The sequence below is a fragment of the Dromiciops gliroides genome, chromosome 2 (genome assembly GCF_019393635.1).
Source record: "Dromiciops gliroides isolate mDroGli1 chromosome 2, mDroGli1.pri, whole genome shotgun sequence".
NCBI lineage: Eukaryota > Metazoa > Chordata > Mammalia > Microbiotheria > Microbiotheriidae > Dromiciops > Dromiciops gliroides.
In genome coordinates this window covers 180,263,938-180,336,026 of record NC_057862.1, presented here as the reverse complement: position 1 = coordinate 180,336,026, position 72,089 = coordinate 180,263,938, and the positions used below count along the sequence as shown (strand labels likewise).

At 38.3% G+C, this 72,089-nt stretch overlaps 4 protein-coding genes and 1 pseudogene across 4 annotated transcripts; all 5 read left to right on the top strand.

Annotated features, from left to right (window-relative positions):
- Positions 1-6,390: 6,390 nt before the first annotated feature.
- Positions 6,391-7,371, top strand: LOC122742735 (olfactory receptor 11H6-like). The gene has a single exon (XM_043987185.1). It carries the CDS (start codon positions 6,391-6,393, stop codon positions 7,369-7,371), a length of 981 nt encoding a protein of 326 aa, XP_043843120.1.
- A 10,254-nt stretch (positions 7,372-17,625) lies between these two features.
- Positions 17,626-22,273, top strand: LOC122738508 (olfactory receptor 11G2-like). The gene is made up of 2 exons (XM_043980523.1): positions 17,626-17,635; positions 21,285-22,273. The coding sequence occupies exons 1-2, from the start codon at positions 17,626-17,628 to the stop codon at positions 22,271-22,273; spliced, it is 999 nt and encodes a 332-aa protein (XP_043836458.1).
- Positions 22,274-24,624: 2,351 nt separating this feature from the next.
- On the top strand, positions 24,625-27,222 carry LOC122738507 (annotated as a pseudogene).
- A 1,840-nt stretch (positions 27,223-29,062) lies between these two features.
- On the top strand, positions 29,063-46,435 carry LOC122738504 (olfactory receptor 11G2-like). The gene is made up of 3 exons (XM_043980519.1): positions 29,063-29,153; positions 39,620-39,679; positions 45,447-46,435. Exons 1-3 carry the CDS (start codon positions 29,063-29,065, stop codon positions 46,433-46,435), a joined length of 1,140 nt encoding a protein of 379 aa, XP_043836454.1.
- A 17,974-nt stretch (positions 46,436-64,409) lies between these two features.
- LOC122742700 (olfactory receptor 11G2-like) lies at positions 64,410-65,339 on the top strand. Its single transcript, XM_043987125.1, has one exon. The coding sequence runs from the start codon at positions 64,410-64,412 to the stop codon at positions 65,337-65,339; it is 930 nt and encodes a 309-aa protein (XP_043843060.1).
- Positions 65,340-72,089: the final 6,750 nt, after the last annotated feature.

Below are 72,089 nucleotides of genomic sequence, written 5' to 3'. Positions count from 1 at the left end.
TGGGCTACAGGCTAAAGCTAACACCCTTTTCTGCTCCTGAGATGAGTCACACACGTACTGTTTGTTTCTGAACTTACTCCTCATTTAGTAGACAACTAGGACATATAACTGCAGCCATTCTTCTCCTACACTGCTAGGTAAAGATCTCTTCATTTCTCCTTGGATCTCTGACCCACAACTGGGCAGTGGGTGACAGAGCTGCCAGGTGGCATCTGTTCTGTATCCTCATGAGTTCAGGGATTCTTTGGAATATCTTCCTTCCCAGGAGCTTCCTCATACAGTACCCAGTTTCAGCCATCTTTCACTCCTTGGGTACTGGAATAAACTGCTTCTGGGACACTCTTGGCCAGATCCTATCTCCAGGGTCTGCAGAATTCTCTATCTTTCTAGGCCAACTTGGGCTGGGAAAATAACCCCCTATGATTTTTTTCTTTCATTTCCCAATCAGAATTCAGTCTGGCTTGTTTTCTAGATCTTTGTGGAAGATGAATGAGGATAGAGCAAGGTTGTACTTCTTTAGGCTACTCTACCATCTTGACTCTACCTTAAATGTCTTTATTGTACAGTCCCAGGAGAATGTTTACTCCTGGCATGGGACTATTTTCTTTTATCTTCCCCCTTCCATCTCTCATTCCTACTACAGTGCCTTGTACCTACTTGGTGCTTAGATTAGGTTGGATGCCAGAAATAGTGGGGGGAGCATGAGTATTATGAATGAACCCTAAAAGCTACACTAGCCAAGTAAATCTATATCTAAGGACAGAACTTTAATTATTCTACAATAAACTACCTACATTTTCTAAACATTATTTCTTCCTTTGCTTAAAAACAACTACTATATCTTCTTCCTATTTGCCTACGATCAGCATTCTCTCCCTTAGGATTAATTTTCCTAGTTTTTTTAAGTGATCCTCACATGGAATCAACTCAAGGTCCTTCACCATCCTGGTTGCTCTATTCTAGATGTTTTTCAGCTTCTGAGAGGCTTTTGTAAAATAATGTGACCAATGCTCCCAAAGTGTTTTTGTTCTCTTTTTATTTCTATAAGATGCTTATTGGGGGCTTAATCTGATTTTATGCCTACAGTAAAAGGAAACAATTCAATTCAATAAGCATTTACTAGGCAACTAATATGTACCAGGTACAGAAGGTGAGCTGGGAAGACAAAGATAAAAATGAAATAGTCACTACCTTCAAAGAGATCATATTCTACTTTCTATATTACGTGGCTTTGTGGAACTCCTCAGCTCTATTCATGATAAAAGCTCAAAATATAATTAGCACCAAAGCAAATTTAGATAAATTTATGATGCAGGCAGTGTCATTTAGTAGAAAGATGGCTGAATTTTAAATCAGAGTTCCTCAGTTAACATTCTATTTCTACTATTTACTACTAGATTACTATGGACATGTTATTAAACCTCTCTGGGCATCAGTTTCCTCATTTGTAAATTGAGATAACTAAACATGATCTCTAATGTTCATTTTAACTCTAAATCTGTGAATCCATTGACAAGTGAAAAATGGATTGTAAAACTAGAATGTTCAGGGGACAATCCTAACCTTGGAACCTAGAAAAATAAAGAGCAATCATAATGTTCCAGAGCATGCCACTGGTCGACAGAGAAAGAAAGGGATTTTTCCCAAGTATCACAGAGAAACTATTGAAAAGAGAATAATATAAATACTAGTAATGATGATAATAATACTAATAATAATAACTAGTTTGTATATAGCACTTTAAGGTTTCAAAAGGACTTTTCGGGGGCGGCTAGGTGGCGCAGTGGATAAAGCACTGGCCCTGGATTCAGGAGTACCTGAGTTCAAATCCGGCCTCAGACACTTGACACTTACTAGCTGTGTGACCCTGGGCAAGTCACTTAACCCCCATTGTCCCGCAAAAAAAAAAAAAAAAGGACTTTTCATATCACATTTGATTTCATAAAGAGTGATTATTACTCCATTTCCCAGGGGAGAAAACTGAGGGTCAGAAAAATTAAGTGCCTTGCTAAAGGGAACATAGCATCTGAGGCAAGATGTGATACTGATCAGGGATTCCTGATTTCAAGTACAACCTGCTATCTACTGTGCCATCTGCCTGTTAGCAACTAGAATTTTATAGCCCTTAGATTCACTTAGGTGGCACAGTAGATTGAGCACTTGACCTAGATTCAGGAAGAACTGAGTTCAAATACAGCCTTGCACTCTTAATAGACTAGTTGTCTGCCCTTGGACAAGGCACTTAATCTCTGTCTGCTTCAGTTTCTTCATTTTTTTAAATGGAGATTATGATAACATTTATATCTCATGATTGCTGTGAGGATAAAATAAGATAATATTTGTAACGCTGTTGTTCAGTTGTGACTTTTTGTGACCCCGTGGACCCTATCACACTAATACTGCCCATGAGGTTTTCTTGACAAAGATACTGGAGTGGTTTGACATTTCCCTCTCTGGTAGATTAAGGGAAACAGAGGTTAAGTGACTTGCCCAGGGTCAAACAGCTTAGAAGTGTCTGAGGGCAAATTTGAAATCAGTTCTTCCTGAGTCCAGGCCCAGCACTCTGTCTACTGAGCCATCTAGCTTCCTAATATTTACATTTTTCTTTGCAAATCTTGAAGCCTTTTTTGATGGCATATATTATTAACATTTTACAAATGTTATTGCATTTCAGCTTCATGACAGTCTTATGAGACAGTTACTAATGTTATGATTACCTCCATTTTGTAGGTGAAGAAACAGGCTTAGAGAACTCAGTCACAAAACTAACCATTAAGAGTCAGAAGTGAGATTTGAACCCAAGTCATTGGTCTCATAGCTCAAAGAAAAGAAGAAAAACCGCACGCCTTTTTACACAATTTTAGGTGTACAAAGTGCTTTATAAAAGCTATTTAACTTAAATCTAATAACACTTCTAGGTAATGTCACCTCCTACCCCCCCCCCTTTCAAAGATAAGGAAACTAAAAGAGAGAGAGCAATAAAGTGGATTGCCTAGGGTCATCCAGTTCATAAGGATCCAAGGAAGGATTATAAAACCTAGAACTTCTCCATTGCTATTGCAACACTTTCCAGAACATTATCATGGTGACTTAATGGAGGATCCAAACAAAGAGCCCTAGGGTCCAGATAAAAAGATGACATGTGAGTGATAGAAAAGAAGAGAAAGAAAAGACTGGTGCTTCTCCTCAGCTGACAAAGCCAAACCACCTACATATTCTAAGAATAGTAAGATACATTTTCAACTAAGTCTAAACATGTTCTGCCCTGAGAATTGCAAGAAAATCAGGGAATTTGGTTCCCAAAAATTAATTGGCTCCCAAGAGAAGGAAAAAGTCTAATATAATTAACACAGCCAAGCTTGTAGATTTTGTGAGAGAATTTCAACTTTTCCCAAGGCTATTCTGCCCTTGCTTGACTTCCATGATAAATCTTAGCGGATGGTATACAATTCAGTGACCCTTGAGACAATCACTAAATCTCTTACCATTCCCCTCCTTAATTGCTGGTTGCCTAGGACATCATATGCTCTCAGGTCCTATCTGAATCTCAGTGCACACCCCAGGAAATCTACAGAGGTGCCTTCCGAACCTGCATCTGAGAAGGCAGAGACACAAAACACAGAAGACCATGAGTGGGGTTCTAAGATTTGCCTCTTGCCTCTGCTTCTCCACTGTGTGGGTGCAAATAAACAATGACAAGAAATGACCCAAACTTTAGTGAATCTAAAAAGGCTTTTCTTTGCTATAAAGGCAAGAAAATGGACCACAGGAATTAGAGAGGGAGAACTGGGTAACATAGAATGCTTAGATTCACCTAGACATCTTAAAGGCTTCCACAGATAAGATAATTGATCAATCCTTCATTTGGAAAGTACCTATAAGAAAAAGTGATAATACCTGGGGTTCTAAGGCCATGCAGCCTGACCACGTATTTGAATTGACTGACTCCATTGTAGAACAGTGGGCCAACTACTCCATCAGAGCAGGCCATCCAGATCCTCATAGACGACCTCCTGGTAAGTATCACTGCAAGCTATTTTGTAAATTAGTCTCTGCTAGGAACATTTTTCATTGGTTTCATCTTTTTCTTTTTTCTTTTCTTTTTTTTTTGGCTTTGTTATTCTTTCTCATGCTTGTTCTAACCCCTCTAGGGTCCTGGGTCCCATATACTCACCCTTCTGAGTTAAAAAACAAACTGCCTATTCTGCTTATCTGAGCCAACATTACCCGGAGACTGAAAGGAAAGCCTAGTCAGTGGTAAAATTTGAAAATCACTGAAAATCTCTGAAGCAGATACTGGGGTCAGAAATGTCTTAGAGATTACTGGGTGAATTGGGATCACTCCTTAAAAGTGATAATTTGATGTAATCTGAGAGAATTATCACACTGCCATGAGGTGTAGAGAAAAGAACACTGAACTTGGAGTTATATAAGTTGAAATCCCAAATCTGCTACTTACTTAATTATATGACCTTGGCCAAGCTACTTTACCTCTTTGAGCCTGTTTCTCGTAGAGATGAATAATACCTACCCTGACTTCCTCCTAAGGGAGTTTTAAGGAAATTACATTATAAAGGTTAAGTCCCCATGTAAATAAGAGCTATTTTTTACACTCAACACTTGAGCAGGGATTCTTAGCATCATTAGTTTGAAATTTCAAGCATATTTCCTAATAGACATTAGTGATTAGTTACTATAGCATCCTAAGTATCATGTTATGTACCTTAAGCATAATTATGAGTAAAATAGTCCTTAATGGACTGAGATAGGAGCAGGTTCACATCTCTAAAAGTGTCTAAGGGAAAATTCAAGGTTTCTTCTAAGCAATCTTCATCATGATTATCATCATCATCATTGCATTTATATAATGCATTAAAGTTTGCAAAATACATTACATTATATTTCATTTGAATCATTTGTTATTTGAATTTGAATCAATTGTTATGAATAACAATTCTATCAAATAAGTGCTATTGTTATTTCCATTTTACAAATGAGGAAACTGAGGCTGAAGAAAGGTTAAGTGACAGGGTGACATAGCTATGAAGTGTCTGATTCAGGATTTGAAGTTGGGTTTTACTAATTCTATATCCAATGTTCTATGTACTATATACCATGTAGCTGACTGAGAAAAAGTGCAACCTATTGCTTGTTGGTAAGTTTAGGAATGTTTGCATTGCTACTGTTGGTTGTCTTTGGCTATCTTTTTCAGATATTTCTTTTACAACACTGTGAGCTCCAAGGCTGTAAGTAGGGACTGTGTCTTTGACTATCTTGTATCCCCTTTAAAAGCCTCAAGCAGTGTGCATTGCATACAGTACACCTTCAGTAATTGCTTATTTTTAAACCTTATTCTCATTAAGAATAAATTTATATTTAAAGTTGACATTCATCTAGAGTATTAAGGTTTACTGATATAAATATATTCCCTCAGGTAAGTCACTCAGGAATCTTATGAAACACATTGAATGAATGAATAAAGCATTTATTAAGTGATTACTACATGCAGAATGCTGTGCTAAGTGCTGGGGATACAAACAGGAAAATAAGTCTCTGTACTCAAGGAGCAAGTGATTTGATTTAACAGTGGAGAGAATTAAAGCTAAGAGAGATTAAATGGTTTCTTCTTTCCTACCTGATTAAAAGTTAAATCATATTTTAAAGCACTTAAAAGTTTATAAAATTATAAATATATGTATACACACACATATATATATATACATACATGCATACTTACATACAATCTAATTTGATCCCCACAACAAACCAGTTAGAAACTGTAGGCATTCTTATCCCTATTTAACAGATAAAGTTTTTAGAAAAGTTGAATGTTGATCATAGTGTGATAGAAGGAAGATTTCATGGAAAGAATGGAATGTGAACTGGATATTGAAATAGGAGGTGGAGATTATTATTATTACCATTATATAGGGAATGATTTGAGCAAAGACACAAAAATGGGAAAACACAGTCATTGTTTGACAATAGTGAGTGATTTACTGTGACTGGAGTGTCTTTCCCCATAGAATGTGAGATCTTTCATGTCAGAAAACTGTATGTGGAGGGGAAGTGAGAGGGGGAGGGTTTCTCCTTTCTTTGTATGTCAGGGGCTCAGCACATCTGTTTTGTGTTTGACACACAATAAAAATCTAATAAATGCTTTTGTTGATAATTATGATAATTATCTGGACTGTAGAGCTGGATTGCAGAAATTTGTATACTTCAAATCTTAGGTAATTAACAATTTAGTATCAGGAGAAGTTCTATTGCTAATGACTCTAAATTGGTTTGCACGAAACTACAGTCAGAAAATTTTAGAAGAAGTATTATTAGAGATTCCTTAAATGGGGGGGGGGGGAATGAAAAATAGGGAATAAGGCAGCTTGTGTCATGGTCACTTCTGTCCTTTCCACAGGTCTAGTAGCCTTGAACATATCCGGAGGAAACAGAGTGACTGAATTCATCCTCCTGAGCTTCCCCTGCCCCAGAGAGATGCAGATCCTGCTCTTTGGGGTATTTGCTCTGATCTATGTCCTGACCTTGATGGGGAATGGGTGCACCATCTGGGCGGTAAAGTTAGATCACCAGCTCCACACCCCCATGTACATTCTATTAGCCCACTTTTCCTTCTTGGAGATCTGTTATGTTAATACCACAGTTCCCAACATGTTGGCCAATTTCCTCTCTGAGACCAAGACCATCTCCTTCACTGCCTGCCTCCTCCAGTTCTACTTTTTCTTTTCCACAGGTATCACTGAGCCATTCTTCCTATCTCTCATGGCTTTTGATAGGTATCTGGCCATTTGTCAACCTCTGCATTACCCCACAATCATGACAGGACATTTCTGTATCAAGCTAGTGCTCTGCTGCTGGGTGACTGGCTTTCTCTGCTTTCCCATCCCTATCTATTTCGTGTCCCAATTGCCCTTCTGTGGCCCAAATGTCATTAATCACTTTATCTGTGATCCAGGTCCCCTGATGGCTCTGACATGCATCCATGCACCAGGAATTGAACTTTGTTTTTCTATTATACCCTCTCTTGCCATCTTTCTCACTTTCCCTTTCATCCTTGGATCCTATACTCTGGTGTTCAGAGCTGTATTACAAGTCCCTTCAGCAGCTGGCAGAAAGAAGGCTTTCTCCACTTGTGGGTCTCACCTGACTGTGGTCTCTCTGTTCTTTGGAACTGTCTTAGTCATGTATATCACCCCAACATCAGGACACATAACCACAACACAAAAGATTATCACCTTGTTTTATTCAGTGTTTACCCCACTTGTAAATCCCTTAATTTACAGCCTTAGGAACAAAGAGATGAAGACTGCCCTAAGAAAAGTGCACATGAGCATGAAAATTCTTCCAAATAAATGAGATATTTAGAGTCTTAAACTGCCTTCTTTCCTTGCCCCTAATCACTCCCTAATTAGATACAGCCACTTCCCTACATCTCAACCCATACCCTCAGGGCATCACCCAATCCCTGAAATTACTCTCTGCCTCAACAGGGAAAAGTTAAACCAGACTGGCTCACTATCAGGTTGACCTACTTGTACCCTGACTGCTGGCCCCTTGGCTTGACATACCCACCTGAGATAAAGAAAGCAAGATGGGGGCAGCTAGATGGCGCAGTGCATAGAGCACCGGCCCTGGAATCAGGAGTACCTGAGTTCAAATCCGGCCTCAAACACTTAACACTTACTAGCTGTGTGACCCTGGGCAAGTCACTTAACCCCAACTGCCTCACTAAGAAAAAAAAAAAAGCAATATGAAGAGAAGCTAAGTGACCTTCCCATGGTAGTTCAAAATGAAAAATGCTGGATGTGAACACAAATGACCTGGGTTTGAATCCTGGCTCTAACATTTCCTGTATAACCTTAAGCAATTCACAACCTCTCTGACTCTCAGTTTTCTCAATTGTAAATTGAAGGACTTGGAAGAAATCGCATGGTCATAGATTTAGCTATGGAAAGGACCTGGTCATGTCCAAAACCTTCATTTTATAGATGATGAAACTGAGACCCACAGAGACTAAGTGGTTTCCCTAAGGTGGCACAGACAGTAAGTACACAGCACAAAGTCTAAACTGAGGACATCTGACTCCAGCACCAAAGCTTATTCCACACACCATGTTGCCTCTAAATTAATTTCCAAATCCAAATTTATCATCCTTTGATTTTAAGACTTTACCTCCTCTGACTTCTGAAACATAGCCTTAAATTGGGATTTGCCTGCCTGAATTCTTGACTGTGTACCTCTTCTGATTATCTAGTAACATCATGCTCTTTGACTCTAGTCTCAAGGACCTGGATTCCTTTGCTCCTAATAAAGACATGCCCCATTGACCATGATGCACTCCTTCAGGGCATGACAATTTGACATTATGTGAAATTATGTTCAAGATATCAGTTAATTCCACAGGAACAATTTTTATGCCAATGTGATTAGTAATATGGTAATGGTCAGCAAACTGAAAGGACTCACTCACTAGGACTAAAAGACAAAATCAGATTATTGCCAACTACCTGGTTTTAATTTCTGATGATTGGTAACTCTGGGGTTTTATTGGACTGCAGGATAATAGGAGGTAAGAGTGTGATAGGAAAACCCAACAATCTGTTACAATCTTAATTTACATTAACAAAGGGATCCAGTGTCCAGGATTATGGATGTCATAGCCCCACTAGCTTTCTGCCCTGGTCAGACCCTATCTGGAGTATTGAGCTCAGATCTGGGCTCCATACTTTAGGAATGATACTAATGAGCTAGACAGCATCCCCAGGATGGAAAAGGGCTTTGAAGTAATTCCTTGTAAGAATAAATTAAAAGACAGGGCAGCTAGGTGGCACAGTGGATAGAGCACTGGCCCTGGAGTCAGGAGTACCTGAGTTCAAATCTGGCCTCAGACACTTAACACTTACTAGCTGTGTGACCCTGGGCAAGTCACTTAACCCCAATTGCCTCACTTAAAAAAAATTAAAAGACCAAAAAAAAAGAATAAATTAAAAGACTGGAGTTTTAATATGGGGGTGGTATTGATGCTTAGGAAAAATCTTAACTTTCTTTCCATTCTTGAAGCATGATAATGTAATAATAAGGGATTAGACTTGTTCTGTATGGTTTCAGAGAGCAGAACTTTGGACAATAAGTAAAACAATGAAAAAGAAGACAATTTAGATTTAGGAAAAGGAAAGATTTTCTTAACAATTCAAACTTCTCAAATTAGAACAAGCTGTCTTGGGAAGGAGTTGGTTCAATGTCACTAGAGGTCTTCAAGCAAAAGTTTAAAAAGCCTTTGTGAGGTATGTCACTAGAGTCCTCTCTTCAAATCAAACAGCACTTTATTTAGTTCATCTGGGTCTGACTGTTCAACCAGTTCTGAATAGACCTAACTGTACAAACATCAAAACGAATCTATCCATCTTGTAAAAAAATGATATGATAATTTGCCAAATGTTTTGCTAAAACCAGAATTCCTCTAAGGTACCACTTCAATAACTCATTCCTAAGGGGAAATGATTTAGACTAGAATTATCTGTCTTTTGATAAGAAATCATTGGCATTATTTTGTTATTAAACATTGCAATTATTGTTACAACGAATGAACATAATTTTCATTAAATAATTACAGCTCAGAGAGATTGTGTAATTTGGCTAAAGGTACATAGCAAGTTAAATGCTCTTTGGTATCAGAACTAAAAATGTTAATAAGGAATACATGATTTTTTTCTGTAATTTTTATTTTAAAAACTTATTTTGAGGTCTCATTACAGACACATAAGTGCTTTTTTCAAATGATATGTGAAAGATGCTCTAGTCTAACATCTCAGAGAGGTTGTTGGTGTTGTCTTCTATAGTAATAGAAAAGGTAGGAGGTGGGGAGGATTTAGAGAGAAAGATGAGCACAGTTTTAGACATGGTTGGTTTAAGATGTCTATTGGACATCCACGTAGAGATATCTAAAAGGTAATTGATGATGTGAGGCTGGAGGTCAATAGGGAAATTGGAGCAGGATAGGTAGATTGGAGATTTATCACTAAAGATATGGTAACTAAATTTACAGGGGCTGATGAGATAGTCAAGTGAAGTAGTATAGAGGAAAAAGAGAAGAGGGCTCAGAACTGAGTCTGCAGGACACTTACAGTTAGAGAAAAGGCATGATCTGAATGAGTATCCAACAAAAGAGACTGATGAGAAACAGTCAAATAAAGAGGAGGAGAACCAGAAAAGAGTAGTGTCATGAAAACCTAGAGAGAAGAAAGTATTAAGGAGAAGACAGTTATCCACACTGAGGTCAAGGAGAATCAGAATTGAGAAAAGGCCATTGGATTTGGCAATAAATATATCATTGGTCATTTGGAGAGAGCAATTTTGATGGAATAATAAGGTCAGAAACCTGACTATAAAAGGGTTCAGAAGAAGGTGAGAGGAGAAAAGTGGAGGCACCTAGAGTAGAAGGCTTTTCTAAGTAGTTTAGTCACAAAGGGCAGAAGAGATATAATAGATGGTGGAAATGGAAGAATAAAATCAGGAATTTTTCCAGATAGAGGAGACAGAGGTATGTTTGTAGACAGTAAGGAATAAGCCAGTAGACAAGGAGAGATTGAAAATAAGTGATAGAGTGGGGTATTATAATAGAACAGTAACTAAATAATATATTCCCTTGGACCCAGTGGTACTACTAGAAGGCTGATAATGATGATGATGATAGAAACAAGCATCTACTTAGTGTTTTAAGGTTTACAAAGAACTTTACACATTACCTCATTTGATTCAAGGTGGAACAAGAACAAGGGAAAGGTTGAACACATACCAAACGTAAAATAACTGCATTTTTATATTAGCAAATAACTAAAAAGCAAAATTTGTCTCCTTTGGTCAAGTAATGATTGAACAAATTGTGGTATATAATTGTAACAAAATATTATCATGCTATGAGAAATGAACACAATGTGGAATTCAAAGAGTCTCAGCAAGATTTGTAAGAAATATCAGAGTGAAGTGAGCAGATTTGGAGCAATTATAACCATAACAACAGTGAAACATCAGCACTCTTATCAATAAAGAGATCCATTAAAACTTTAAGGGGGGTGCAGAGCCAAGATGGTGGAGGAAAGGCTGTAGCTTTCAGAGCTCCACACACCATCTGTCCACATACCTCCAAACAATGCCATAAGACAATTCCTGGAGCAGCAGAACCCACAAAAGAACAGAGTGAGATCATTTTCCAACCAAAGATGGCTCAAAAGGGTGGCAGGAGAGGTCTGTTGTACCAGAGTGACAGGGAGTACAGCCATACCTCCAGATCCAGCCCCGGGCAGGCCATACCTCCAGAGCCTTGGAATCATCAGCATCAGCAGCTACTTCTGGAACTCAGCTCACTGACCAGTGAGGGGGTAAAGTGGTTGGCTGGGGGGAGATAGCAGGAGTCTCTGCTGGAGCTGAGGTGGAGTGCCTATGTTCTGAATCAGGAAGCAGATTTCAGTGGCAGTGGCAGTGGCCCAGTGAGGGAGGGGCACAGGCATGCCAAGCTTCCACAGTGAATAAGATTTCTGCTTCCAGGTTAAAATGGAAGCAGGCCCATGGTTACTTGCAGATCAGATGAGCTAAGAAAGTGCTTCTCCTTAAATGGTACTACCTGGGACCCACTGAAGCTTGGGACAGTGCATCCTGGAACCAGTACCCCATTTTAAGAAGGAGTTAAAAGCAAAGAAATAAGCTAGGATAATGAGCAGGCAGAAGAAGCTGTCGAAAGTTTCTTTGGTGACAAGGTAGATCAAAATACACCCTCAGAAGATGATAACAATGTCAAAGCTCCTACCTTCAAAGCTTCCAAGACAAATATGAATTGGTCTCAGGCCATAGAAACACTCAAAAAGGACTTTGAAGATAAAGTAAGAGAGGTAGAGGGAAAATTAAGAGAGGTAGGGGGAAAATGGAAAGAGAAATGAGAGTGATGCAGGAGGATCATGCAAAAAAAGTCAACAGTTTGAAAAGCCAAATTGGCCAAATGGAAAAGGAGGTACAAGGACTGGGCAAATAGAAGCTAATTACTTTATGAGAAATCAAGACACAATAAACAAATCCAAATGAATAAAAAAAATAGAGGGCAATGTGAAATATCTCCTTGGAAAAACAGCTGACCTGGAAAATAGATCCAGGTGAGATCATTTGAAAATTATTGGACTACCTAAAAACCATGATCAAGGAAAGATCCTTAGACATCAACTTCCAGGAAATTGTGAGGGAAAATTGCCCTGATGTTCTAGAAGCAGAAGGTAAAATGGCAATTGAAAGAATCCACTGATCACCTCCAGAAAGAGATACCAAAATGCAAACTTCCAGGAATATTGTAAGGGGCATCTAGGTGGCACAGTGGATAGAGCACCATCCCTGGAGTCAGGAGGACCTGAATTCAAATCTGACCTCAGACACTTAACACTTACTAGCTGTGTGACCCTGTGCAAGTCACTTAACCCCAATTTCCTCACCAAAAAAAAAAAAAAAGAAAAAGAAAGAAAGAAAAAAAAAGTGATCTGTCCCAGGAATATTGTAGCCAAATGCCAGAGCTCCCAGGTCAAGGAGAAAATATTGCAAGCAGCTAGAAAGAAAAAATCCAAATACTGTGGAGCTACAGTCAAGATGACACAAGATCTTATAGATATATATGTATGTATGTGTGTGAATGTATGTATATATACACATCCCAACAACATTTGTAGTTGTCCCTTTCAATCATTCTGGCCAATCTGATAGGTGTAAAAATGATATCTCAAAGTTGTTTTTATTTGCATGTTCCTAATCAATAATGACTAAGAAAATTTTTTCATAAAACAATATATTGTTTCAATTTCTTTATCAGAACCTGTCCATATCCTCCAAGCATTTATCAATTGGAGAATGATTCATATTCTTATGGACTTAACAAAGTTCTTTATATAGTCGAGATATGAGACCTTTATCTGAGAAACTGTCTAAAAAATTTTCCCCAATTTTCTGCTTTCCTTCTGATCTTGGCTACACATGTTTTATCTGGATAAAAACTTTTTAATTTAATATAATTAAAATTATTCATTTTAAACCTCACACTGCTGTCTTATTTATGCATAAAATATTCACCTATCCATGAGTCTGATAAGTAATATGTTCCATGTTCTTCAAATGTTCTTATAATATCTCTTTATATCTAGATCATGTGTCCATTTTAACCTTATGTTGGTCTTTTTTCCCCACTTTGTTATTCTTCCTCATACTTGCTCTAAACCCTTTAGTATCATAAGTCCCATTTACTGTTCCTAATTACTTAATAATTCCTACAACACACTTGCTCTATACATCTGGGCCAACATTGCCCACAGACTTTAGGAAGGAAGCCCAGTTAGTGGCAAAATTTGAGAGCCCCTCAAAAATTCACCAGATCAAAATTATCCTGACTCACATACATGTGTCTGAAATTCCCAGCACTGGGATAGTTCTGCTTACAAGTGATGATGATATAATCTGAGAAAAGCAACACATTATCATGTGAGAGAAAAGAGGAAAAAGAAGATGGGACTTGGAGACAAAGGATGTGAGTTGTAATCCAAGATGAAATACTTATTTAACAGGCAGCTAAATGGCACAGTGGATAAAGCACTGGCCCTGGATTCAAGAGGACCTGAGTTCAAATCCAACCTCAGACACGTGACACTTACTAGCTGGGTGACCTTGGTCAAGTCACTTAACCCTCATTGCCCTGCCAAAAAAAAAAAAAAAGAAAACTTATTTGACTCTTTGATCTTGGTTTCTCTAAACCACTGTTTCTTCATGTGTAAAACAGTGTGTATTTGTGGGAGGGTGTTGGGGAGGGTAATGATACATTGCCTTCCTCCCTGGGCAGTTTATAGTCCTTTGATCATGGATCCAAATTGCTCTCCAGAATAATTAGATCTGTTCACAACTCCACCAACAGTGAAATAGTGCCTCAATTTTCCCACATTCTCTCCAACATTTGTCATTTTCCTTTCCTGTCATATTAACCAATCTAATAGGTATTAGGTGGTAGCTCAGAGTTGTTCTAATTTGCATTTCTCTAATCAATAGAGATTTAGAGCATTTTTCACATGACTTCAGATTTCTACAGCTGACAACTGCCTATTCACATCCTTTAATCATTTATCAATTGGGTAATGACTCATATTCTTATAAATTTGACTCATTCTCTATATAATTGAGAAATGAGTCCTTTATCAGAGAAATTTGCTATAAAAATTTTTTACAATTTTTTTTTGCTTTCCTTCTGATCTTGGCTATATTGGTTTTGTTTGTACAAAAGCGTTTTTTTTAATTTAATGTAATCAAAATCATCTATTTGATATCCCATAATGCTATTTATTTCTTCTTTGATAATACATTCTTCCCTTACTCATAGCTCAGACAGGTATACTATTCCATATTCCCCTAATTTGCTTATGTCCAAATCATGTATCCATTTTGACCTTATCTTAGTATATGGTGGGAGGTGTTTGTCTAAATCTAATTTCTGCCAACAGCTTTCCAGTTTTCCTAGTAATTTTTGTCAAATACTGAGTTCTTGTACCAAAAGGTATCTTTGTTGTTATCAAACATGAGATTACTGTGGTCATTCCCTATGGTGTATTGTGTACCTAATCTATTACATTGATCCACCACTCTATTTCTTATCCAGTACCAAATTTTTTTTATAAAAATAAAGTGTAGTACCTGGTACAGCTTGGGCACATTCCTTCACATTTTTTAAATTAATTCCCTTGATATTATTTATGTTTTGTTCTTCCAAATGATGTTTGCTATCATTTTTTCTAGCTCTATAAAAAAGTTTTTGTTAGTTTAATTTATATGGCACTGAATAAGTATACTAATTTGGATAGAACTGCCACTTTTATTATGTTGGCTTGGCTTATCCATGAGCAATTAATATTTTTAGTTGTTTTGATCTCACTTTATTTCTATGAAAAGTGCTTTGTAACTGCTCACATAGGTCCTGGGTTTGTCTTGGCAGGTAGACTCCCAAATTTTTTATATTACCTACAGTTATGTTTAATGGGATTTCTCACTTCAACTGCCAAATATATCTTTGCACTAGCTATCTTCTATACCATAGTCATGGCTTACCTCTTACCTCTCCACTTGCCTAGCTTCCTCTACAATTCAGCTCAAATCCTACTTCATGTAGATTTCTCATTAGTGCTAGCTCACCAAGGATTCTTATTTTTGCTGGGCAATGAGGTTTAAATGACTTGCTCAGTGTCACACAGCTAGTAAGTAGTGTGTCTGAGGTAGGATTTGAACTCAGGTCCTCCTGAATCCAGGACTGGTGCTTAATCAGCTGTGCCACCTAGCTGCCCCTCATCAAGGATTCTTTAAGCCCATTGGCCTAAAATCCTAAAAAAATTAAAGTCCTATGGAAATGAGTCTCAAGAAAGGTTATTTCCTTCTCTAACAGGAAACAGAAGCAGCAGTCATGTAGACTGTAGATGCTGTGGAAACAGCACCAGGATAGTTCTACATGATCTTGCTCAGCTAAAAACAACCCTTCAGTAATATTCTCAGTTGTGTTTGTGCATTGGAAGCTACTTGAGCATCAAGGCCTAACAGAGAGAATGTAAAGGCCTAATAAGGAATCACATAATACTAGTCATAGAGATGCAGGTGACTCTGAGCAGGACTCTCTGACACTAAGCTCTATTCACACCTTCAACACAGGTAGGATAACAGGTGGAGCAACTCCCAAGGTGGAGAGAGAAGGACGTCTCAAAAGCATAGATTTATCATCATATATTTAGGCCTGAAACCATCAAGTCAAACTTCTCCATTTTCAGATGAGGAAACTGAGGCTCAGAGAGGTGAAGTAGATTACCCAGGGTTATAGAGCTTCTGCCTGAGGCAGAATGTGAACTTGGGTCTTCCTAATGCCAAGTTCATCCTCTAGATACTATGCCACCCAGCTGCTTCTAGCCCAGATAATAAAAGCTTTCACCTTAATTTTTGTAGTGAGGAACTTGGGAGACATTAATTTGGGTTTATATTAGGCATAGAAGAATAAATAATTAATTTATCATATACCATGTCTGACAGATTGGCAGGCAGGGGTTACAAATATTTATTGTATTTTACAAATTGGGAAGTTGACTTAAAAGTAGGCCTTTCCTAAAGTCCCAGTTTAAAGCAGAAAGGAACATTTTCTAAGATAGAAAACAGGAAACAAAACACTCAAGATTTTTAATTTCTAGTTCATGCCTTTATCCATGAGAACATGAGGCTTGCCAAAGCTAACGTCACCCTAGAGGTCAACTTGAATCTATACTCTCAAGAAAAAAAACCTAGAAGTTCCCAGAGGGGCAACATATACTGACAGGATCTGTCTTTCATCTGTCTCTTAGGACTGCTAAGAAGAAAAGCAGGGAAATCACAACATAGTGCATTGGGCAGCCTATGTAGAGCTTTCCAAAATCACATGTAGAGGCTAGGTCCCCAGAGAAGGCGGGCTCTTGAAGGAAATAAATACCTGGCACTGAATCTTCCCCTGGCACTGTTGTCTATCTATAGACAACAAACATCCCTCCAAGAGCTGTGTTTGTGGAATCTGCCAGATTGTGCTTATAATCCATTGTACTCTCTTCTAGCACACTTGGAGAATTATTGACACTATCTCCATATCTCTACCCATTCTCTATCAGGAGAGATATCAGATAGGATACAAGTTTGACTCAGGTACCAGAAAGTACACTAGATTATCTCTCTCAGAAAAATTAAGGAGACAGGAGAAAATAAGATAGACAAGCATGACTTTGGGATTCCCTGTCCTGCCTGAAGAAAGTAGACAAGGAAATGCTTAGAACAAAAAACATAATGAAGCAGCAAAACCCAGTGCTAAGCCTTCCTTACTTCCATGCAGTAAATGGACAGATAGATGATGGATGGATGAATGGATGGATGGATGGATGGATGGATGGATGGAGAATGGTTGGATGGATGGATGCATAGATATAAAATGTATCCCCTCCAGAGACCACTGCCATTTGTCACAACTGAGAATATTGTCCTCACATTTATGAACTTTAGATACAAAAAATGTGACATGGGAGAAAAAAATGCAACTGGAATCTTGCTAAAACTTCTTTCTGTAACAACTATGCAGACCAAGAAAACTGAGAAGTCAGATCTTGCCTCAGTTCTCTGGACTCACTTCTTAGACAATTCCAGCGGAATGACCAATTTCCAAACACAGTTTGCTGTGGCCTTGGGGAGCTAAATTTTAAGAAAGCTTGGATATCAGGCACAATCTTTCTCTGGTCTGGCATAGCTCTCTGACTTATTCAAACTATTTTGTCTGATACCAAACTATCAAAGATAAAATTCAAAGTCATCAAAGATAAAAGTGTAGCATAAAACAAATATACAGATGTAGGGTCTAAATTCAACCAGTTTTCATTTGCTTTATAAAACTAAAAGCTTGTTTATGTAAACAGCACCAAGATGGGTTAACCTGCATCACCCAAACAGCAGCAACATCTCCTGAAAACTAAAGGAAGCTGCCTGTTTTTCCTGATCACTGCAGGTTGCATTTGAAGAAAGCCTCTCTGCAAAGCCAAGAGGAACAGCTGCAAAATGAGCACAGGTGAGTAACAATGCAGTCTCAGAAGTGATCTTTAGCCTTGGTCCAAAATGCATCACAGTTCATTGAATGGCATTGCACAAAGGAAGAATATTTACAGCCATGACTGTAGAGATGAGCCTATCTCCCACTTTTTCATATTTTCTGGGCAGCCACTGAGTCCCATTCCCTAGCAATAAGCCTTATTAGGGGACTGGGTGGTATACTGAATAGAGTGCTGGACTTGGAATCAGAAAGAACTGTGTTCAAATCCTGCCTCAGACAAACGCAATTTTTGGAACCTGTATACTTAACAAATATGTATTTAAGGACTTGATCTTTCTCAGCCTCGGCTCGCTTATATATAACATGAGGATAATAACAGCACCTGCCTCACAGAGTTATTATTGTAAGGATCAAATGAGAAAAGGAAGGGAGGAGGAAAGAAGCATTAATCTAGGATCTACTATGTGCCCAGAATCATATTAAATGTTTTACAACTATCTCATTTGATCCTCACAACAACCCTGCAAATCACATGCAACTATGATGCCTATTTTACAGATAAAGAAACAGAGGTAAAGAGAGGTTAACTGATTTACCCAGGATTACACAGTGAGTTAGGGCTTGAGAGTGGATTTGAACTAGTTGTAAAATGTTTTGAAAAACATTCAAGTGCTATATAATATCATTATCCAGAAATGAAGCTAGCCTAGTTTCTGTGACTTCTTGTCTCTCTCACAAACACACAGAAGAAATAAGATTCCATGATATCTGGAGATTAATGTCCTTAGTGTATTTAAAGAACCTAAATGGCTTATGGAGCAATATTCACCTCTGTCTCCTATTCAAAGAACACAAAGTAGGCATCTACATTAAATCGTAGAGGTAGAAGGACCTTGTCAAACTAGGCAGCACAGTTAAAAGTGATGCAGTAGCTAGAGCCCCAGTGCTAGAGTCAGGGGAACCCAAGTTCAAATCTGGCCTCAGACACTTCTTAGCTGTGTGACCCTGAGCAAGTCATTTAACCTGGTTTGCCTCAGTTCTTCATCTGTAAAATGAACTGGAGAAGAAAATGGCAAACCACATCACGATCTTTGCCATGAAAATTCCAAATTGGTTGATGAAGAGTCAGATATGACAGAAACAACTGAACAACACTTACTAGATGTGTGACACTGAGCAAGTTACTTAACCTCTGATTGCCTCAGTTTCTTTATCTGTAAAATAGAATTATAATAATACCTATTTCCCAGAATTGTTATAAAGATCAAATGAGATAAAACTTGTAAAGTATTTAGCACAATGTCTGGAATATAGTAGGGCCTATGTAAAAGTTATTATTTATCATTTTTGTTATTATATAGTCAGAAACAGGATTATGGTTTAGGTCTTCTGACATTTAATACAAACTGATCCAATGCTGCTATTACATCCAGTTACAGATTGTGGCTGAAATTATCATTAACTTTACTAGTGAAAGAGTTACTAAGACAGACTGACACAGCCTCAGTCAACCAGTATATTCAGTCCCAGATCATCTTTTACCAGAATCACACAAATATTTTTGCCCATGTGCCCTTTCCCTTTGCCCAAGTAAACTTCGTTTTAATGATGTCTTTGAGTATTTCATCTCTCATTTTTTGACCATTCAAATGAGACATTAACTCAGAAGTCTCCTCAAAAACGCGTGTAAGACCATAAATACATAATAACATAGAGGTATATATAGAGAACAATCTTCTTCTCTGAGCATTCACCTTCTCTAAAATACAGGGGAAAAAAGAGACATGATAAGTTCAGAATGCCAAAATTTTGCTAAGCCATCTATGACCAGAGTTACAACTGATCAGAGTAGCTCGCTACTTAGAAGATGCGCCTTAAAGAGAACTATGCAAAACCTCCATATTTCTCCAACCACCTATCATGATGCCTGAAATTCTCTCATTAGAAATTCAGTCACTAAGTTCTTGGAATCTTTTCAATCTTACATACTCCACTATCAAAAGTTAAGTGAGGGGGCAGCTAGGTGGCTGAGTGGATAGAGCACCAGCCCTAGATTCAGGAGGACCTGAGTTCAAATCTGACATCAGACACTTGACATTTACTAGCTGTGTGACCCTGGGCAAGTCACTTAACCCTCATTGCCCTGCAAAAAAATAAAAAGACCAAAGCTGCACATGAACATAAACATAAAAGAATATTTCTAATCTTTCTACAAATCAAGTCAGATATAAATAATTGGAGAAATTTTCATTGAATAGCCCATAGTGTGTAGCCTATAGAATGTATGTATGTGTGTACATATATATGCATATACATATGTATTTGCATTTAATTGTATCCTTCTCTAGGGAGGAGAGAGAGGGGAAAAAATTAAAAGTACACAGAAGAAAACAACAGAAAACCTAGAAGGAAGCACAGAAAAGCTAAGTTACTTTGAAAACATTGTGTAGGATTTATTAGATTGTTTTTTATGAAATGAAAGTTTATTGATATATAGTGAGTCCTCTCTTACATTCTGCTGTATACATGGAAGTGCTCTTTTTTTCTTTTCTCATTTTGTATTTGAATTTTAAAAGAATAAAAATTAGAAAGAAGAAAAGAAAGAGAGACCAGAGCTACAGAAAAGGACTTCTGAGCCAGCCAGTTGAATTGACCAGTGAGCATTCTGGATTCCTCTTTCATTACCTTGGATATATTCCTATCCTTCCTGGAAGCCACTGAATCTGCTTTGGCTTGATTTATACCTGTGTTCACATAAACATGAATATACACATACACATAAACATGTGCAAAAACATACACACAGAACCACTCATTCAGTCAGTCACACACATTATTTTCATTCTTAATTATTTTTTATCTATTAATTTCCCATGTGATACAACAAACCAAAGACCTCTGTCTGAGAACAACAGCTGGCACCTAGCTTAGAGAATTAGAAAAGCATATGATGGAAATGAAGAGAGGAACTGGAAATTTCTATTGCAAGAGAAATCCACATAATCAGAGTCTCCATAGTGAGATTACAAAGGCCTCTGGAGAGTTATGTAATCCCTGACCCAGGCCCCAATACCTCAGTCCTCTCTCAGTGTTCCAATTTAGTCAACTGTTTACTAATCTGGTTCTTTGGTTCTATGTAAAACCCATCAGTTCCTGCTAATGATATTGTTTTAACTGAAATGACCCATTAATTGAATCACATAGCGAATTAGAGTGATTTAGTCATAGAATTAATTGTTTGTGTGTTATGTGGACTAAAAAAAAATCAATAGAGGAAATGGTGGTTCCAGCACATTCCTAGATCTCTTTCTTCATTGCCTCATAATCTAAGAATGCTTTTGATGAATGAAGATCTGTAGACAGGTACTTTGAGGCTTGAGAATAAGGTACATTTCAAAGAGAAAACTTTCTCTAATAAGAGTCATCTTTGGGGGGGAACCAAGTTGAATGGCAAAAGGAAAACTTGCATAAATGAGGCATTTCAAAAGAAATGGATAGTAGGTTTAGAGAAGCAGAAATTGGAATGTAGTCTCATTGTAATATATCAAAGAATCAGGAGGTTTTATATTTGTTTTAATGGTACCTCCCAGCCTCTTCTTCAAATTTTTAAAGGTCTTCCCCAATAGCCAGCCCTCTGTCAAGTAATAACTTTTGGTGCTTTGTTTAGTTTTCAGACAAGTGACTTTCTCCAACACCTACAACAACTCCTATAGTGCTAATGGTTTCATCCTCCTAGGATTCACCTACACTGGAGAGACTCAGAAACTTCTCTTCATGCTACTCTTGACAATTTACATTCTGACCCTCTTGGGGAATGGGTCTATCATTTGTGCTGTGTGCTGGGATGAGCGAATTCATACCCCCATGTACATACTACTGGCCAACTTCTCCTTTCTAGAGATCTGCTATGTCAACAGTACTGTCCCCAATATGTTGGCTAACTTCTTCTCTGAGACCAAAGTCATCTCCTTCTCTGGATGCTTCCTCCAGTTCTATTTCTTTGCCTCTTTAGGAGCAGTAGAATGTTTTTTTCTGGCCATCATGGCATTTGATCGGTATCTTGCCATCTGTCGTCCTCTACACTACCACACCATCATGACAAGACATCTCCGAACAAACCTGGTTGTCATCTGCTGGATTATTGGCTTCCTCTGTTACCTTATCCCTGTTATCATCATCTCCCAGTTGTCTTTTTGTGGCCCCAAGATCATTGACCATATTCTATGTGACCCCTCCCCAATTCTAGTACACACCTGTACACCAGCTCCTATAATAGAATTTACCTGTTCCCTCTTAAGTTCTATAGTTCTGGTTGTCCCCTTCTTCTTTATCATAGGGACCTATACTCTGGTCCTGAAAGCTGTGGTGAGGATACCTTCAGGAAGAGGTAGGAAAAAGGCCTTCTCTACCTGTGGTTCCCATCTTGTTGTAGTGTCCCTCTTCTATGGATCTGCAATGGTACTCTATATGAGACAAAGATCCGGGCATGAAGCAGAGACCCAGAAGGTTGTCACCCTGTTTTATTCCATGGTGACTCCATGCTTGAACCCTGTCATCTACAGCCTTAGGAATAAGGAGATGAAGAATGCCCTGAGGAAAGTGCTAAGATATGAGAACGAAAGTCATTGTAAAAGATATCCTTTCAGATCCAGCTAAACTTTTAACAACCTCCAGAGGTGAAGGCCCAAGGATAAATAGTATATGTAAGAAACTCGGTCATCCTATTACTCACCCTCACTGACCTATGGAGTCCCTTACCTTTCCTCACTTACTTCTTAGTGGTTTTTTGAAATTTAAATAAAGGAGAGATTTCCGAACTATAGAGTTCCTTTTTAAAAATCTGTGAAATGGGGGCAGCTAGGTGGCGCAGTGGATAGAGTACCGGCCTTGGAGTCAGGAGTACCTGAGTTCAAATCTAGCCTCAGACACTTAACACGTACCAGCTGTGTGACCTTGGGAAAGTCACTTAACCCCAATTGCCTCACTAAAAAAAAAAAAAAAAAAATCTGTGAAATGTTCTGTTTACTAATAAGCAGAAGAAAAGGGATGTTTTGCAAAACTACCTTTTTTAATCTTACTCAGTTTCTTTGTTTCTATAGAGAGAAAATGGAAATTATCCATTTCTCTGAGTGCTTCTGAACATAAGTAAATCATAATAAATTTATATTTTTTCAGAGGGATTTATTACCATCCATCATCTTGTCTATTTATAAATGTAGTTCATGTAACTGAAAGGATGTTGCAGAACTATAGAGCTAGAGCTGGAAGAAACCTGAGAGGTCCAGCCCACTCATTTTACATATATGTAAACTGAGACCCAGAGAGGTTAAATGACACATGAGAATAGAGCCAAAATTTAAACTCGGGTTCCATAACTTCAAGTTCCTACTTTAAGTCCATTGCTCTTTCATTGCATCACACCACCTTCTCAGGTCTTCTCATGTTTAACTTAAAAGTTGATTTTTAAACTTCTTAAAATGACTAATATGGAAATGTTTTACATAATTATACATGTATAACCTATATCTGATTGCTTACTGCTTCAGGGAGGGGGAAAGGAAGGAAGAAAGGGAGCGATAGAATTTGGAATTCAAAACTTTTTTATTAAAAAAGTTGACTTTTGAAAAGAATAGTATAACCATCAGTCCCAATAATGTAAATGAAATCAACATTGGGAAGCAACAAAAACCTAGTCAAATACAAAACTTTGCATTTTTGTGTTATTTTTTTCTTTTTTTTAGTATCATACTGTCAGAGTCAAAGTACATTTCTCTCCTTTTGGTTAGCACACACAATTGGGTGTGTTTGTTTTGTATGTTCTCAGGGAGCATATTTTATAAGGAATTGAAAGAAGTATATGTTTGGAAACAGCTGTTGTGACAAAGAAAAATGTATAGTTTTTTTGTTTGTAAAGCAAATTTCTGTCAATTTAATTACAAAATTGTAAAATAATATCACATTTATTTATTGACTCATGCCCCCCCAGACATAATTCCATTAATTAGGCTATTCTGTGATAAACTATCTCTCCCCCTAAAATGTTTTTCAGACCTCTAGGCTATGACTTGATGAGGTAGAATTTATGATGTTTATTTCAATATCAGAAATTGTTTGTTGTGGGTTAGCTTCATTTATCCAAACCACAGACAATTTACAAAGTTACTCTATAGGAAACTTCCATGAATCAAAGCTATGTTGGGTTATATACATGAATTGTATAGAGATAGATTATAAATAGATATTAATATAGATGATAACAGAGATATATGGAGACAGATTATACATATGGAGAGAGAAAAATATATGCATACATAGATGTGTGTTTAGGTGTTATTAGTGTAATGAGAACAGGCCAAGCCCAATTCTTATAAGAATGTACAGCATGTACAGTTAGTGCAATTCCCACCAGGACTTTGTAGCATAAGCAGACATTATGCGACTGGTTCTCAGTCTTATAGCCACCAGTGAGACTTTAGAGATGCACTAAGGTATAGAACCAGGGTGCTTTCAAAAGGCATTCATTGGCCTTACCTGCTTGGCTGTAGAGGTAAGAACAGGATAAAGCCATTGGTAGGTAAAAAGTGGTCAGTTCACACTTCTGCTATTGCTTCTGCCCTTGACTCTATTTTTCCTCATTTTAAGTTAAGGAATATTAGACATTATCACTTTGTGAGTTCCAAAAGGTCAAAATAGCAAGCACCAGAATTCTGGGAAATGGAGTTTATGCTAGAATTTGCAGACCAAATGCATGGTAAAGCAGGGGCCAAGGCCCTAAAGAGTGACCTGCTAAACCTAGTTCAGTTTTGCCATCTCAAATTCTGAAGTGAGTTTGGGCGGGGGAGAGTACTGAGGGTAAATGCTTTATATCAAATGTTTAAAGTGTTGGCTCACCCTTCCCAAGGGCTCAATAAATCAGAGACTATATATAATCCCCAAGCCTAGTTGGGGGTGAGGTAGAGTGAAAAGCTTCATAACTTCTATACTTGCTTTATATTTTCAACAATTGTTGGGAGATACAGATCCTTCTCTTTGGGGTGTTTGTTCTGACCTGTGTTCTGACCCTAATAGGAAATGGATCCATCATCTAGGCAGTAAAGTTGGATCACAGGCTCTGTACCCCTATATACATTCCATTACCCCACTTTTCCTTCTTGGAGCTCTGTTATGTTAATACCACAGTTCCAATCATGTTGGCCAATTTCCTCTCTGAGAACAAGACCATCTCCTTCACTGCCTGCCTCCTCCAGTTCTACTTTTTCTTTTCCATAGGTATCACTGAGCCATTCTTCCTATCTCTCATGGCTTTTAATAGGTATCTGGCCATTTGTCAACCTCTGCATTACCCCACAATCATGACAGGACATTTCTGTATCAAGCTAGTGCTCTGCTGCTGGGTGACTGGCTTTCTCTGCTTTCCCATCCCTATCTATTTCATGTCTCAATTGCCCTTCTGTGGCCCAAATGTCATTGATCACTTTATCTGTGATCCAGGTCCCCTGATGGCTCTGACATGCATCCATGCACCAGGAATTGAACTTTGTTTTTCTATTATACCCTCTCTTGCCATCTTTCTCACTTTCCCTTTCATCCTTGGATCCTATACTCTGGTGTTCAGAGCTGTATTACAAGTCCCTTCAGCAGCTGGCAGAAAGAAGGCTTTCTCCACTTGTAGGTCTCACCTGACTGTGGTCTCTCTGTTCTTTGGAACTGTCCTAGTCATGTATCACCCCAACAACAGGACACATAACCACAACACAAAAGATTATCACCTTGTTTTATTCAGTGTTTACCCCACTTGTGAATCCCTTAATTTACAGCCTTGGGAACAAAGAGATGAAGACTGCCCTAAGAAAAGTACATATGAGCATGAAAATTCTTCCAAATAAATGAGATATTTAGAGTCTTAAACTGCCTTTTTTCTTGCCCCTAATCATTCCCTAATTAGATACAGCCACTTCCCTACATCTCAACCCATACCCTCAGGGCATCACCCAATCCCTGAAATTACTCTCTGCCTCAACAGGGAAAAGTTAAACCAGACTTTTATCAGGTTGACCTACTTGTACTCTGACTGTTGACCCTTTTGCTTGACATTCATACCTGAGATGAAGAAAGCAAGATGAAAAGAAGCTAAGTGACCTGCCCATGGGAGTTCGAAAGGAAGAAATCTATATGTGGACACAAAAGACCTGGGTTTGAATCCTGGCTTTAACATTTCCTGTGTAACCTTAGATAATTCAGTTTCCTCATCTGTAAATTAAAGGACTTGGAAGAAATCACATGGTCATAGATTTAGCTATGGAAAGGACCTTAGAGGTCATGTCCAAAAATATAATTTTATAAATGATGAAACTGAGACCCACAGAGAGTAAGTGATTTACCTAAGATGACACAGGTAGTAAGTACACAGCACAAATGGGGTTTGAACTGGGGTCATCTGACTCCAAGACAAGAGGTTATTCCCAATACTGTGCTGCCTCTAAATCATGTTCCATATGTAAACTTATCATCCTTTGATCTTGAGATCTTACCTACTCTGACTTCTATAACATACCTATTTATGGTATGGTGTTCAGTTTTAAACAAAGTATAAAGTTTAAAATCTCTGTCACTAAACACTTTAACTGAGGTTCTTGCCACAAAACTGACAAAGATGTTCTTGAGTCATGAGATTCTCTCTAGTGACTATAGTTTAAAAAAAACCAGGGCTACTTCTCATCCAGTTTACTCTGAACCATTTGCCATCATTTTTGAGCCAGCCTCCTGTGCAAATTGAAGAGTTCCATGAGTACTAAGTCATTTCCCTAAGATAATTAGCTTTGAATTGTAATGAGAATTCATACCAAATCTTAATGCCCTCTCCCTGTTATGAAATCCTATAAATCTTATTATATTTAGGAAGTCTCCAACACACCTACACATAATATGTGTCCCTTTCATAGTGACCTACTCACATGTTGCAGATTTCCATCCCTTTTAGCATTTCCTTTATATTTCCTAATGGCTTTGAGTGTCCTTTCAAAGCTTTCTGTTTACTCCTGGGCCTATGTAGGATAGAGCCTCTAGTAGTAGGACTGATGGAGGAAAACATAAAAGGAATGAAATATTATCAACATGCATTATCATTGCTCCTTCACCTTTCCTTAACAAATTCCATTTGCCACTGACTTCTCCACTTTGCATCAGTTCATCTCAGTCTTTCCAGGTTTTCTGAAAGCATACTGCCCATCATTTCTTATAGCACAATAGTATTCCATCACAATCATATGCCACAACTGGTTCAGCCATTCCCCAATTGATGGGCATCCCCTCAGTTTCCAATTCTTTGCCACCACAAAAAGAGATGCTATAAATATTTTTGTGCACATAGGTCCTATTAGTCTTTTAATATCTCTTTAGGATATAGGCTGAATAGTGACATTGCCACATCAAAGGTTGTACACAGTTTATAGTCCTTTGATCATGGATCCAAATTGCTCTCCAGAATGATTAGATCCATTCACAACTCCACCAACAGTGAAATACTGTCCCAATTTTCCCACATTCTCTCCAACATTTGTCATTTTCCTTTCCTGTCATATTAGCCAATCTGATAGGTATTAGGTGGTAGCTCAGAGTTGTTCTAATTTGCATTTCTCTAACCAATAGTGATTTAAAGCATTTTTTTATATGACTATAGATTTCTTCAGCTGAAAAATGCCTGTTCATGTATTTTGACCATTTATCAATTGGGTAATGAATCATATTCTTATAAATTTTACTCAGTTCTTTATATATTTGAGTCCTTTATCAGAAAAATTTGCTGTAAAAAAAATTTCCCCAATTTTTTTGCTTTCCTTCTGATCTTGGCTGCATTGGTTTTTCTTTATGATTTTTTTTTAATTTAATGTAATCAAAATCATCTATTTGATACCCCATAGTGCTTTTTATCTCTTATTTGGTAATACATTCTTCCCTTATTTATAGATCAGATAGGAAAACTATTCCATATTCCCCTAATTTGCTAATGTCTAAATCATTTATCCATTTTGACCTTATCTTAATATATGGTGGGAGGTGTTGGTTTTTGTCAAATTTCTGCCAGCTGCTTTCCAGTTTTCCTAGAAATTTTTGTCAAATAGTGAGTTCTTGTCCCAGAAATTTGGATCTTTGCATTTACAAAAAATGAGATTACTGTGGTCATTTCCTACTGTGTACCTAATCTATTCCACTGATCCACCACTCTATTTCTTAGCACCAATTTTTTTGGTAATAATACAGTGTGCTATGTGGTACAGCTTAAGCAACTTCCTTCACATTTTTTTTCATTAATTATCTTGACATTTTTTTACCTTTTATTCTTCCAGATGTAGTTTGGTATCCATTTTTTCTAGCTCCATAAAATAACTTTTTGTTAGTTTAATTGTTATTGCACTGAATAAGCATACTAATTAAGTTAGAACTGTCATTTTTTTTGCCTTGACTTACCCATGAGCAATTAATATTTTTCAAATTGTTTTGATCTGACTTTATTTCTATGGAAAGTGCTTTATAACTGTGTTAAAATAGTTCCTGGGTTTGTCTTGGCAGGTAGACTCCCAAGATTTTTATATTATCTACAGTTATGTATAATGGAATTTCTCTTTCTATCTCTTCTTCTGGACATTGTTGGTAATAAATAGAAATGCTAATGATTTATGTGGGTTTATTTTCTCCTCTGTGACTTTGCTAAAGTTGTTAATTACTTCAACTGGGTTTTAGTTGATTCCCTGGGATTCTCTAACTATACCATTATAATATCTGCAAAGACTAAAAGCTTTTTCCTCATTGCCTATTCAAATTCCTAATTCTTTTTCTTCTCTTACTGCTGTACTAACACTTCAAGGATGATACTGAATAATAATGGTGATAATGGGCATCCTAGCTTCACCCCTGATCTTATCATCACTACAGATAATACTTGCCCTTGGTTTTAGATAAGTACTACTCACCTTAAGTAAAGCTCCATTTATTCTTATGCTTTCCAGAGTTGTATTTTGTCAAAAAGCTTTTTCTGCATCTATTGAGATAATCCTAATATTGAACCAGCCTTGCTTGCTTTTAATTTGTTCATCCTTTGTTCTCAAAGAGGACCAATGGCATCGTGAGAATGGTGTCTTGATGTGCACATGAATTGGAGTAAGTGAAGCAGAGCTCTGCAAAGTCATCAGCCTCATTCTCTATTCTGGTTATCAGAGTCCAGTGGGAAGATATAAGTCAAAATGTCTGGTGATGGACCAGGAAGTGGGTGATCTTTACCTTTCTAAATTAAGATCTTTTCCAGGTCTCAGTTTGTCTGAAGCAACACCAATTCAATGACTATGGGTTAAGTAAGAACTGAGACAAAAGATGGTCTAGTTTGCCACCACAAGAACCTCAGAGTTTCTGGCCAGAACAGAAAACTATTACTATTTACCTGCACCTGCAATGAAGATGACCTTCACATCCTCAGGGAAGGTGGAGGTAGAGGCATGGCTAGGAGTTCCTCAGCAGCAGCTCCCTACACCAAAGATCACAGGTATAAATACAATCCACAAAAAAGCCAAAACTAACATAATGCTTTAAGCAGAACTCTTTTCTGAGGCTGTGTCTGATACAAGCTCCATTTTAAAATCTATTGTCACCTCCTACCCTCTCCAACAACCTTTTCAACCTCAACCAACTGCCACTCACACAGCAGGCAAACTTGCCTAAGCTGATGTTGTAGGGCACCCTGAAGGAATGAAACAAATGCAGAGCAATGCAGAAGCAATTTTAAGACATTATAAAATTAGATCCTTCCACAGAGTTCAAAAATGTTCAACACACACACACACACACACACACACACACACACACACAGACTTCCAAAAGTCTTTGTGTAGTTTTAAGTTATTAAAGCTTAAAACTTCATGAAGATTTTTGGACACTGTAATGATTGGAATGACGCCACCTGCTGGAGACTTACTGTAGAAAAGCTCTGCCATGAAAGGAAGGTCTTTGAGGGCAAGACCATGGGTCTTTTCTTTGGTGTCAGGAAGTGACATTTGCTGGTGGAAGGAGGAAGGGGGAGCCGGGCGCTCTGTCTCTCTCTCTTTCCTTTGGACTCTGGTGGAGAGCAGAGCTAGAAATGTGCTCTCACTTTAATAGATAGATTAATGTAGGCCTTTCTCTCTCTCTTTACCGAATTCTTATTCTCCTTAATAAATGCTTAAAAGCCTAACTCTTGCTAAAGCTTAGAATTTATTGGCGACCACTCATTAGATATTTTAGACAGACTAGCTAGAAGTTTAGCCCTTAACAGGTGGCTGACCACAAAGAGGAAAGCTGAACCTCACTCTTCTGATCTTCCAGTTGGGTAAGAAATTTCCCCTACCCTATCCCTTTAAATCCGAAGTACTGCTGAATTGCCAGGTGTTTTCCCTTTAAATTTTTTCAAATGGACCTTTAAACTCCCTAATTACCCTATTTTTGAGTTTAGTCTGTTTAACCAGACAAATGGGAGATAAGATCATGTTAATGCTTTGTTTTTGTGGATTTTCTATTTCTATTTTTATTTTTGTTAGAAGAGCCAGGAAGGTGCTCACACAAGGGAATATAAATATCCTCTCTCCCAGCCATACTTTTTCAGAGAAACCTGGCACTCCTGCATTTTTTTTTCAAATTCTAATGCAGAGAGATTCTCTAATTTTGCATACCTGGAGGCAAAGACCCAACCTCTAGAAGCTTTTAATCCTCTAGTGCCTGGAGACAAAGTGGGGGAAGGGGAATCTAGGCCTGAGTTCCAAATCAAGTCTGACTCAAATTGCCCTGGTCCCTCCCCTCCTCTCCAGACCCCACCTTCTACCCCTCCTTTGGCCAAGCCCCTTGATTCCCCTGCCTGGGAAGTCCAGAGATCTAATGCGCATGAGCAGCTTTCTCTACCTGCATTTGTAGCTTCAGGCTCAGCCCTTCCCTGACCTGGCTGTGCTTCCGAGACAACCTTAGAAAACCCTTTAAATTCCAGATATGCTCGTTTTGTTCATAATTTTGCTAATCTGCTTTTGTCTTTAATCAGTAATCTTATAAAGCATTCGTATAGTGAAAAGACTGACAGACAATATAGAGGGGTTAAAGAAGAAAAACTTAAGCTGAATAAGAATGACAATCATCAACATAGTTCAAGACTCTGCTTCTTTTGCCATGGAAAGGTATATATTTTACAGAAAAGTAGAAGTAAGCAGCAAGGTATTGATATGAGTATTGGGGATTTTAGATATCGGAATCAAAAGTATTCTGAATTCACTCAGAGTAATAGTATAAATTCAGAGGTTACATAGGATTTCTATGCTATTACATATACATTTTGAAATTAATGGTACGGGTTTATTTTCATAGAGATTTTCATGCTTTGAGATTGTGTTTTATACTTAGTTTTTAAAACAAGAAGAATATTTATAAAAGCTTTTTATAATCATATGATCAAGTTTATATTTTATAATACTCTTATTAATATTAAGTTCATATTCATTTAGACTTCACTAGTTTGAATTTCATTCTCTTTTATTGTTCCATGCGTATTTTCTTTTATTCATTCATCTATCTAATTTTGAAACATTGCAAGATGGTTTTGATTTCATAATACAATGTTAATTCTGGGAGTATTGTGCTCCCATATTGTGAGTTATTTGTTTTTGTTATTTTTTTCTCAACTGATTATTTGATCAAATTCTTTAAAGCATTTCCCTGGCAAATTGGTTGCCATGGCAAGTGTAAATTCATTCTAGAAGTATTATTTTCGATAAGCATATTCAAAAAAAAAAAAAGAAAAAAAGAGGGGAATGTTTGTAAAAGTTGTCTTTTTTCAAAAAAGTTTTCTTTGAGATTGTGTTGTGCTTTAACTTGTATTTAAACATGTTCTGATTTTTCACAAAAGTAATTGTATATGGGGCAGCTAGGTGGCACAGTGGATAAAGCACCTGCCCTGGATTCAGGAGGACCTGAGTTCAAATCCGGTCTCAGACACTTGACACTTATTAGCTGTGTGACCTTGGGCAAGTCACTTAACCCCAATTGCCTCACTTTAAACACACACACACAAAGTAATTGTATACTAAGCAAAAAAAAAGGGGCATTATTTGAAATTGTTGCATAATTATATATTATATTCTGAGTCAAGATGTATTCACATTTTTTGCAATCATGTATTATCCTCAATTTTTAAATCCATATGAGACTTGGATTATGGGAACTTATCATTTAAGACATTAATTGCCTTTATTCTGAGTTACCAGATGCCAGTTGGCCAAGATGCCATCCAATCACAAGAGGAATACATGCAAGAGCAGACACTGAACTGTCACATGAGGGGAGATATGCATGAAGTCAAAGTATGGCCGAGGGAACGGCTTTTGACAAATGTTGAGGTTGGATTCTCTTGGTTTAATATTTTATTCTCTTTTTCCCCACAATATTGTAGAGATGGCTAGAAGTTTTGATCCCGCCCATCTCATTCTACACCTGGCTTCTATGCCCCCTACTATATGCCTGATGCCATGGACATCTCAATCCCATGCATCTGGTTAAGTCTGATTCAGTTTCCTCCAATATGTTCGGTGGCATGGACATATATTCCATCCACCTATTTTAAGCCTGGCATACTGCATGGGCAGTACATATTGCTCAAGTGTGGGAATGCTCATATCCCATCATTTCTCTGTTCTTTTATGGTAACCCCCATAATTATCTCAGGTGTCATGATAAATAACAGTGTTGAATTTGGCCTTGACATCTGTCACCAATTATATTGGATTTTTTAATTTCTCATAATGGCATGAGTATAATTAGGCAGATGATTTAAAAAGTGATGAAACAAAGATAAAAATTATTTTAAAAAATTAATATCACAGCAATTGTCTTCTCAATTACCCCCCATAAGGGGGAACTATAGTAATATTAATTTTTTAAAATGTTTGAATTTTTGTTTTATTATATATTTCATGTGTAACAACTAAGATTCTGAATTCCCTTAGACATGTTTTTGAGAACTTCCATTGTTTTATTTGATTATTGACAAAGCTATTTTAAAGTTGTGTTAAGCTCAATTTTGTAGGAAATTTTCCTGGCTGATTACCAGCATCCACACATCAACCCCTGAAAAGACTTCCATTCCATGACTACACCTAGAGGACATCTGAGAAAAGACTTTCAGAGACTTTAAATGAACAGTTTTGTTTTGTTGTTGTCGTTTTTTCTTTTTCTCTTTCTGTTATAATATATACCATCTGTAACATGTACTCTCTGCAGAGCCCCTCCCTTTGCAAGACTAATGTCAAAGCGCTGGTTCATGAGGACAAAAAACCTCCCCTCTGGACAAAACTTTCCTCTTTCCCTTTTCTATATTGTTATTAACATATTATTAGTTAGCGTAGGTTATTATATTCTGTTTTTTTGACTGTTTCATCAAGGAAACGTCCCGTTTCTTGAAGAAACAAAGTGGGGACTGTAACGATTGGAATGACGCCACCTGCTGGAGACTTACTGTAGAAAAGCTCTGCCATGAAAGGAAGGTCTTTGAGGGCAAGACCATGGGTCTTTTCTTTGGCATCAGGAAGTGACGTTTGCTGGTGGGAGGAAGAAGGGGGAGCCGGGCACTCTGTCTCTCTCTCTTTCCTTTGGACTCTGGTGGAGAGCAGAGCTAGAAATGTGCTCTCCCTTTAATAGATAGATGAATGTAGGCCCTTCTCTCTCTCTTTACCAAATTCTTATTCTCCTTAATAAACGCTTAAAAGCCTAACTCTTGCTAAAGCTTAGAATTTATTGGCGACCACTCATTAGATATTTTAGACAGACTAGCTAGAAGTTTAGCCCTTAACAACAACCTTTACTTATCTCACCCTATACCTAAAAATTGGGAATGTTTGAAATGTGTTCCCAACTTTCTCAATGAGAAAAACTGAGGCAAGGAAATTCAGAGACTTAACCAGGATTACATAACAAGTTAATGCCCACTAAACTAAAAGGCTTTTAAAGCATAAGAAGAAGAAAAAAAGGGTCAGAAATGAGTATTTTCCAAAGAGCTAATACACATGCCATCTTCAGTGTCTTTGATGAGGGGAAATTGGATTGGGTTTTTTGACAGTATCAATAATTTCTACAAGACAAAAAAAAATCCTATCTTAATTGATTCTATTAATGACTTCTGGATAAAAAGGGATGTTAACTCATTAATTGCCAATATTAGTTTTAACTTTTAAAAAGTGTAACAACTAATTCTGGACCACTATTCCAGAGCTAGGGTGCTACATCTTCCCAGCTGAATTCTAGAGCTACCCTTAGGAGTATGGAGTGTCTTTCTCTAATGTCATCAGCTTGAACCCTTTTAGTTGTGTTGCCCTCACCTCCTACTGTTAGGTGCCAATGTTTAGTACCCCATTTCCATTTAACAACTTAAAAATCATTAGTTTTAGAAGGGAATATTTCAAAAATATAGGAAGAAAAAAGTACCTTGTCTCCCAACATCTCAGGAGCATACTTTACCCTATTCCAACTTGATCTTTGGGGAGAATGGGCTCAGACTTAGTTTAGCTTCTAGACAGCATTAGTCTCACCAAGTTCACTTTCAAATTTAGCATCCCTGCCAGATGAGTTCTTGTCTCAGCCACTGCTGGGCTAGACCCCAAATGCCACCCTCACAGTCCATTTGTTGCTCCTCATGGCACTGATGATAGACTAGCTGCAAAACCCAATATGTATTCCTACTCCTACCCTGCCCAGGAGGTTTACTGTCCTGAGTTTCAACTCACAAGCTTGGAGCCTCCAGATTAATCTCCTTCATGAAAGAATCAATGGCAAGGCTAAGGACCCATTTTCTTGGGGCCATCTGTCATCCTCAGGGGGGAGAAAGTCCAAGGCCTCTCCCCTTATAGAACTGTCTCTTACCAGATGCCTTTGAGTGAAGGAGTAAAAACAAGAGAGAGCACCAGAAAAGTATCAATAGCCTAAGACAGACCAAGATGTTTTCTGAAGGGATCTTAATTTGGCAATTATTTCTGCCACTACAGCCAATCAAAGAGACCAGCATTCACTACATGGTTAGCAAAGTGGAACTAGTTACAGAATGTTTAGCCTACTCTACAGTTTCTCCAAAGCACTTTCATTACATGTCATCATTATTCTCTTTTGAGTGAGGTTTGTTAGGGCCTGGCAAATGCACCATAGTGATGTCTCCCTATGTGGCAGTGACTATTATAAAAAATAAAGGAATTCCATTACACTTTCTTAAACAAGTTTTAAACTGTTAAGGGCTAAAATTCTAGCTAGTCTGTCTAAAATATCTAATGAGTGGTCGCCAATAAATTCTAAGCTTTAGCAAGAGTTAGGCTTTTAAGTATTTATTAAGGAGAATAAGAATTTGGTAAAGAGAGAGAGAAAGGCCTACATTCATCTATCTATTAAAGGGAAAGCACATTTCTAGCTCCCTTCTCCACCAGCGTCCAAAGGAAAGAGAGAGTCATAGCCCCCGGCTCCCCCTTCTTCCTCCCACCAGCAAATGTCACTTCCTGACACCAAAGAAAAGACCCATGGTCTTGCCCTCAGAGACATTCGCCTCATGGCGCAGCTTTTCTACCGTAAGTCTCCAGCAGGTGGCATCATTCCAATCATTACAAAACCAAAAGGAGAAAAAAAGAATACCACAAAAATGACAATGACAGGTAAAACCTAACTGCTGAGATAACTATTGTATAGATAGAGAGGCTAACTCAACAATAATAAATGCAGAGCCTTGCTCTGTAGGTCTGTAAATTATTTCTCTTGATAATCTAATTGGTTCCCAAGAGCTCATGACTCACCACTTTAAACACCTAAAGATCTAGTTTTAATCTTTCTCCTGAATCCTACATTTCTAACTGTCTATTAGATGACTCTCCATGGATGTCCTCGAAACATAAAAAACTCAACATGTCTCAAAATGAACTTGTTAAGTTCCCCCCAAAAAACTTTCCCACCCTCCTAAACTGCTTTATTTCTGTTGAGGACAGCACCAACCTTCTAACTGACCCAGGCTCACAAGCTTAGCTTAATCCTTAACTCTTCTTTCCTTCCCTCCCCAAATGCAACCAGCTGGCAAATGTTATGGATTCCACCTCTACATTTATACATCTAAACCTATCCCCCTCTCTCAACTCATGTAACCTCCATCCTGATTCATCACCACTTAATTCCAGCTCTTTAATGCAGTTAGTTCTTGAACGCTTCTTTCAGAGACAGCTAAGGGTATCACATAATTTCCTTCTCACCACTTGTCTAAGCCCCTTACCATCTATGGGTTTTGGAAGTCTCTGTCACATGAGTTGCCCCACACGGCCTGCTGCTGACTTGCAGACAGGGGCCTAGTTATAGGCTTGCAGCTTTGTGTCAACTACAAATTGGATAAGCATACCATCTTGTTGTTGTTTATCCTTTGTTTTCAAAGAAGACCAATTACAGCATGAGGATGATGTCCTGACTTGGACATAAATTGGAATTAAGTGAGGCAGAGTTGCACAACGTCATCGGCATCACTCTCTCTCTCTTCCAGAGGCATCAAAGCCCAACGGCAAGACAAAAATCAAGACAATTGGTGATGGCCCAAGATGCAGTGGATGACCTTGGCATCTTCAATCTCTAACCAAACTCTAAGTGTTCTATAGCAACTGCTGCAGACACCTTCAAGGCCATTGGAACAAATTGTTCGCATTCATTTATTCCACTGAGGGAAGTCTTCACATGCTTGGGATAGATACCCCACCCCTAACTTAGTGACAGATTTGAGGCCTGTCAACGACCCTTAAGCTAGTTTAGCACTTCTGCCAAGACATTTTACTGGGAGGTAGTCAATGTGCATACTACTGCTTCTGGGAACCACAGGTGAGAGTTGGGTGATAGATGGACACCAAAGGTAGATAAGCAGTCCTGAAAAGAACTTGGCACAAGCCCTCATACCAGGGGTGTTAGTCCTCCCTGAACACCACATACAGGCAACTATTTTGGCACAATAGATAGAGAGCTAGACCTGGGGTAAGGAAGACTCATCTTCCTGACTTCAAATCCAGCCTCAGATACTTACTAGTTGTGTGACCCAGGTCAAGTCACTTAAGCCTATTTGCCTCAGTTTCCTTATCTATAAAGTGAGCTGGAGAAGGAAATGGCAAGCTATCCCAATGTCTTTGCCAAGAAAACCCCAAATGGAATCATGAAGAGTCAGACACAACTGAAAAAGAACAGTTTCCTTCCCAGTACATTGTATGGTATCGAGGTCAGAATCTATTTCAGACATACTATCTATACCTTTATCCAAGTAACAGGTTTAAAAATAAGCTGAGCAGCATGAAACCAAGAGGTTTCTGTGGATTGTAGGAAAAAGTCCAGGTGAGTCAAGGATGCAGGCTGATCTGGAAAGAAATATGTGAGGCCTTGGAAAACTAGGATTCATCTCCATGCATTTTTTTTGTGAGGCAATTGGGGTTAAGTGACTTGCCCAGGGTCACACAGCTAGTAAGTGTTATGTGTCTGAGGCCAGATTTGAACTCAGGTACTCCTGACTCCAGAGCCGGTGTTCTATCCACTGCGCCACCTAGCTGCCCCATCTCCATGCATTTTAAAATGCAGGCGGTACTGGGATATTTACAGTTCTTTTCCAAGACAGTTCAATTGCCAACTATGTCTTTGTACTGGTTTCTATGCCAGAGTCATGCCTTACCTCTTCTTCTCCACTTGCCTAGTTTCCTATAAAATTCAGTTCAAAGCCTACTTCATGTAGATTTCTCACTAGTGTTGGCTCATCAAGCAATCTTTAAGTCCAATGTCCTAAAATGCTGGAAAAAAATAAAGGCCTATGGAAATTAGTCTCAGGGAAGATTATTGCCTTCTCCAACAAGGAAGAGAAGCAGCAGTCATGTAGATTGTAGATGGTGAAGAAACAGCACCAGGATAGTTCTACATGATCTTGCTCAACTTAAAACAACCCTTCAATGATATTCTCAGTTGTGTTTCTGCATTGGAAGCTACTTGAGCATCAAGGCCTAACAGAGAGAATTTAAAGGCCTAATAAAGAGTCACATAACACTAGTCATAGAGATGCAGGTGACACTAAGCTCTAATCACACCTTCAACACAGGTAGGATAATAGGTGGAGACACTCCCAGAGTGTGCAAAGAAGTACTTCTCAAAAGCATAATTTTTCATCATATATTTAGGCCTGAAACCATCAAGCCTAACTTCCTCACTTTCAGATAAGGAAACTGAGGCCCAGAGAGGTGAAGTAAATTACCCAGGGTCACAGAGCTTGTGTCTGAGGCAGAATTTGAACTTGGATCTGCCTCACTCCAAGTCCACCTTTCTATATACTATGCCACTCAGCTGTTGTAGCCCAATTAATAAAAAGAATTCACCTTAATTGTTGATGTGAGGAACTTGGGAAACATTAATTTCGGTTTATATTAGGCATAAAAGAAACAATAATTGATGTTAATTTATCATGTACCATGTCTCAGAGATTGGTAAAGCTGACTTAAAAGTATATTGGGAAGCTGACTTAAAAGCAGACCATTCCTAAATTCCCAGTTTAAAGCAGAAAGGAATGTTTCCTCAGGTAGAAAACAGGAAACGAAGCATTCAAGTCTTTTGATTTCTATTTCATGTCTTTATCCATAAGGACATGAGGCTTGCCAAAGCTAATGGCACCCTAGAGGTCACCTCAAACTATGTTCTGAGTAAAAACCCTCAAAGTCCCTAGAGGAGCATCATATACTAACAGGATCTATTTTTTCATGTGTCTCTTGGGACTGCTGAGAAGCAAAACAGAGAAATCACTACATAGTGTATTGGGCAGCCTTTGTTGATCTTTCCAAAATTACATGTAGAGGCTAGGTCCCCAGAGAAGGCAGGCTCTTGAGGGAAAGAAATACCTGGCACTGAATTTTCCCCTACCATGTTCTCCATCTATAGAGAACAAACTGATCCCTCCAAGAGCTGTGTTTGTGGAATGTACTAGGTTGTATTTATAATCCATTCTTCCCTCTTCTGGAAAACTTGGAGAGTTCTCTCCAATTCCTTCTCTCCACCCTTTCTCTAGGAGGAGAGACATAAGATAGGATACTAGTTTGTCTCAGGTACCAGAGAAGACACTAGGTTTTCTCTCTAGTAAAAGTTAAGGAGGAAAAAGAAAATTAGATGGAAAAACATGCCTTTAGGATTCCCTGCCCTGACCCAAGAAAGTAAGCAAGGCAATGCATAGAACAAAAATCATAATGAAGAAACAAATACCTGTGCTAAGACTTCCTTGTTCCCATGCAATAGATGAATGATAGATAGATGATGATGATGAAGATAGAGAGACAGAGAGATAGATGTGATAGATATGATACATGTATAGATCATAGAGAGATAGAGAGATATAAAATGTATCCCCTCCAGAGACGATTGCCATTTGTCACAACTGAGAATATTGTCCTCACATTTATGAGTTTTGGATACAAAGCATGTGACATGGGAAAAAGATGCAATTGGCATCTTGCTAAAGCCTTCTTTCTGTAACAACTATGCAGACCAAGTAAACTGAGAAGTCAGGTCTTGCCTCAGTTCTCTGGACTCACTTCTTAGACAATTCCAACTGAATGACCAATTTCTAAATTTGCATTTTGTTGTGGCCTTGGGGAACTAATGTTGAAGAATGATTAGATATCAGGCGCAATCTTTCTCTGGTCTGGCATAGCTTTCTGGCTTATTCAAACTATTTGTCTGATAGCAAACTATCAAAGAAACAATTAAAAGTCATCAAAGTTAAAAATGTAGCATAAGACAAACATACAAATTTGGGGTTTAAATTCAACCAGTTTTCATTTGTTTTATAACATTTTTAAAAAGGTATTTCAAATTGACTTGTTTATGTAAACAGCTCCAAGATGGGTTAACCTGCATCATCCAAACTGTAGCAACACCTCCTGAAAACTAAAGGAAGCTGCCTGTTTTTCCTGATCACTGCAGGTTGCATTTGGAGAAAGCCTTTCTGCAAAGCCAAGAGGAACAGCAGCAAAATGAGCACAGGTGAGTAACAATGCAGTCTCAGAAGTGATCTTTAGCCTTGGTCCAAAATGTACCACAGTTCATTGAATGGCACTGCACAAAGGAAGAATATATGGAACTGTGACTGTAGGTAGAGATGAGCCTATTCCCACTGTTTCATATTTTCCGGGCAGCCACTGAGTCCCATTCCCTAGCAATAAGCCTTATTAGGGGACTGGGTGGTATACTAAATAGGGTGCTGGACTTGGAATCAGAAAGAACTGTGTTTAAATCCTGCCTCAGACATTTACTAGGTATATGACTCTAGAAAAATCTTACAATTAACACAATATTCGACACTTATATACTTAATAAATGTGTATTTGCTGACTTGATCTTTCTCAGCCTCAGTTTCCTTATCAATAACATGAAGATAAGAACAGCACCTGTCTAACAGGGTTATTGTAAGGATCAAATGAGATAAGGAAGGGAGGAGGGAAAAAGCATTAATATAAGATCTACCATGTGCCCAGAATCATACTAAGTGCTTTACAAATATCTCATTTGATCCTCATAGTAACCTTGCAAATCAGATGCTGCTATGATGCCTATCTTACAGATAAAGAAACTGAGGTAAACAGAAGTTAACTGACTTACCCAGGGTTACACAACTAGTTGTGGCTTAAGAGTGGATTTGAACTAGATGTAAAATGTTTTGAAAACTCTAAAATTCTATGTAAATGCAACTTATTGTTATTGTTATATTATTATCCAGAAATGAGGCTGGCTTGGTTTCTGTGACTTCTTGTCTCACTCACAAATTCACAGAAGAAATAAGATTCCATGATATCTGCAGTTGAATGTCCTTAGTGTATTTAAAGAACCTAAATGTCTTATGGAGCAATATTCACCTATGTCTCCTATTCAAAGGACACAGAATAGATAGTCACCTTAAATCTGAGGGCTAAAAGGGCCTTTTCAATCTGCATAGTGCAATATAAGTGGTGCAGTAGCTAGACAGCTAGTGCTGGAGTCAGGAGAAACCAGTTCAAATCTGGCTTCAGACACTTCTTAGCTGTGTGACCCTGAGCAAGTCACTTAACCCAGTTTGCCTCAGTTTCCTCATCTGCAAAATGAGCTGGAGAAGGAAATGGCAAATCACTCCAATATCTTTGCCAGGAAAACCCCAAATGGGGTCATGAAGAGTCAGATATGACTGAACCAACTGAACAACAATGATAGGGGATAAAGGAAAGAGAACTGGTTTTCTGGACAATATGTTTTTGTTATAAGAGAGCTTCAGTGAAGGATGGGATAGAAGAAATAGTGGGTAGTGATAGAAAAGCACTTCAGTAAAGAGTTAGAATAAATAGAAGAAAATAAAAAGTAGAAACACAAATAATCAGTTTTCTTTAGATCTAGCTATATTTTATACATATTTTTAATTATATACAAGTTCATGTTTTATACAATCTTGATTATCTTAGTGGATTAAAAATTATTGTTTGCTAATGACTGTTAAAGTCATAAATTTAAAGAAAAATTTACAAGAGCACTGGTCTTAAAACCCAAAGAAACTTGGGCTCAAGTCCAAGTTATGACACTTTCTAATTGGGTGATCTTGGAAATGTCACTTAACCTTTCTGACTTTACTGATATGCAATAATATTCGCATACCAACTTCATTGCATTATTATGGAAAATCAGTACCTGAAGTACTTCATAAAAGAAAAATCTTTTTAACCAAGGCCCTACAGTTGCCCCCAACATCCTATTTGATGAAAATGCTCTTCAAGGCCAGAAAAGTTGACAGATTTGCATATTTTTAAATACATGTATACATACATTGTTATGCATGTATGTATGTGTATGTATATATGTGCTTATGTATGTGAGTATATATGTATATTTTATTTATCTATATTGTATATTTGTATATATTTGTCCACATATTAGCAGCTAAGTAGTATAATAGAGTGGAAAGTCTGGACTAGGAAGCCCTAGGTCCAAGTCCAGCCTCAGACACTTACTAGTTGTGTGACCCTGGACAAGTTACTTAATCACTGATTGCCTCAATTACAATCTGTAAAATAGAGTTATAAGCGTTTCTATTTCCCAGGGTCATTGTTAAGATCAACGGAGATAAAATTTGTAAAATATTTAGCACAATTTCTGGAATATAGTAGGCTATATGTAAAAGTTATTGCTGCCATCTTTGTTATTATATAGTCAGAAACAGGATTATGGTTCGGGTCTTCTGACATTTAATACAAACTCATCCAATGCTGCTACTGCATCCAGCTACAAATTGTGGGTGAGATTATCATTAACTTTGCCAGTGAAAGAGTTACTAAGAAAGACTGGCACAGCCTCAGTCAACCAGTATGTTCAGTCCCAGATCATCTTTTATCATAATTACACAAATATTTTTGCCTTTGTGCTCTTTCCCTTTGCCCAAGCAAACTTCATTTTAAAAATGTCTTTGGGTATTTCATCTGTCATTTTTTGACCATTCAAAAGAGACATTAACTCAGAAGTCTCCTCAAAAATGCGTGTAAGACAATAAATACATAGTAACATAGAGGTATATAGAGAACAAGCTTCTCTGAGCATTCATCTTCTCTAAAATACAGAGGAAAAGAGAGACATGATAAGTTCATAATGCCAAAATTTTGCTAAGCCATCTATGATCAGAGTTACAATTGATCAGAGCAGCTAGCTACTTAGAAGATGGGCCTTAAAGAGAATTATGCAAAACCTCCATGTGTCCCCCAAATACCTGTCATGATGCCTGAAATTCTCTCATTAGAAATTCAGTCATTGAGTTCTTGGAATCTTTTCAATCTTACATACTACATTATCAAACGTTAAGTGAGAGGCTAACATTATTTACCATCTAAGGGCTTGGTTTAAAAGACAATTCTGAGCAGAGAAAACTGAAAACATTAAGTGGAAATTAAATTACCTATGCATAGTTTAATATGATCCATAGTGAGAGAAGGAATGGCCACTTCACCACAGATCCATTGAAATAGTGAAGTCCTTCTCCATTTTTTTACATGTAAAATTGATTCTGAACTGGAATGTAATTTATTTGTTTTTAATTTTGTCTTGATTCCACCACATGGTCTAGCTTGTCAATATCTTTTAGGATTCTAACTCTATCATCCAGAGTTTGGTATCCTTGTGTAATCTGCAAATCTGATAAGCCTGCTATCTATGTCCTTATCCAAAGTTATTGAAAAAGATGTAATGCAGCACAGAGTCAACCACAGACCTTGGAGCATTCATTGGAGACCTCCTTACAAGTTGACATGGAGCCATTAATGACTTCTCTCTGAATCTAGGCATTAAATCAGTTTCAAATCTATCTAATTGTGACACTGTCTAACCCAGCTGTTTACTACCACAACAGCAAAAGCTTTGCTAAAGTAAGCTGTTTCTCCAGAATACTTTTGCTTTACTAATTTAATAAGCTTCCATTATTTTAAAGTAACTTATTAAGGCATCAGGAAGAGCTCTATCTACTTATTACAGCTTTTTTAGAAAGAGCAGGGCTTCACATGAACATAAACATAAAACAATCTTTATACAAATAAAGCTGGATTTAAATAATTGGAGAAATATTCATTGTCTATGTAAGCCATGTAAAAAACTTACTACTTTAATTAACTAATCTATTTATTCAATGCTATCCTAAATAAATTACCAAAAATTATTTTACTAGGTTAGAAAATTTGATAAAATTCATTTGGAAGAACAAAAGGTCAAGAATTTCAAAGAAACTAAGGGGAAAATATGTAAAGGAAGGAGATTCAACAGTACTAGACCTTAAACTATATTATAAGGTGAGAGGATTGTTAAAGTGTAAAATGGATAATTTTGATTATTTTAAATTAAAATTTTCTTGTGTAAATAAAACCAATGTATCCAAGATTAGAAGTAAAGCAGAAAATTGGAGGAAAAACCTTTCGTACTGTGACTGTGATGGACAATATTGCTGTATTATAAGAAATAATGAGCTGGGGCAGCTAGATGGCGCAGTGGTTAAAGCGCTGGCCCTGGATTCAGGAGGACCTGGGTTCAAATTCAGCCTCAGACACTTAACACTTACTGGCTGTGTGACCCTGGGCAAGTCACTTAACCCCCATTGCCCCACAAAAAAAAAAAGAAGAAGAAGAAGAAGAAAAAGAAATAATGAGCTGCTTAATTTAGAAAAATGTGGAAAGACTTGAGCCTATGAAGGAAGATGCCTCCAGGGAAAGAACTAACAAACAGAAATATGCATAGCATACTCTTACATATCTGTATTTGTGTGAGTATATGTCTATGTTTATAGATATATATGTACATGTGTGTATATACATATATATTTGCATTTAATTGTAGACTTCTCTAGAGTAGAGGGAGATAAGGAACAAATGAAATAAAATAAAAGGTACACAGAAGAGAACAAAAGACAACCTAGAAGGAAGCACAGAGAAGCTGGGTTGCTTTGAAGATAATGTGTAGGATTTATTACATGGGTTTTTATGGAATCGGAAGTTTATTGTTTTCTATTCAATCCTCTATTAGCTCTGCTGTATACATGGCAATGTTCTTTTTTTGTCTTTTCTTGTTTTGTATTTAAGTTTAAAATGAATAAAAATTAAGAAAGAAAGAAGGAAGGAAGGAAAGAAAGAAAGACAGACCAGAGCTACAGAAAAAGGACTTCTGAGCCAATATGTTGAACTAGCCATTGAGGCTAGTTCCTCTGTCTCTACCCTTCCTGGAAGCCAGTGCATCTACTATGGCTTGATTTATACCTGTGTCCACATACCCATGAGTAAACACAAACACAAACACACATACATATACATGAACAAACATACATAGTCACACACACAGGAATACTCACAGACCCACTCATTTATTCATTCACACTCACTTGTATCATTCTTATTCTTTATTTTGATTTTGATTTCTTAATTTCCTATATGATGCAACAAACCCAAGACATCTGTCTGAGAAGCTCCTGAACAGAAGCTACCACCTAGCTCAAAGAGTTAGAAAAGCAGATAATGGAAATGAAGCCAGGAAATGGAGATTTCTATTGCTGGAGAAGAACCACATAATCATTCTCCATAATTAGATTACAAGGGCTTCTGGAAAATTACTTAATCCCTGACCCAGATTCTAACACCTCAGTACTGTCTCAGTATTCCAATTTAGTAAAGTGCATATTAATCTGGTTCTTTGGTTCTGTGTACCTCTCCTCAGCTCCTGCTAACTGTGTTATTTTAACTGAAATGACCTATCAATTCAATTAGATAGCTAATTAGAGGGATTTACTCATAGAATTAACTAAATTGACTAAATTAACCAATTATTTGTATATTATGTGGACTAAAAAAATCAATAGAGAATATGGTGGTTCCAACACATTCCTAGATCTCTTTCTTCATTGCCTCATAATCTAAGAATGCTTTTTGTGAATGGAGATCTGTAGACAGTTGCTTCGAGGCTTAAAAATAAGGTACATTTCAAAGAGAAAACTGTCTCTAACTAATTAGAGTCACCTTTGGGGGTGGGGGGGACCAAGTTGAGTACCAAAAAGAGAACTCACATAAACAAGGTGTTTCAAAATAAATGGATAGTATCTTGAGAGAAGCAGAAATTGGAATGTAGTCTCATATTGTAAAATACAAAATAATCAGAAGGGGGGATATATTTGTTTTAATGGTACCTCCCAGCCTCTTCTTCAAATTTTTAAAGGTCTTCCCCAATAACCAGCCCTCTGTCAAGTAATAATTTTTGATGCTTTGTTTAGTTTTCAGACAAGTGACTTTCTCCAACACCTACAACAACTCCAATAGTGTTACTGGTTTCATCCTCCTAGGATTCACCTACACTGGAGAGACTCAGAAACTTCTCTTCATGCTACTCTTGACAATTTACATTCTGACCCTCTTGGGGAATGGGTCTATCATTTGTGCTGTGTGCTGGGATGAGCGAATTCATACCCCCATGTACATACTACTGGCCAACTTCTCCTTTCTAGAGATCTGCTATGTCACTACTACTGTCCCCAATATGTTAGCCAACTTCTTCTCTGAGACCAAAGTCATCTCCTTCTCTGGATGCTTCCTCCAGTTCTATTTCTTCTTCTCTTTAGGAGCAGTAGAATGTTTTTTTCTGGCCATCATGGCATTTGATCGGTATCTTGCCATCTGTCGTCCTCTACACTACCACACCATCATGACAAGACATCTCCGAACAAGCCTGGTTGTCAACTGCTGGATAATTGGTTTCCTCTGGTTCCCTGTCCCCATTATCATCATCTCCCAGTTGTCTTTTTGTGGCCCCAAGATCATTGACCATATTCTATGTGACCCCTCCCCAATTCTAGTACACACCTGTACACCAGCTCCTATAATGGAATTTACCTGTTCCTTCTTGAGTTCTATGATTCTGGTTGTCCCCTTCTTCTTTATCATAGGGACCTATACTCTGGTCCTGAAAGCTGTGGTGAGGATACCTTCAGGAAGAGGTAGGAAAAAGGCCTTCTCTACCTGTGGTTCCCATCTTGTTGTAGTGTCCCTCTTCTATGGATCTGCAATGGTGATCTATATGAGACCAAGCTCTGGGCATGAAGCAGAGACCCAGAAGGTTGTCACCCTGTTTTATTCCATGGTGACCCCATTCTTAAACCCTGTCATCTATAGCCTTAGGAATAAGGAGATGAAAGATGCCCTGAGGAAAGTACTAGGATATGAGAATGAAAGTCTTTGTAAAAGATATCCTTTGAGATCCAGCTAAACTTAGAAGTAAAGGCCCAAAGGATAAGTAGTATATGTGAGAAACTTGGTCATCCTACTGCTCACGCTCACTAACCTATGGAGTCCTTTGACTTTTCTCACACTGTTAATACTTATAAGTTCAAAACTTTTAGTTCTTAGCAGTTTTTTGAAATTCAAATAAAGGAGAGATTTCCCAACTATACAGTTCCTTTATTTAAAAAAACTATAAAATAGGGGGCAGCTAGGTGGCGCAGTGAATAAAGCACCGGCCCTGGATTCAGGAGTACCTGAGTTCAAATCCGGCCTCAGACACTTGACACTTACTAGCTGTGTGACCCTGGGCAAGTCACTTAACCCCCATTGCCCTGCAAAAAAAAAAAAAACTATAAAATGTTCTGTTCACTAATAAGTAGAAGAAAAGGGAAGTTTTGCACAAGTACCTCTTTTAATCTCATTCAGCTTCTTTGTTTCTATAGACATAATATAGAAATTATTGATTTCTCTGAGTACTTCTGAAAATAAGTAAATCACTATAAACATATTTCTTTTTTAGAGGAATTTCTCACCATTCATCTCCTTATCTGTTTATAAATGTAGTTCATATAACTGAAAGGATGTCGCAGAACTATAGAGCTAGAGCTGGAAGAAACCTGAGAGCTCCAGCCCACTCATTTTACAGATTTGTAAACTGAGACCCAAAGAGTTTAAGCAACTTGCATGGGAATAATTAGAGCCAAAACTCAAACTCAGGTCCCATGACTTCAAGTTCATACTTCGAGTCCATTCCTCTTTCATTACACCACTTTCTCACATCTTCTCATGTTTAACTTAGAAGTTGACTTCTTATGTAAAATAACTAATGTGAAAATGTTTTAAATAATTGCACATGTATAACCTATATCTGATTGCTTACTTCCTCAGAGAGGGATGGGAGGGATCTACAGAATTTGGAAATCAATACTTTAAATTAAAATGTTTTTTTTTAAAGTTAACTTTTAAAAAGAACAGTATTCCCATCAGTCCCAATAATGTAAATGAAATTAACATGGAAAGGCAACAAAAACCTAGACAAATTTAATTAACTTAGCTTTTGCCAAGGGACATTTGTTCAAAATACATAGCAAGAATAGAAGTTATGAAGCATTCTGTTCTACCCCACCCCTAACTAGGGTTAGAGATTATACATAGTCTCTGATTTATTACCTGAGTCCTTGGGATGGGTGAGCCAAGACTTAAAACATTTGGTGTAAAGCATTTGCCTCCATCATCATTCCACCTAACCTAATTTCTGATTTTAAGCTGGCCAATGAATAGTCTTTGTTACTACTGAGCTAGGTTTAGCAGGTCACTCTTCAGGGCCTTGGCCCATGCTTTACCTGCTTTTGGCCTATAAATTAAAGCATGTACTCCAGCTCCCAGAATTCTGGTGCTTGCTATTCTGACCTTTTGGAGCTTACAAAGTCATAACCACTTCTAATATTCCTTAATCTAAAAGCAGGAAGAATAGACACAACAAGGGCAGAAGCAACACAACATGAACAGACTACATGTTACCTATCAGTGGCTTGTCAATGGGTATTACCTCTTCATTTGAACACAGCCAAGCAAAGAAGGTCAGTGAATGCCTTTTGAATGAATTCCAGTTCTATACCTCATTGCATCTGTAAAGTTTCAGCAGTAGCTTCACTTAGACTTTTACCCAGTTCAACAACCAATCATAAATCCATCTCTTCACCATGTGGTTTTCAGACTGGGAACCAGTCACATAATGTCTTTATCATTAGGTGGAACAGTGGATAGAGCACCGGCCCTGGAGTCAGGAAGGACCTGAGTTCAAATCCGGCCTCAGACACTTAACACTTAATAGCTGTGTGAACCTGGGCAAGTCACTTAACCCCAATTGCCTCACACCCACACACAAAAAAGAAAGAAATCAGGGTAATCCCATTTAAACAAGAACTCCTAAACACAGAATGGACACAAGATGAATGGGTTAATACTTCACTAGAAGACTATGGAACTCACCACTTGAGCAAAAGAGAAAGGGTCTCCTCCCTGTTCCAACAGGTTCCAGGAAGGTCTCCTCATGAAAATGTTGTAGAAATGATGTGATATTATACTTAGAAAATCCTAGAGAATCAACTAAAAAACTACTTGAAAATATTAACAATTTTAACAAAGTTGCAGGATGCAAAATAAATCCACATAAGTCTTCAGCATTTCTAAATATTACCAACAAAACCCAACATTGACAGCAATATTGTTCAATTAAAAACAGTGAATGACTTAAGTATTCTCAGCCATACAATGATCCAAGACAATCCCAAAGGACTAATGATAAAGCATACTCTTCACCTCCAAAGAAAGAACTGATATTGATTGAACACAGACTGAAGCATGCTATTTTTCACTTTCATTTTTTTCCTTTATTTGAGCTTTCTTATACAAAATTACTAATATAGTAATGTTTTACATAATTGCACAGGTATAACCTATATCTGATTGCTTACTACCTCAGGGAGGGGAGAGGAGATGGAGAGATAGAGGGAGGGAGAGGTAGAATTTGGAACTCAAAACTTTAAATAAAAATGTTTATTTAAAAAAAAAAGAAATAGGACAGCAGTCATTTTGAGGGAAAGAAAATATTCCATTCCAAGGTTTGATTTCAAAACTCTGCCCTTCAGAATGAGGGTGACAGTCCACTGAATGTGTGTGTGTGTGTGTGTGTATACATACCACCAGAATGACATAATCCTATCTTTGAAATTGAAATAGACCCATGAACACCAACATTATAGAAGGAATACTTTCATACCACTTACTTCATAGTACCTTTCACCTCAGCTTAAAGAAAAGTAGATAGGGGCAGCTAGATGGCGCAGTGGATAGAGCACCGGTCCTGGATTCAGGAGTACCTGAGTTCAAATCCGGCCTCAGACATTTAACACTTACTAGCTGTGTGACCCTGGGCAAGTCACTTAACCCCAATTGCCTCACTAAAAAAAAAAAAAGAAAAGAAAAGTAGACAGAGATCTACTGCAAGAGATGATCATTTTATCGATCATCTGCATAAGGTTCATGAGCTACTGCACCCATTGTTGAACAATGTCTTCTACTAAAAGTCCATGATGAGCATCAGTTAGGGGAATCACAAGCTCCTGGATGTCATTTTTGTTGGATATTAGATTATTAAATTCTGATATTTTAAATATGGTAATATGGGTAATTCTATATGTGTGTATATGTATGAAATATCTTAAATTTCATTCAGAGGATTGTGAAGAAAAATTAAAAGAAAACTCAAGCTAAATTCTGAAGGACATTCACCAAGTTCAATGAAACTTCTCTTACTGCCTGCTTTCATTTCTTTTCCAACAGCTTTTGATAATTATATTTCCAACATATCTTAAAGTTGTATGCAATTTTTTTAATTAATGTCTTATTTTTTTAAAAAGACATTCAATATTACCATCACCCCAAAACCAAGAGTAGTTAGCAGAAGTTGCAATAGCCCTGTTGGAAATTCCATAGGGTCTTTGGCTCAGGCACATACTTAACAGATTTGGATATATTGGTAAAGATCATGTCATGCTTGATGCTAACAAAAGTCCTGAGTGACTCTTTGAAAAGTCTTAAACAAGTTCCTGTGATCTTATCTTTTTCTATTGTAGAAGATATGGAGAGTTGCCTCTTGCCAGGAAGGAATGTAGAAAGGCATGAGCAGGTATTCAGGAGATCACTGAAGATTAGCCTCCAACCATACTCATTTGGAAGAAACACATTTGAGCATGAGTTTAAGTGCTCCATGCCAGCTCCTGGCAGATTCAGTATGGCAAATTTAGTTGAATTTGAGTGTTCCAAAATCTTTTGATGCAACTGTCTTGGTGAGAGTGGTGATGTGCCCAAATTTGTCATTTCATGAAATTTGGGGAATAAGGATATGGTTAGGGACTGAAGCTGTGTTTTCTTGGGAAAGGAGAATTCCAGGTGATGAAACTCCCTCTACCAATGCAGTTTGGTACCTTCTCTGAACATAGTCTTAGAGAATTACCTAGAGAAATGGAATCAAATTCAAATATAAAGGGATACTGCAAGTTCCATATTCCCTTAGAAAACCATTAACATTATCTCTGTTGTACTGCCACTGTATTTATTTTGTAAACATTTCCCAGTTAGTTTTTATCTGGTTCCTCTGCATTGGGGAATGGGTTCCTTATGGCTTGCCAAGAATTGAACACCTTTGTTCTAAAGCACTGAGAAGTTAAGTGACTTGGCCAGAATCACAGAGCCAATAGACGACAAGGGCAGGACTTAAGCCCAAGTTTTTCTAACTTTGAGGTTGGCTCTCTATTCACACTGTTTCACAAAGGTAATAATTTCATATTGGTAATAATTTTCACATAGGTAAAAATCTACTATAAAACAGTGTGTATCTAACACTCTTTTATGCTGTAAGTATGTATTACCCACTTGCACACTGCTCTGATACAATAGTGATTCAATGGATAAAGCCCTGGACCTGGAATTGGGAAGACTTGCACTGAAATTCAGCCATAAAAACTTACTAGACTTTGTGGCTTTGGACAAGTCATTGAACTTCAGCCCACCTCAGTCAACGTAGTAATAGCATCTAACCCCCTTGGATTGTTGTGAGGATGAACTGGCATAGCACATGTAAAGTGTTTTGCCAACCTTAAAGCTAGTTTTATTATTACAAAATAAAATTGCCATGGAACAAGTCTACCATGCTATCTTCTGACTCTGTCACATACTGAGGCTATGAACTAAAACAACCTGCAAGTTATGGATTATAATAGTTTATTTCAGTTTCTCCTATGCCCCACATCTATGAAGATTAAAATATGACAGACATACTTTCTTTTTTTGTTTGTTTTGTTTTGTTTCATTTTTGCATGGCAATGAGGGTTAAGTGACTTGCCCAGGGTCACATAGCTAGTAAGTGTTAAGTGTCCCAGGCTGGATTTGAACTCAGGTCCTCCTGAATCCAGGGCTGGTGCTTTATCCACTGTGTCACCTAGCTGCCCCCAAAAGACATACTTTCTAGGTGATTTCATCACTTTATTAATAGGCTGGCAAATTATTAATAAAAGAATGGTCAATGGATATCTCTCTCAGACCAAAGATCAAAATAGCAGTGGACTCATAGTTTATATGCCCTTATAACTATAGGAGTGCCATCATATAGCCATCAAATCTAATTGGTTGACATGATTAGAGGTGAGTTACAGTAAAATGAAGTCTGGGGATAAGTGACTTAAGTCACTCAAATCTTGGTCAAAAAGATTTCAGAGAAAGAATGCAGATACTACCCAAGCTGATCAGAGCATAATAGTTTCCACCTAGGAATGGTTTGGTGCAGGCTAAGATATAGGCTATCTAGTCAGTAAAGTCCTTTAGAAAAAAACCTGAAAGGAGGAAAGGCAGTGAGCTCTCAAACTCATGACACAATTGCTCCAAAAAACATCCAAATAATGCCAGAGGACAATTCCTGTAGCAGCAAAATCCACAGAAAAATGTGCTGAAATCATCTTCCAACCAAGGATGGATTGGAACATTGGAAGGAGGGAGCTGCTGTGCTGAAACAGGAGTAGAGCCCAACTCCACAGTCACCCTGACACAAATCCAATCCCAAGAAGGCCTCACCAGAAAAAGAGACCCCCCTGCCCCCAGAGACTCTGAATCATCTGCAGCACCAATATTGTCTGGAACTAAGCTCCCAGACTGGTAAGAGGGCTGAGCCCTTGGTAGGGGGGAGACTACAGGGGTCTATGCAGGTGCTGAGGCAGAACTTTGGTTTTTCACCCCTTCTGGGAACCAGGAAGTAGGTTTGAGTAGCAGTGGCACAGGTGGAGGAGGGGCACAGGCTCGTCAGAGCTGACAACCATAACACACAAAACTGGTTGAATAGCAAGTTGGTCTGGGGTCATCTAAGCACCAGAGAACAGGCCAGGCAAGTGAAGAACCTGCTCCTCCTTAAATCATACCACCTGGGACCTTCTGAAGCTTGGGATAGTGCAGCTTGGAAACAGGCCCCCACTTTAAGGAGCTAAAAGTCAAGTAAAAGAAAGGCAAGATGAGCAGACAGAGAAAGGTGAGGACCATAGAAAGTTTCTTTAGTGACAAGGAAGATCCAGGTGCACCCTTAGAGGAAAATGTCAATGTCAGGGCCCCTATATCTAAAGCTTCCAAGAAAAATATGAATTGGTCTCAGGTCATAGAGGCATTCAAAAAGGACTTTGAAGATAAAGTTAGAGAGGTTGAGGAAAAAATGGAAAGAGAAATGAGGGTGATGCAGGAAAGACATGAGAAAAAAGTCAACACCTTGAAAAGTCAAATTGGCCAAATGGAAAAGAAGATACAAAAACTCTCTGATGAAAATAATTGCTTAAGAATTGGGATTGAACAAATGGAAGCTAGTGACTTTCTGAGAAACACAATAAAACAAATCCAAATGAACAAAAAAATAGAGGGTAATGTGAAATATCTTCTGGGAAAAACTGCTGACCTGGAAAATAGGTCCAAGAGAGATAATTTGAAAATTATTGGTCTACCTGAAAACCATGATCAAGGAAAGAGCTTAGACACCATCTTCCAAGATATTCTCAGGGAAAATTGCCCTGATATTCTAGAAGCAGAAGGCAAAATAGAAATTGAAAGAAGCCAGTGATCACCTCCTGAAAGAGATCCCAAAAGGAAAACTCCTAGGAATATTACAGCCAAATTCCAGAGCTCTCAGGTCAAGGAGAAAATATTGCAAGCCGCCAAAAAGAAAGAATTCAAGTACTGTGGAGCCCAGTCAGCATAGCACAAGATCTAACAGCTTCTACATTAAAGGACTGGAGAGCATGGAATATGATATTCCAGAGGGTAAAGGAATTGGGATTACAACCAAGAATCACCTACCCAGAAAAACTGACCATAATTGTTCAGAGGAAAAAATGGGACTTCAATGAAAAAGAGGACTTTCAGGTATTCATGCTGAACAGACCTGAACTAGGGGGCAGCTAGGTAGCATAGTGGATAAAGCACTGGCCCTGGATTCAGGAGTACCTGAGTTCAAATATGTCCTCAGACACTTGATACTTAACTAGCTGTGTGACCTTGGGCAAGTTACTTAACCCTCATTGCCCTGCAAAAAAAAAAAAAAAAAAAAAAGGAAAAGACCTGAACTGAATGGCAAATTTGACTTTCAAATACAAGACCCTAGAGAAACATAAAAAATTGGAGCTGGGGGACATACCTGAGGTCACGCAGTGGGTAACTGTCTTGTGTCTGAGACTGGATTTTGGCTAGGAACCCCCTAGGTCCAGGGTGGATGCTTTGTCCACTGTGTCACCTAGCTGCCCCATGATGACATCTTTAGGGTAAAATTGATGGGGAGGGATATTCCCTGGGGGAGGGGGAAGGGCAGAGGTAGCACGGGGTTAAATCCTACATGAAAGAAACAGGAAAAGGCTTATGGAGTGGGGGAAGAGATGGGGGAGGAGCAGGGCAGTAAATGAATTTTATACTCATTAGAATAGGCTCAAAGACCTTAATCTCATCAGAGTTGCCTCAAAGAGGGATTCACACACACACAATTGGGTGGAGTAATCTATTTAATCTGGGCAGTAAATGAGCCTAACACTCATCAGAATTGACTCAAAGAGGGAATAACATACACACTCAATTGGGTGGAGTAATCTAACCCTGCAGGAAAATAGGAGGGGAAGGGGATAAAGAGAGAGGGGAAAAAGAAGGGAGGGCAGATTGGGGGAGGGGACAGACAGAAGCAAATCCCTTTTCAAGAGGGATAGAGTGAAAGAAGATAGATACTAGAGTAAATATGGGGAAGGGAATAGGATAGAGGGAAACAGTTAACAATAGTAATCATGAAAAAGAGAAAATAGGGGAAATTGTACAAAAAATATTCATAGCAACTCTTTGTGGTGGCTAAGAATTGGGAATGAAGGGAATGTCCATCAATTGAGGAATGACTGAAGAAGCTGTGGTATATGATTGTAGTGGAATGGTATTGTGCTATAGGAAATGACAAACAGGATGATTCCAGATGTTAAAAATATTTAAAACTAACTGGTTGGCCTAATCTGTGGACTTTTGGCTGGCTATCTGACTGGTTTTGATTTAGTTTGGGCCATTTTAAAATTCCCACAACTGCTTCTCCCAAATTGATAAGCAAACACCTCTTTCTTCAAATTAAAGCAAATAGGTTTGTTTATGAGAATAAATGAAAGAGATAAGGGTAAAGAAATGCAAAGTATAAAACCTGAAACCTTTTTAAACTTTCTCTCCTGCTGCCTCAAATCTCTCACCTGAGGGTATGCTGGCACTATCTGTGCTCCCCTTTCTCAGTCTCCTTTCTCTCAGTCAGTCCCCTTTCACTTTCACTGCTCCACTCCTCTCTCTGTCTCGTGCTTGTAGCATTCTCTAACTGCCAGCCCAAAAGCTCCCTTTCTTTCCATACCATCTCTTTCCTCTGTAGCGTCTCTGTAGCCTTCCCCCTTTCACTGTGTCAACTTCCCAGCATCTCTGCCCCCCCAGGCTATATATTCCTTATCTTCATCCTCCTAAAACTCAGGCTGACTACACCTACACATGCCAAGCTAATTCACTGGTACCCCTAGGGCACACTGAGCCCCATACCTAGCACTCCAGGATCTGGGGGCTGGGCGAAGCAAGATCCGGCATCCCTCAGGCCTTCCGTGCAGCCATGCTTCTGTGCAGCAGGACCACACCACGCCACACCCAGGGCCCAGGGTTTTTGTCTGAGCCACTTAGCTGGGCTCAGAGGCCCATGCAAATGAAACAGAGGGGTAGTGGCGCCAGCCTGTCTCACACAAAGAAAAACACTGAGAGCCTAATTTTAGCAACCTACACAGAAAAACCTGGAAAGACTCATATGTACTGATGCATAGTGAAGTGAGCAGTACTGGGAGGACATTGGGTATAGTGACAGCAGTATTGTTTGATGAGCAATTGTGAATGACTTAACTACTCTCTCAGCAATACAATGATCCAAGAGAATTCAAAGGGACTAATGATGAAGCATACTATCTGCCCCCATAGAAAGAACTGATTAAAAAAAGAATACTTGTGAATTGTACATATATAACCTGGTTGATGTCTTATGGAAAGGGGAGGAAAGGGAGAGTCGGAGAAAAATTTGGAACTCTAAATCTTATGAAAATGAATGTTGAAAACTACCCTTATATATAACTGGAAAAAATAAAGTAAATGTTTGTTGCAAAGAAAAAAAGAAAAAACCTGAAGGACTTAGAAAGAAGAGAGGGAGCACTGAACCTTCCCAAGATATCAATTATTAATAGTTATTTCTCATACTCCCCAGCAGCTAAGTGAACATGGCTTACTCATTTCCAGAAAGTCTTTACAATAGTTTTAGTACCAAGATAGTTACAGAAATATTTCTAGCAAAATGTTATGCATTCCTCAGAAAGAACTTCAATAGTATGGCAATAGTGGGGTGTACACCAATTTTGCTATCTATTCATAAGGTTAACTAAAAAGTGGAGACATAAGATGATGGCCAGTACATAGAAGGCAACTGAAAGAGACTGAATGAATTAAAGCTTCTTCTCTTCAAGGGACAAGTTTATTAATCATAACACCTTCCTACAACTAATGTTGGCTAAAAAAGCTTGTTAAAGAGCCACAAACATAGCATTCCAAGCAGATTTTTTTCAGGGCATTAGATGGTCCAGAAAATACCTAGAGTGACTATCAGCCAAAATGAAGAATCTCAGGCAAGGAACAATGGAGAACACCAATCAGATTGGCTAAAATGACAAAAAAGGAAAATAATAAATGTTGGAGAAGCTGTGGGAAAATTGGAACACTAATGCATTGTTGGTGGAGCTGTGAACTGATCCAACCATTCTGGAGAGCAATTTGGAATTATGCCCAAAGGGCTATAAAGCTGTGCATACCCTTTGACCCAGCAATACCACTCTTGGGTCTTTTTCCCAAAGAGATCATAAAAAAGGGAAAAGGACCCACATATACAAAAATATTTCTAGCTGCTCTTTTTATGGTGGCAAGGAATTGGAAATTGAGGGGCTGCCCATCAATTGGAGAATGGCTGAACAAGTTGTGGTATATGAATGTAATGGAATTCTATTGTGCTGTAAGAAACAATGAGCAGGTGAAGTTCAGAGAAACCTGGAAGGACTTGCATGAACTGATGATGAGTGAGATGAGCAGAACCAGAAGAACATTATACACAGTACCATCAACATTATGTGTGGACCAACTGTGATAGATTAGATTCTTCTCACCAATCCAACAGAACAAGAATGTTCCAAAGGACTCATGATGGAAAAGGCTCTCCAAATCCAGGGGGGAAAAAAAAGAACTATGGGATATGGATGCTGATTGGACCATACTATTTCTTTTGTTTTTGATGCTGTTGGTTTTCTGATTTCAGCTTTTTCCTTTGTGCTATGATCTTTTTCATATAACATGACTAATGCCTAAAGATGTTTAATTTTATTAAGTATATTTAACCTATATCAGATTGCCTGCTGTCTAGGGGAGGGGGGAGGGAGGCGAGGGAGGGAGAAAAATTTGAAATTGGAAATTTTATATAAACAAATCTTGAAAACTATTTCTACATGTAACTGGAAAATAATAAAATACTTTTATTTAAATTTTAAAAAGCAGGGAGGGGAAAAAAGGAACAATGGAAAGTAGCACCTGGCAGGGAGCAATGAAGAGGAAGGAATGATGTGTTACTGTGGTAATCAATGCCTAATAAAAAGCAAGTCCAATAAAAAAAACAGAATAATGACATGAGTAGAAAACATCCACAGATTTTCAGAGTTGAGAGTATCAGCTGTCCCTCCATACATGTGCTTAGGTCTTTTTTTTCTCTTTTTTTTTCTGGGGCAATGAGGGTTAAGTGACTTGTCCAGGGTCACACAGCTAGTACATGTCAAGTGTCTGAGGCCAGATTTGAACTCAGGTCTTCCTGAATCCAGGGTCAGCACTTTATCCACCTAGCTTCCCCCTGTGTGCTTAGGACTTGCACACATGTGTGTGCATCCCTGACAAGTGGGTGCCCATGGCTTCTCTCCCCTCTCCCCACTAAATGTGTGTGTGTGTTTGTGGCAGTATAAGTTCAAAGCTTATGAGGAAAATATTTTGCAGTTAATTTATCTATATTGTTATTTAAAACAAATGGATTTATTATTTTTTTAAATCCCCACTGTTCACCCCCAGTCTCTCTCTAATATTCAATCTCTCCCAATCTACTTGTTCCTTTCATGTTTCTTCCAAGCTTACACATGTCCTTGTCACTCTCATCCTTTAAAAAAAAGCCTCACTAAATCTCCCATCTCCACTAGCTATCATCCTATGTCTCCACTTTTTAATTAACCTCCTTGAAAAATTCATGTAAACTCAAATGCCTCTACTTTCTCCTCTCTCACTCTCTTCTAAACCTTCTGCAATCAGGCTGTTTCAATCATCATTCAACTGAAACTTCCCAGTACAAATTACTAATGATCTCTCTTTTTTTTTTTACTTTTAAAAAGTACCTTTATTGAGGGCAGCTAGGTGGCACAGTGGACGAAGCACCAGCCCTGGATTCAGGAGAACCTGAGTTCAAATTCAACCTCAGACACTCAACACCCACCAGCCATGTGATTCTGGGCAAGTCCCTTAACCCTCATTGCACTGAAAAAAAAACCCAAAACAACAAAAAAGTACCTTTATTGTCAAACTTCAGATAAATAGGGGTAAAGGACTTTTATAGAGAACACTGCACAGCAGGTCTTGATTTGAGAGAGAAGGCAAGGGAACCCCCTCCCCCTAAAGTGGGAATGACTTATCCAAGGTGGCAGAGCTGGCAAGAGAGAGAGAGCCAGCAAAAGATTAGACTGCCAGATTAGATTAGACCCCCTGATTGGGGTTGGGAGTGGAGCTGAGGGGATAGGTGAGTGGGTGGTAGAAGATCGGAGATGTGTCTTTGCCTGACCCTGGGGTGGGTCCTGGATGAATTCTTCAGAGGACAGGAGGCAGATCTTTTGATTTGGAACCGTTGGGTTGTATGTTTAGATGGGATGTGGGCTCCTGCCTTCTGAATCTGCCCCAATGCCGACAATGGAAACAGAAGCTGACCTGTACTCCAGCTGAATTCTTCATCAGCTGCTGTCCTTGGTCCTGTCTCCCAGGGTCTAAACCACTGCACAAGGTCAGCCTGAGCTGGCCCTGCTGGAACATAGTTCCAAATAGACACTCCGAATCTCTGGTGGGTGTCCAGCTTCTTATACTCGTATTCTTGGGTCTGTCTTCTTATTGGCAGGACGCGAGGGGGTAGCTAGGTGGTGCAGTGGACAAAGCACTGACCCTGGATTCAGAAAGACCTGAGTTCAAATACGGCCTCAGACACTTGATGCTACTAGCTGTGTGACCCTGGGCAAGACACTTAACCCTCATTGCCCCACAAAAAAAAAAAAAGAAATCTTATGGGCAGGACTTCTTCCTGAATGTTACAGGCGTGCCTCTGGGCTGAGAAGTGGTTTCTTGGGAGAATGTGGGCATTTCTTGCTGGAAGAGCTGGGGGAAACACAAGGGGTAAAAAGTATATACTGAAGTACAAAGGAAGGCTTCTCTCCCTGGCTTTTGATGAGATTTCAAGCTTCTAGGCTTCTCCTTGGATTGCATTTTAGTTGTGTGACAGAAGTAGTGAAAATGGCTCAAATCTGCACAAACTTCAATTGGTTATGAGTTCTGGGCTGCCCTCGGTGGCCTCCAGATTGATCAGCAGGGACCTCCAAGTGCTTGGACAGAGCACCTGTCTGAGCTCTCAGATGCTCGATGTAGCCTTCAAGCCTGTTGGCTTTGGGATATGTAACGATCTCTTAATTACAAAAAAAACTAATGGCCTTTTCTCAGTTTCATCTTTCTTGACCTTTCTTGATTTTCATGACAATGTTTTCTCTTGGTTCTCCTCCTACCTGTCTGACTGATTTGGAGATTTAAGAGATTATATTAAATTTAAGAGACTATACTAAACTGTATTGTGTCTTGTTAATATTTTAACACAATTACCCAGGAATTTCTACAAATGATTTGAAACCAGACAAGCAGAAGTCCCATCAGAGTTGTCCTAAGAATGAGGCCTATTGCAGAACATCCAAGAGAAGATATACAGGGATCAGAGCACTACATGAGGCATCTGGGACTCAAAATGTGCTGATTAAATGGATATTGGGAGTAGGTTACTAGGATACAAGGAGATTTGATGTTAGTATTGATGATTATTATTGTATTGCTATGACCTTTGTTTATGGTGTTTATGTTTAAGTTTTCTTGGTTCCCTTGGTGAGATATAAATCTCCCTCCTCAAAATTAGTCCACTGTAAGCCCCCTAAGTAGTTTGATCTGTAACTTGAGTGTGTAATTCTTATTATGAGTGTATTTTTTAAACCTTATAGATTTGCCTTAAAAATATGAGGGGAGGCAGAGTGGGCTGCCTACTCTCCCATAAATCAGAAGGGGGAATTGAAGGGATTAAGAAAGCAAGTAGTTGGGCAGCTAGGTGGCAAGTTGATAGAGCACTGGCCCTGGATTCAGGAGAACCTGAGTTCAAATCCGGCCTCAGACCCTTGACACTTACTAGCTGTGTGACCCTGAGCAAGTCACTTAACCCCAATTGCCTCACAAAAAAAGAAAGAAAGAAAGTAGTTAATTTTAAGAATTTAGTGGTTTGATGAAAAACTGAAAGACTTGCCTATTCTCAACAATACAATGATCCAAGACAATTCCAAAGGACTAGTGATGATTTCCACTAGATACTATCCACCTGCAAAGGAAGAGCTGATATTGATGGAACATAGAAGCATGCTATTTTTCACTTTCTTTCATTTTTTTCTTTTATGCAGGTTTTCTTATGCAAAATGACTAATATGGTAATGTTTTACATAATAGTAGATGTATAACCTATATCTGATTGCTTAACATCTATGGGATTGGGGAGGGGAGGGAAGAAAAAAGATAAAATTTGGAACCCAAAGCTATAAATTAAAATGTTTATTACTTTAAAAAAAAAAAAGAATTGAGTGAATCATACTGACTCCATCTTGTGACTCAATTTTGGAACAAGTTTGGTTCCCTTTCTTTTTTTTTTTTAATTTTTTTTTTTGTGAGGCAATGGGGGTTAAGTGACTTGCCCAGGGTCACACAGCTAGTAAGTATCAAGTGTCTGAGACAGGATTTGAACTCAGGTACTCCTGACTCCAGGGCCGGTGCTCTATCCACTGCGCCACCTAGCTGCCCCGGTTCCCTTTCTATTCAATTATGGATCTAGTCCAATTTCTGTTTTATGAGAAAACTTTATTCAATTATGGAAATTGGGAGAAAACCTTATTACATTGTTTGAACCTAGCCCTGGATGGCTAGGCAGCTGGACTAACTCTACCTGTTGATTAGAGACATTTAACTAAGGACATAGGTTATGTTGACCAGAAATCCAATCATATCCTAAGATTGATGCAAAGAATTTTCTCACAATTTCTACATCTCAAATAGCCTATATGTCTTAACTGGAGACATGAAGAGGGAGTGAAGTTTTCAGAGAGAAAGTGATACCTGAATTGCATCTTGGAGAAAGATAAAGATTCTAAGAAGTGATTTGAGTAGGCAGTATATTCCAAATATGCACACAGGTGGGAGACAGAAAACTATACACTGGGGAATAGTTCAGGAGCTCTCTCTCTTTTTTTTTCCACTGGTGTTTCTACATTTTGGCAGATAGGTGGGATTGGTGAAGGCATAGGAGTAAAATGAACATGGGACCTCCCTAAGCTGCATGAGCTTCCTCCCACCTTGTTATGCAATAGACTTCTAGTGGAAGGAATTTGAGAACTCTGAAGAGTCTGCCACAACTTAGGCCATGAACAAAGGTAGGATTCACTGAATACACATTGCCAGAGCAGGGCAGACAGCTTAGTGATTTCAGTGATCATAAGTATGCAAAGCTATTCTCTCCAAAAATGAAACCATCAGACAGAAGAATTCCATAGCAAGTCCTGATTTAGTATCCCAAATTTACTGGAACGAATGGTCATGGTCCCTTGGTTGGAATAAGTTTCCTTAAGCCCCTGAAGAAACCTTTGCACATTAACAAATAGCTTTGTATCTTCAAAGGGGAAGGTGAAAGCCTCTTCTTACAATTTCTTTCTAAGAGTTTCTGAAGTCAAAACTTTCTCTACCTGGAAAGAGCTTAGATTTTATCAGGGAGGTACATTACATGAATAAATACAAAATAATTAATTGGGGGAGAGAGCATTAATTCCTGGGAACTGGGGTGGGATGGGATAGGGTGGGGGAATGGAAGGGAAGGTCATTGGGGGTCATTTTACATCAAGTAAGGAACAGCCCTTCAGGCAAGCAGCCTTTACCACTCACTATCCCACTCTCCAGAGTGGCTCTTCCATACATTTTTATCCTTCCCAAAAACTTCTATGGCTCCCCCAGGATAAGAAAGAGTAGATAGTGACCTGCACTGGGGGAGGAGATCACAGATTTATCCAAATATGTGTAGCTAAGTAGTACAGTAAATACAGTGATGGACCTGGAGTGAGAAAGATCAGAGTTCAAATGTAGTCTCAGACACTTACCAGCTGTATGACCTTGGGCAAGTCACTTAACCAGTTTCAGTTTCCTCAATTATAAAATAGTACTATTGTAGCACCTATTGCCTAGAGTTGTTTTGAAGATCAAATAAGATAATATTTGCAAAGGGATAGATAGCTTCCCATGCCATCTTGAAAAAAATTAAAAAGAAAGAACTGAGGTTGTTTCCCAAATGTTATAGATTAGAAATCAGGAAGAAACCAAAGTTTTTGCTTGATTTTGTGATGACTCAGAGGGGGTAAGTTCTCAAGAGGAGCCAAAAAGAAATAAAGGTAAAGTTGTCCCTAGCCACTATTCTCCTTCTGTAAATAACTAATTGATCCCTCAAAGAGTAGTGATTAGGGATTTAGCACAAAGCAGATTATATTTATAATCCCTCCCTTCTTCCAACAAATACTGAGATAGCATCACACTAACCCCATGTTCACTTCCTTTCCCTAGCCTGGTTGTTAGATTAGATACAAGTTTGTACCCAGAAAAATATATATATAAACTAATAGAATCTCAGAATCATGAGAGACCTCTGAGTTCATCCAGTGCAACCTTCCTCCTTAAAGCTCGAATCCCCTCAAGCCATCCCCACAAGAGCTCATCCTGCCTTTTCTCAAAGACCTCCAGTGATGAAATCTGAAGTCCTCAGGAGAAAAGAAGATAGGGAAGCTCTTGATTTCAGATTCCCCTGTCGTGCCCCAGCAAAGGAGGTAATATAGCCCTTATAACCAATACAATTGTGTAAATACAGAGGTTTCCAAACAGTCTGAGGCTCCCTCCATATCTGCTAAATGGATAGCTGAGTATATGCCATTTTTTCCTCTGGAGGGCATTTTCATTGATCACAATGGAGAATGCAATCATTATTTTTAAGGACTTTGGGCATAGAGTGCATGAAATGGGAAATGAATTTTAGCTATATTCTGAAACATTCAGTTAGAAATGCCCAGGTCAAAGGAATCAAGGACCAAGATATCATGCCACTTATCTGAACTGACTGCCTGAGTCAAGCAAATTCATGGGTGTTTGTGTGTGTGTGTGTATTGGGGAGGGAGGAATCTAGAGCTCTAGTAGTTCTATAAATGTCCTATTGATGTTGGAATCAGCCTCTTCATCTCCTACTACAAACATACCCAAGTAGTCAGCAGTGTCTCCACCCAATTGGCTGCAATGGAACAGTTCTTCCACAAATCTCTGGGACTGCTTCCTATCATGCTCTCCCAAGTAGTGTGTAAGGTCCATGACCCAGAAGAGGGGCTTGCTTAGCTTATATCTACAGGATGCCAAACCAGCAAGGGGATAGTTTGGTCAACTAGGGCAATCAGTATGTATATGCCATAAGTTTCTAAGCAGACTTGAGAAAGGATAGGGCCCTGGGAAACTCGTAGATCAGAAAAGGTTCCTGAGAAGAAAGATGGTAATTCAGTAGAGAATAACTTTAAAAATTCCAAAATTTTGTACACCCCTGCCCACAACCTCATTTGTGAATCATTTATAGGAACTGCTAAGGGACAGATGAAAAAGAAAAACACATGTCCAACCCCCCCCCAAAAAACCAACTTTATAATGTATTGGTTAAGAAATAAGACAAATTTTAAATATGCAAAGAGATGAAACAAGCAGTCATCCCAAACATAACCTCATACAATTGTTTATAAGCACTGTTATGAAGACTATATTCATAAATTAGAAAGAACAGAGCCAAGTGAAGTTAATTCACATTGACAGTTGACTTGATTAGACACTGAATCACAGAATATGAGATCTGAAACCTCAGAGATCACTTAATAAAATATGGTCATTTTATAGATGAGGAAACTGAGTCCCTGAGAAGTTAAGTGATTTGCCTAAGGACACATAGCCAGTAAATGGCAAAGCTGGGACTTCAAGATTAGTGCTCTCCTGTTATAAATGCTGGAATTGGATAGTTTCAGAGCTCACTTCCTTCTATCATCCTGGAGTCAGTAATGTCTTGGTTCAAGTTCCACTTCTGACACACACTGACTATGACATTTAACCTTTCTATGCCCCAAGGAAGCTTTCTAAAACATTTGCATAGCAAATGCCAACCTGCAGTGGTAGAAAAACTTCCCTATACCAGTGAAAATCACAGAGCCAGTCCAAAAAAAAAAAATCCCAAGGGCAGGAACCTTGTGTTATTGAGCCTTTATTTTTTCCCAACACCTCATGCAATATTCTGAACTCAGTAGTTGATTAATAAGTGTTTGTTGTAATGTAAATTTGTTATTTAGATCTTCAAAGAGTTTTTTCCATTGATGATCAAATTTCAATTTACCCCTATTTTTTTTTAAATAACATGCAGGAAAATGAATATTTCCAGCAACAGCTCCAATAATACTGCTGGTTTCATCCTGCTTGGATTCCCCTGTAGCAGAGAGATTCAGATCCTTCTCTTTGTACTGTTCTTCATCATCTACATACTGACCCTTACAGGAAATGGTTTTATCATCTGTGCTGTGCACTGGGACCAGCGTCTTCACAACCCCATGTACATCCTCTTGGCCAACTTCTCTTTCCTGGAAATGTGGTATGTCACATCTACTGTCCCCAATATGTTAGCCAACTTTCTCTCTAAGACCAAGACGATCTCCTTCTCTGGATGTTTCCTCCAGTTCTACTTCTTCTTCTCTTTAGGTACTACAGAATGCTTTTTTCTGGCCATTATGGCATTTGATCGGTATCTGGCCATCTGCAGACCTCTGCATTATCCCACCATCATGACAAGATGTCTCTGCACCTGTCTGGTGGTCAACTGCTGGGTATTTGGCTTCCTGTGGTTCTTGGTCCCCATCATTCTCATCTCCCAGTTGTCCTTCTGTGGCTCAAAGGTCATTGACCACTTTCTTTGTGACCCAGGTCCCCTGCTAACTCTCACTTGTACCCGAGCCCCTTTGATAGAATTCACCTGTTCGATCTTGAGTTCTCTGCTCCTGTTTGTACCTTTCATCTACATCATGGGGACCTACGCGATGGTCCTGAGAGCTGTGTTGAGAGTTCCTTCAGCAGCAGGTCGGCATAAAGCCTTCTCCACCTGTGGGTCCCATTTGGCTGTGGTGTCGCTGTTCTATGGCTCTGTAATGGTGATGTATGTGAAACCAACATCAGGCCATGAAGCTGGAACCCAGAAGATTGTGACCCTCTTTTATTCTGTGGTGACCCCATTCTTAAATCCTTTGATCTACAGCCTTAGGAACAAAGAGATGAAGGATGCCCTGAGGAAATTTTTGGGTATGTGAGAATTAAGTCTTAGCAAAAGAAACCCTTAGAGAACCATAAAAATTTTGAATCACTTCCAGAGTGAAGTATCAAGAATAGCCAGTATGTGAAGTGAGTAGAACCAGGAGAATGTTGTACATAGTGACAGAAATATCGTTTGAGGAAGAACTGTGAATGACTTAACTGTTCTCAGAAATGCAATGATCCAAGCAAGACAATCCCAAAGGACCAATGATGAAGCATACCCTCCACCCCCAAAGAGAGAATTGATATTGATTGAATACAGACTACAGCATCCTATTTTCCATTTTTTTCTTTATTTCTTTTATTTGGGTCTTCTTATACAAACTAATATGGTAAATGTTTTACGTAACTGCACATATATAACCTATATCTGATTGTTTACTGCCTCAGGAAGGGGGAGGGAAGATAGGGGAAGAGGGATAGAATTGGGGACTCAAAACATTAAATAAAATGTTTATTATTATTAAAAAAACAAACAAATTTGTCCTTGTACCTCCAGAGCCTAACACAGGGCATGGCACATAACATACAGTTGACAAATTTTTTTTGATTGATTTTCCGGGTTTGGAAGATCTTGTCAATTTCTTCACAAAATTTCCCTATTTCAGTCTCCACAATAGATGTTGGTATATAAGCTGCAATTATTAAGTGCTTGTTGATTAATTGATAATGACTTTGCTTGGCACAGAGTGGGCTTATTAATAATGCTTATTGATAATGAAAAAAAAGAAAGAATAGCCAGTATATCTCCTGGTTCCACTCCTACCCTCCAACTAAATGTAGAAATGTCTACTGAATATCTCAACAGAACCTCAAGTTCAACTATCCAGAACTGAACTTATCTTTCCCCTCAAAAAACCTTCCCCTTACAAATTAATTGTATTGATGATACATCCATCATCACAGTACTTTGACTCAAAACCTTGGTCTCCTTTTACTCTTTTTCTTTCCCTCAGCCCACATTTCCTCCCCAAGGTTGTATCTTTATTTTTCACATGTGTCTATGCCTATACATCTATATCACTGTAACCTTCTTTATATTACCTTCATTATTATGTTACCTGCATTATGCCTAGACTAACGTAATTGATTTCTTCTTTTTTTTTTTTTTTAGTGAGGCAATTGGGGTTAAGTGACTTGCCCAGGGTCACACAGCTGGTAAGTGTTAAGTGTCTGAGGCCAGATTTGAACCCAGGTACTCCTGACTCCAGGGCCGGTGCTCTATCCACTGTAATTGATTTCTAAGTGGTTTTCTTGCCTTAACACTCCAATTCTCCAATCTTCTCTAATTTCTAATACTCAGGAATCATCATCTTTCTTCAGGCTAAAAAAAAAATAAGCCTTGTTTGGGACTAGAACTGTGAGTTTATCAATTTAGGAAACTCCCTCTAAAAGAAAGCTTGGTATTTAAAATCCTGCACAATCTAGCTTCAATCTGATTCTACAATCTCATTGTGGAACACATCTATGTGTGGGTCACTCCCACCTACCCCAACTCATGCTCATAACACATTTCCTAGACATTTACTCCTCTTGATATCCTTGCATTTCTTCTGGGCTCAGGCGCTTCCTCCAACAAACCTTACATGATACCCCTTAAAAAAGGAACACTCTCTCTTCTTCAAAGTTCTAACAACATTTTGCCTACAAGTCTCCTGTACCTTTATCACATTATACCTTCTATGGGTCTGTTCTTATTTTGTTTGTATATGGCAGTCTTTAACACAGTTCCTTGCACAACTTCCAAATCTATTATTTCATCAGTGTAGGCAGCTCTACATGCACATTCTCTGCAACTTATAGGTGTATACAATTGCCAAGGGGCATGGAAAGGTTAGATGACTAGCACAGAATCACGCAGCTAGTGTGTGTTAGAGGTAAGGTTTGAAGTGGGGTCTTCTAACTTCCTAATTCCAAAAACAGCTATCTCTGTACAATGACACTCTGACTCTCTGCCTTGCACACAGTAGGTGCTTAATGAAGCCTTGATGAATTGGATTATATTACTAAAGTAGTATGGTTCTTTCTAAGAATACAGATAAAGCAATCTAATTTTTAAAATATCAAATAAACTTCCATTCAATAGCTAGTATCTTGAAAGATATCTAAGATTACAAAATAGATTACTAAAACTTTTTTATTTTAGTCATATTTAAACCCTTTAAATTGCATGGGAAAATAAAATGCTATTTGAGAAATTAACTTGAAAATTTAAAAATAAAAACAGATGTAGTCCAAGTTCTGGAACTACACTCCCAACCCCCATTGATACTGGCAGATTGGGTCCCAGAAGGCAGCTGCTACATTTCTCCTCAGGGTTCTAGAAGTAGCTCTGAGGGAGGGAAAGAGGAAGGAGTCTTTCTAGTGCTATAACTAACAAGCCCCACCAGGGTTCTTCCCTCTAATGAAATCAATTAATCAACTAGTCTTACTTATCTTTTAGAAAGGAGGATTTTGCTAAGGTGGTAAAGTAAGAACATCTAAAAATAGGTGATGCACTCTCCCATCAACATGTACAGAATCCAGAGGAAGTAGATTCATGGCTATAACACACGTAGGAAAGTGGATCCCTCATAGCTCCTGCATATCTTGCTTGAAATCCTTTTCTCAGGACAGCTAGGTGGCTCAGTGGATAAAGCACCGGCCCTGGATTCAGGAGGACCTGAGTTCAAATCTGACCTCAGACACTGGACACTTACTAGCTGTGTGACCCTGGGCAAGTCACTTAACCCTCATTGCTCTGAAGAAACAAAAAGAAAGAAGAAAAAAGAAATCCTTTTCTCCTCTTCATGGAACCATTTAGGTATGATATAGCTTTCTCCATGGTTCTTTGTAGTCCTGACTCTGCCTTTGACCAGCATATCTAGTTTTTCCTCAGCTCTCAGTGCAGACAATACTACCAGCTTCTACTGTCCCAAGGGTGCTTCTAGGATACAGATGAGAATTTCAAATCCTCTAAAGTTCACAAGGTTGTCCTCTTTCAATTGTGTAAAGGTGATAGGAGGGAGCAAAGATAGAAGTCATTCTCCTCCCCCAACAAAAGATTTTCTCTTGGGGGCTTGGCTGAAACTGTTTTCTCCTCTAAGTTGACAGATGCTCAAATCCTCAGTTCCTAACAGGGTACGTTAGGGCATATTTGTATAATATATTTGATTAATTGATTCAGTAGAGATTTTCTCACTTGATAAAGGCATCAGTGTTAGAACATTTTGTCACCCACTTTATATAATGTTGGATTATTGCCAGGTCCTTCTACCTTCCACTAGCTCTTGAAATCTATCCAAGTTAATGTTTCCATGATATTATCTATCTCATCCTCTGCCCTCCCCTTTTCCTTTTGCCTTCAATCTTTTCCAACATCAGGGTCTTTTCCAATGAGTCCCATCTTCTCATTATGTGGCCAAAGTATTTAAGCTTCAGCTTCATATTTGATCTTCCAGTGAATAGTTTTAATTAATTTCTTTAAGTATTGATTGATTTGACCTCCTTGCTGTCCAAATGACTCTCAAAAGTCTTCTCTAGCATCACAATTTAAAGGTATTGATTCTGTAGGCTCTGCTTTCCTTAGAGCCCAACTCACAGCTATATGTTGCTCATGAAAAAAAACATAGTTTGACTATATGGGCCTTTGCCAGCAAAGTGATGTCTCCATTTTTTAGTATGCTATCCAGATTTGCCACAACTTTTCTTCCAAGAAGCAAGTGTCTTTTAATTTCATGAATGCAGTCACTATCTGCAGTGATCTTTGGGTCCAAGAATAAAAGACTGCACCACTGCTTCCATTTTTTCTCCATTTTCCAGGAAGTTATGGGACGAGTTGCCAAAATCTTAGGTTTTTTTATGTTGTTTCAAGACAGCTTTTACACTCTCCTCTTTTACCTTCATCAAGAGGCTTCTTAATTCCTCTTCACTTTCTGCCATCAGAGTGGTATCATCTACATATTTGAGTTTGCTGATATTTCTCCCAGAAAGCTTAATTGCAGCTTTTGATTCATCCAGCTTGGCATTTCACATTATGTACTCCCCATATAATAAGGTGACAATATACAGCCTTGTTGTATACTTTTTCCAATCTTAAACCAATCAGTTGTTCCATGTTCTGTTCTAACTGTTGCTTCTTGACCCACAAACAGGTTCCTTAGGAGATAAGAAGATCTTGTACTCCCATTTCTTTAAGGACTTGCCACATTTTGTTATGATCCACACAGTCAAATGCTTAAGTGTAGTCAATATAACAGAAGTAGATGCTTTTCCGGAGCTTCCTTGCTTTCTCAATAATACAGCAAATGTTGGCAATTTTGTCTGTAGTTCCTCTGCCTCTTAGAAAACCAGCCTGCTCTTCTGGTAAGTTTCAGTTCACATACTGCTGATGCAGAATCTTAAGCATAACCTTGCTGGCATGTAAAATGAACACAAATGTTCAGTAATTTGAACATTTCTTGGCATTGCCCTTCTTTAGGATTGGGATGCAAAATGATCTTTTCCAATCCAGTGGTCACTGTTGTATTTTCTAAATTTTCTGACATATCGAGTGTAGCCTTTTAAAAGCATCATCTTTAGGTTTTTAAATAGCTCAGCTGGAATTCCATCACCTGCACTAGCCTAATTGTTAACAAGGCTTTTTAAGGCCCACTTGACTTCATTTTTTAGGATGCCTGGTTCTAGATCAGTAACCACATTACCAAGGTTATGGGTGATGTTAAGATCTTCCTTGTATAGTTCTTTTGTGTATTCTTGGCAACTCTTTTTAATATCTTCTGGTTATGTTAAATCCTTACCATTCTATGTCTCTACCATAATGGGACAGAATCTCCATGAACTTAAAGTGATATTTTTAGAAATTAATTCTATTTCACTGGAAAAGAAGAAATCAAACATTCTATTCTTATAGACACAGAAGTAAACAATAAATGGCATTAGGGTTAGGCTGATTTCAGAAAAAACAGAGAAATAGAGATGATTCACTTCAAATATACCATTTACTATATATTTCTAGTGATAAGGAGGAAGGGCAAAGGATTTTGTGAATAAAACTTTTGTATTTTCCCCCCAAAAAATTGTAGGGTTGAAATAAATAAGAGGAGAAATATTGAGCAAATAAAATGTAGGAAGTTATCATCAATAGTCTTGTTTTAGATTTAGTGAGTGTCAATGCATTTATTTAGGATCCCTTCTCAATAATCTTTGTGGTCAAAGATAGCCAATCTTTTTTTTTTATGTATAAGGTATTTTATTTTTTCCGTTACATGTAAAGATAGGTCTCAACTTTTGTTTATACAAGCTTTACATTTTCAGATTTTTCTCCCTCCCTCCCCTCCCTCCCCCCTCCCCTAGACAGCAGGTAATCTGATATAGGTTATATCTATATATCTCTATACATATACATATAGATATAGATATATACATACACATATATATACACATAATAACATTAATCCTATTTCTGCATTAATCCTGTTACAAGAGAAAAAATCAGAGCAGTGATGCAAAACCTCAAAGTAGGGAAAAAAAAACAACAGCACCCAAAACAAAAGAAATAATATGGTTCAATCGGCAAAAGATAGCCAATCTTTCCACAGTGTGGAGTATCAAGAACAATCAAAGGAATCATTGTCCATTCACATTTCAGCCAATCAATTAGTCATTAATTATTTATTAATAATTTTTATATGATGGCACTGTGCTAAGTTCTGAGGATACAAAGAAAAGCAACAACAAAAAAAAAAAATCCCTGCTCTCAAGGAGCATACATTTTTTTTTAGTGAGTCAATTGGGGTTAAGTGACTTGCCCAGGGTCACACAGCTAGTAAGTGTTAAGTGTCTGAGGCCGAATTTGAACTCAGGTCCTCCTGACTCCAGGGCCAGTGCTCTAGCCACTGCACCACCTAGCTGCCCCAAGGAGCATACATTTTAATGGAGAAGACAACAAATAAATAATTATATACATACAAGATATGTAGAAAGTCAGTTAAGGCAATCTTAAAGGGGAAGGCATTAGCAGTTGGGAAAACCTCCTGCGGAAGGTGACATTTGATTTGAGTCTTAAAGGAATCCAGAGAAGCTAAGTCACAGGGGCAAAAGGTCAGTGTTCCAGTTCCTGCTGGAAATGGAAACAGCACTAAAGACAATAAAGAAAGGAATAGTCAATTAGACCAAACCAAGCATTTACATAGAAGGTCCATGCTAGAGAAAATAAATGTTAAGAACATTTAGGGGTTGATTCTCAAGATTCCTGAAAGAGGAGAAAACAACAAACAACTGGGGGGGGGGGCAAGGGAGGGAGGATCACAGATGACTTAATTACCCCCATAAAAAGGCAATTTAAAATGTAGTAATTCCTTATTTATCTGCCTAATTTCCAACCACAGCAAAATCTTTTTGAGAATAATCATTATCAATATTATTATCTTGTTGAAAATATGAGGAGGGAACAGAAGGACTTTTACAAATGTAGTCACAGAATCACAAAAGTTGAAAATTGGACAGGACCTTAGCAAGCTATCTAGTACAATAAATGACTGAAAGGAATCAATGTATTTAACAAAGAGTCATCAAGTCCAAAATAGCTTTTTTTGGCTACTACTCCACTTTGATTACTCATATTGAGTCTGTAGTTCAATCAAACCCCCAGATATTCTTCAGAAAAACTTCTTTCTTTCATGAGGCAGCTAGGAGGTACAGAGGATAGAGTAGTGGGCTGGCATCAGAAATACCTGAGTTCAAATCCAGACTCAGACACTTAACAG

Coding starts and splice junctions, on each gene's coding strand:
- LOC122742735 (XM_043987185.1), top strand. CDS start 6,391: ATGGTCACTTCTGTCCTTTCCACAGGTCTAGTAGCCTTGAACATATCC.
- LOC122738504 (XM_043980519.1), top strand. CDS start 29,063: ATGAAGATGACCTTCACATCCTCAGGGAAGGTGGAGGTAGAGGCATGG. Junction 29,154..39,619: donor CCCTACACCAAAGATCACAG/GTATAAATACAA, acceptor TGATCACTGCAG/GTTGCATTTGGAGAAAGCCT. Junction 39,680..45,446: donor CAGCAGCAAAATGAGCACAG/GTGAGTAACAAT, acceptor TGCTTTGTTTAG/TTTTCAGACAAGTGACTTTC.
- LOC122742700 (XM_043987125.1), top strand. CDS start 64,410: ATGAATATTTCCAGCAACAGCTCCAATAATACTGCTGGTTTCATCCTG.